The 72089-nt window shown below is 38.8% G+C and overlaps 2 protein-coding genes and 3 pseudogenes across 2 annotated transcripts; 1 reads left to right on the top strand and 4 right to left on the bottom strand.

Annotated features, from left to right (window-relative positions):
- Window positions 1–3426: 3426 nt before the first annotated feature.
- Window positions 3427–6826, bottom strand: LOC18052342 (rust resistance kinase Lr10). Its single transcript, XM_006448305.2, has 2 exons — window positions 5967–6826; window positions 3427–4544 (listed from the first exon to the last, which is right to left on the bottom strand). Exons 1-2 carry the CDS (start codon window positions 6736–6738, stop codon window positions 3436–3438), a joined length of 1881 nt encoding a protein of 626 aa, XP_006448368.1. The 5' UTR covers window positions 6739–6826; the 3' UTR covers window positions 3427–3435.
- Window positions 6827–7495: 669 nt separating this feature from the next.
- LOC112101046 lies at window positions 7496–9881 on the bottom strand (annotated as a pseudogene).
- Window positions 9882–11095: 1214 nt separating this feature from the next.
- On the top strand, window positions 11096–13166 carry LOC112101045. The gene is made up of 3 exons (XM_024190941.1): window positions 11096–11488; window positions 11646–11883; window positions 12031–13166. The coding sequence occupies exons 1-3, from the start codon at window positions 11096–11098 to the stop codon at window positions 13164–13166; spliced, it is 1767 nt and encodes a 588-aa protein (XP_024046709.1).
- A 31268-nt stretch (window positions 13167–44434) lies between these two features.
- On the bottom strand, window positions 44435–46846 carry LOC112100793 (annotated as a pseudogene).
- A 4489-nt stretch (window positions 46847–51335) lies between these two features.
- Window positions 51336–57711, bottom strand: LOC18052339 (annotated as a pseudogene).
- Between the last annotated feature and the right edge of the window lie 14378 nt (window positions 57712–72089).

Raw genomic sequence — 72089 nt, 5'->3', positions numbered from 1 at the left:
TGTATGGCTTAAAAGCATTTTATTTAAGTCAATGGCAACCCCACAAGAGAGTAGTCCTCCACAGGGGCGGAGACAGCATATTGACTAACTGGGGGCTTACCCAACGGCGATAAAAAAATTTAAAAAATAATAAATATATAAATTTAAAAGATTTATCATACTTCAATATATGTTTATAATTGTCCTTTACGAGTTTTCATACATTGATAACGTTGCATTACAACTTCATTATCAATATTATTAAATAAGTCTTTTTTTATGTAAACAACTAAACTATCATTCATCCATTGCTCTCCCATTCGGTTTCGTAACCGATTCTTCAAAATGTTCATGGCTGAAAATGCTCTCTCTACACTCGCAGTGGCAACAGGTAAAGTCAATGCCAATATTATTAACAAGTAAACTAATGGATATACATTACGTCTCTTAATCTCAACCATCCGCTTTACAAGATCACCAATATCCTTTAATTCTGAAAACTCACCACTAGTGCGCATATCCAAAATATATGTATAAAGTTGAATCTTAAGTGCCATGATATCAATTGTAGAGAACTCATTTGGATACAATTGGGCTAGCCGTAATAGCTTCTGCTTGTTGAAGAATAATAAAATATTATTAATGGGTTTGTGGGTTATTTAAAAATTTGATTAATATTAATATTTGTGGGCTTAATTTTAGTTTGCAAAGCCCATCTCTTTTTATTTGTTTTAAAAACTTAAAGTATATAATTATGTTTATCTGTTAGGGGTTTGAATATAAATTAGTGGGGGCTTAGGAAAAAATTATTAGAAATTTTTGATAAATTAAATTAGTTAGTAAAGGATTTTTTTTTTCAGTGGGGACTTAAGTCCCCACTGGTCCCAAGCTGGATCCGCCACTGGTCCTCCATGACATTTGCAGAAAACAATAATAATGAATAAGCTAAATGAAGCCATTGACCTGATTTTTTGTGATTACTTTTCAATGTGGGGGTAAAATAATGAAGAAAATTTCCACCTTAGAGTTTTTTTTTTGAACTGATTAAATATCATGTTACTTTATTATATAGAGATATTTATAATTGCTATGACAGTAGGTCATTATATACCTGAGACTTATATTATTATATTTTTTATTCCATGAAGTACATGTCCAGCCAAATACCCTTCACGGGGGAGGGATGTCTCTACTCCACTCGCATTTCGCAAGAGAGAAAGACGTTATAAGTAATCTCCACACAATTATGCTTAATTGAGAAAGTTTTTGAGTTCGTGAAGACTCGAACTATTGCCCTTATAATCATGCTTAACTTTAAGGGTAATGGTTCACCACTGGACTACAAGCTCAAGTGGCCACCTCAGAGTTTTAAGTTAAGCCTAGCACATCTCTAGTTAAATTCTTTTGCCACCCATATGGACAGATTCAAATCTCAAACTTTTTGTATCAACTCAAAAGATTTCAACAACTAAATTATCTATCACTCGCGAAAAGTGTAGTGTGTGCCTTAGGCTCCAATTCTAGATAAACCAATGAGAAGAAGAAGAACATTTGTCATTAATTGCATGTTATTCATTTATTTATTTTACATTCATCATTGGCAAAATTAAACCTAAATATCACCGAAAGATCATTCCTTCACTGATTCAGACATTAACAACTCTGTTGAAGAATCTGATTCAATCTCTCTTCCGGATATATGTCGAGAAGAAGATGAGAAAGGTTTTGGAGGCATTTGCAAATCGTCAATACTCCCTTCTAAAATTTCCAAAACTTTTTGTCACAGAGGAGCGATCAGCGCCTTAGTCATAGCTCAGGCAATATTTTAACCTATATATTGTTCTTCCTGTGGCGCTGATGGGAGCAAAATCATTTTCCTTGGGGTGAAATTTTGCAAGGGCCGAAATCTGAGACCTTGGGAAAGGAATTAGGATCTAGCAGGATGTGAGACTTAAATGTTGAAATGAAGACTGCACACATCACATCCGTTCTGTAAATACTCGATCCCGCGAGCCTTTTCTAAAGCAACCTAGCTTATGGAGTTTCTGCCAACTACCCTCCTTGGGAACTATAAGTCTATCAATAAAGGAATGCTCTTTCAGCCATAGTTATGCTTTATTTTTTTTTCAATGATGTGTTTAAAAATAGACTAAAGTTTTCGTATGCTTCATGCACCCTGTGCTTGCATGGGAAGGTATCATAGGTGCAGAGGTTTCCTCTCTATAAAATGTTTTTATATTAATTTTGTGCCACTGTAATGAACTCTGTTGTGTTTCATTCGGTATGTAATCTGCCATAAATGGAATAAGATTTAGCAGTCCAGTTACTAATAATCATCTACTTGACAAGTTGAAATTTCTAAAGGCCTACTTCATAATCAGAGACGACGGTGCACATTTTGGAAGACTTTTGAAGTCTCACTTCGTTGCTTATCTGAAACTAAATGATTAATCAAAAGATTCATCAGCAATTAGGTAGCAATGATTTTAGTAGGGAAGGATAGCGGGGTATAATAAATAATAGCAAAAAAGATACCTACACTCTAATGTTTGAAAAAATAGTTATAAAAACTCCCAAGTCTTCAATAAAAAACAACAAGATTATTATTATTATTATTTTTTGCTATAATACCCTTTAACTCTATAAATCTAAAAAATTTACTCTAAAATTTTATAATCTATAGAAATATGACATTAAAATAAATGTAATAATATATACATTTGAAAAATATCTAAAAATATATTTTTATATTTTACAATCTATTTTACTTATTTTATTATATTGAAGTAATTTTTAAAATAAATAGAAATAAAATATTAAAATAAATAAATTAAAATCAAAATTATTTTGAATATTATGTAAAAATAATTTTAATATTATTAAAAGGGATATATTTTGTTAATCGTAAAATTCAACCCAAAGACTTTATTTAAAATCTTTATAACAAATACAAATCTATTATTAAAATAAATATAATAATTTATTTTTTTATATTATTTTAAATGTAAAAAATAATTTAATATTATTAGTTTACCAGATAGATTATATTATTTATATTAAATTTTAATTAAATAAAAAACTTCAAAGCCAATTTCCTAATTAATAAATTCAAATGGTATTATGATTAAAAATGGGCCTTGATGTCTCATTTTAAAAACTTGAGAGTTTTTGTAATTGTTTTCTCACACCTTAAGGGTATAATTATCTTTTTTCCTCAATAATATTATAAATTGAAAAAATTCATCCATAGTTGTATTAATGTTGTATCACTCGAACACATCAAAAATTTTAAGCGATAAATAAAACAACCACAGTCAAACAAAAACTCAATTTAGTGGTTTTCACTTTTCAAGTGTTCCAATAACAAGAAGGACTAACTAATTTAGCTTGTAATCGGAGAAAATTTGAAATAAATTAACAATATCCCTTTTTTATTGTAATCTTCTGCTATCTAGATCAATTGATTGCACCTGCCTCAACATCAGCAGAGACAAAGGGCATTGGAGGGATCTCCAAGCTTTGTAAATCAGCTTCAAGCATTTGTAATACAATTGGCATGGAAGGTCTTTCCGTGGGATTCCATTGAATGCACCAAAGTGCCACAATTGCAAGCTTTCTGGCAATTCCCTCATCCCCATCTTCCTCAAATTCCAAACAGAGCTCTTGTCCTTGCCTCATTCTATTGTAAATCCACTCCGGAAAATATATTTGGCTCTGAATTTCAACCGCAGGATCATTATTTTTTTTGCATCCGACCATCTCTAACAGCATCATTCCGTAACTGTAAACATCAGACTTGTAAGAGATCTCACCAAAATTCCTGGAGAAAAGTTCAGGTGCAATGTAGCCAGAAGTGCCTCTGGCAGCTGTCAGAGATACAATGCTTATGTCCTTTGAGCACAACTTAGCCAGTCCAAAATCTGAAATCTTCGGTTGAAAATTATGGTCTAATAATATATTGTGAGGCTTGATATCGAAGTGCAGGATCCTCTGGTTGCATCCTTGGTGCAAGTACTCCACTCCACGGGCAACGCCAAATGCAATCTTCCTCAGCTTCTCCCAACTCAATTGACGATGACTTGGGCTATTTGTCTTTGAGAAGATGAATTTCTCAAGTGATCCATTGGGCATAAACTCGTAAATAAGAGCACGCCTGTTTCCTTCAGAGCAAAATCCCAGAAGCCGAACAATGTGGAAGTGATGAATCCTGCCAATTGTGGCCACTTCATTGATGAACTCTTGTCCATTTCCTTTTAAATGTTCCAACATCTTGACAGCAACTGGAATTCCGTTGAAGAGCTTTCCTCTGAACACGCTTCCGTAACCTCCTTGACCGAGCCTGTGCTTAAATCTGCTTGTTATTTTCTTGAGTTCTTTGTAAGTATATCTGGTGGGATTGACGGTCCTGTAGTTTTCGAGGAACTTCTCCACCTTCAGTTGAGTCTCTTTTTCTTTTTCAGATTCTCTTGATCTGTAAATGAGAAATATCACTAATGCAAAGAGGGTGATGCCTCCAATGCTTGTGCCTGTGGATATTAGACTTATAGATAAAGGGCCAGGACCATCTGTTACAATAAAATGAGATGCTAAAAGTTAGTTAAAAAATCAACTCAAACAATAAAATGAGATGCTAAAAGTTTGGACCCGTGCAAGCTTAACTTGGTAGCATAAAGACTCAATATTATTTGATTGGGTTTTAACAAGTCCCTCTCATGTGACCATCTCATATAGGTATTTGTCCATAACTTAAATGATAATTATATATCTTATTCACATGGGTGGATAGATAATTAGGCTGTCATTTAACTAAATAATGAAAAAATACTAATAAGCAGAAGATGAAATTATTTGAACTGCAAAGTAAGCACTCTTTAACCTTACACACTTCAATTTTAAAATTTTAACTTTTACTTGAGTACACAATGAAAACACCAAAATGATCACAATTAGAAATCCCTGTCATTATGCATTTTTTTTGCCTTTCTGCATTCAAAAAATGATTTTTTTTTCCCTCATCTCTTATTCCATGTGAATATTGAGGGTCACTTGATTAAATAAATTTTTTTTCTCAACAAATTTGCCATCATGAACGTATATTGGCTCTTACATAAAAAGTTGACAAAGACAATCATAGAGAAAAAGTAGTAGTATAATAATTCTTCTTAATTTGTATTCATTGAGGACGCAAGAAAATATAATAGATTAAACTTTTATCAGGCATTGTAAGTTTAATCAATCTCTCACCATTAACAAAAATTAATTGTAATGTAAAGATTCAAGATTAAATTGACGAGATACAGAAAAAATAGTACTATCTATTTGGTCCTGAGTAGTAGGTCCTGAGTGGTATCAGTTTTTGTTCAAACAGTCAAATCAGCCTGGCTAGCAACATTTTATCGACCACTCTACAACTGGCAATAATACTGGAATGCAGCCTTTATAGCAATGATATTCGCCATACAGATTAGGGGTGGGTAAAATTATATTTGCCGCCAAAAAAAAGAATCGTCAGTTTTTTTTTAGTAAAAAAAAAAATCCATCGATTTACATGAGAGAAAATAAAAAATAAAAAAAACTAGAAAAACGCAAAAGAAATTACAGGGCAAATTAAAAAAAAAAACTAACTAAATCGAACCAAATTGATTGGACTTTCAGTTCAGTTTAAATTATTATTTTTTTAAAAAACTGACCATCGGAATTCAACTATATCTAACCTTTGCTCAGTGCCCACCCCTATTAATATAGATGGCTTCTTTAATTTTTACTTTCTAGCAATTGTACTTACACTTTTACAATCGAAAAAAATAATGCAAAGCCTAATTATTATTATTATTATTTTCATTTATACTGCTCTGATCACTTTTCCGGCGTATAAAACAATGATAATAAATTCAACTTATTATTTTTATTGTTAGCTAAATAGAGACGATGCTTTCACTTTCAAGCACTGTAGAGAGAGGTGACTGCGGAAAAGTATGGCTACTTACGTTTTTGGTGTTTAACGGCAACGCAGATTGTCGAATTGATTGTAGTATTGAACCCACAATAAACGCAGATTGTCGAATTGCTTGTAGTGTTGAACCCACAATAATTCCCTGAATTTTCGCAGTGGTAGCATCCATCAAGAGCTTCCCATCCTAAGACTACTGGTCTTGCCCTGGCCGTCGTAGCAACATCCTGCAGAGGTAATCCACCAGGAATCTCAACTGTTCGAGATTTTCTGCAAGATGGAGGCATTTCCTCCATTAAATATCCGCTATATATGATATACACAAGATTGTTTTTGCTGCCGAGACAATTGATCGGTCCAATTGCTTCAAAAGGAGTCCGTTCTGAAGCAGCCTTCTCAGTGCAGTTATATAAAGCGAAACTGTCATTAAAGGGAAGAAAAAAGAATTTGGAGCTTGTGAGGTTGAATGAGATAAGACTTTGAAACGGGCATGCAGTCTCATTCACATCTGTAATGGTAATACTGCTGTCCAGATAAGAAATTTCATGGACATAATAATCACCAGAGGAAGGAAGATGCCAGATTGTCTTGTCACTTAAGCATGACAATTCAAACCCTTCAAGGCCACAAGATGTTGGTTGAGTTTTAAGTCTGAAGGGATATCTGATACTTGGGCTCCTATTACTGCAATTTGTTGGTTGACAGAATTCATAGTTATCTGTTTTGTTGTCCTCTGCAGAAGCTTTGGCTAATGTACATGTGTAAGGTAAGAAGAGGAAGAGGATTATTAAACTCATCACGAGGGACATGGAGGGAGAGGGAGAGCGGAGTTTGAGTTAGAGCTGAGTTTGAGTTATGCTTTTGGAGTAATAAGGGAGAGGAGAGTTTGATTGTTAATTTGTCATGGAAAAAGGTAGGAAAATGGGTTTCTTTTAATTTCTTCTGTTCTTTCCTTCTTTCTTTTCTCCTTTTTCTAAGTCAATGGTAGCCCCAAAGAGACTAGTCAACTTCAGTATCTGCCTATATCAGATGCATGGAGGAACATGATGGGACTTGCTGTTTGTGATATAGATTTTAGTGAGAGTTATGAAAGTAATTTGTAGGTAGGAAATGAGAAAATTATGTTTTTAAGATCAGTAAGTAACGTTCTTTAGAAAACCGGTAATTCCTAGCAGCTACCCTCCGCTTACCATGATATATCAGTGTGAGACTAAGGGTATGTTTAGGATTGATGGGAACTATGTGTCTTTTAATTTACCACTGTTGTGGGATTGAATTATTAGCTATTAAGCAAAAGTGGATGTGTGGTGATATTTAGGTGTCTCCCATATACTTTGGTAATTGTACTTTAAACTAAGTTGAGCAGGAGCACAGAGTTCAAAGCATACTCTAGCTCAATTAGATATGCAGCAAGCAGCGTTGCAAAAGGTTGATGAATGTACATGATCACGTGACAAACCTACATCATATTCTGGTCGATATGAGCAAAATTGGAATCTTCACATCAAACAACGAATCGTACTGAAATTTTTCAACATAATGTTTTAGAAGCTCTGGTAGCATAAGGACAATTTATTTCTTTTTTACACATATCATTGCCAAAACTAAGCATAACTATCATTGAAAGAACATTCCTCAATCCATTCAGACACTAAGAACTCTGTTGAAGAATCTGATTCAATCTCTCTTCCGGAGATATGTCGAGAAGAAGAGAAGCAAGGTTTAGGAGGCATTTGCAAATCGTCCATACTCCCTTCTAACATTTCCAAAACTTTTGTCATGGAGGGGCGATCAGCTGCCTTCACCTGAATACACCATAAACCAATCATACACAGTTTCCTTGCAATCAAAGACTCAATTTCAATCACATTCCGAAGCTCTAAATCACCTCCCTTATTTAATTGGTCATATACCCAAGATGGGAAATATGCTTTGCTTGAACGAATTGCGTTCATATTAGAATTTCGTCTTCCTCCAGCTATTTCCAGCAACACCATCCCAAAACCGTAAACATCTGACTTGCAAGAAACAGTTCCAAAATTTCTTGAAATCAGCTCAGGTGCTATGTATCCTATGGTTCCTCTTGTGGCACTGATGGACACAAAATCATTTTCCTTTGGATGAAACTTTGCAAGGCCGAAATCTGAGACCTTTGGGATGAAATTATGATCTAGTAGGATGTTGTGAGGCTTAATGTCAAAATGCAGAATGCACATATCACATCCGTTATGTAAATACTCGACCCCACGAGCTGTTCCTAAGGCAATTTCCTGGAGTTTCTCCCAACCAAAAGTTTGGCCTTTATTTTCCTTTGGAAAGATATGCCTGTCGAGTGATCCATTAGGCATAAACTCGTAGACAAGTGCACGTTTGGATCCCTCAGAACAGAACCCCAATAACTGGACCACATTAACGTGGTGAATTCTACCTATTGTTGAAACTTCGTTGATGAATTCCTCCGCACTGAACTTGGAGTTCTCCAGCATCTTAACAGCAATCAAGTGACCGGTATGAAGTTGTTCTTTATAAACTGAACCAAAGCCACCTTGGCCTAATTTATGAGTGAAGTGGTTTGTCACGGCAATTATCTCAGGGTAAGAGTACCTTTTAGGCATCCACGATTGCTGGTTGTGCAGAAATTTCTCAATATTATCAACTGTTTGCAATGTCGTTCTGTATTTGTGGATAAGGAACACAAGAAGGACTATTGGAGCAAGAATAAATCTACCAATTATCAGAACATCAACTGGAAACCCTGGTAAAGAGAACGTTTATTGAAAGTAAATAGTAGTAAGCAAAGCAATAAAAAGAGGATCCTGGAGAGGAGATTTTACCTAACAAAAAACTTATCCAAACCCCCAGTCTTGATTCTATGTTACGGTAGGAACGCCGCGAGATTTCATGGAAAACTGCAGTTGGAGATAGAAAAAATTAAGCTTTATATCTAATCAGAGAGATGATTTAGAAAAAAGTTAGAAAGTAAAAGATTAGAGAGTACATAAAGCCATCACATTTATTAACATCGAAAACCCATAAGCAAAATGATATGTAAGGATCTACTTACGTATGTCATCTTGGTAGCAAATAAATTTTCTGATTATTCCTTCATAGTAATCATTGCATTCAGGAAAGACTGCAAAAGCGAAAAAGAAACAGAAATTAAAGGTCATATCGGTATGCTCTTAGAGATAGTTCACAAATTCTTTATTACGTAGAATATTGGAAAACAAAAACAAAGCCCTTGCATTTGAATGCATAAATAAATATAAGCATAAGCTTACAGTGAGTCATTGGGAGGCTCCAGCTCCAATCTGACCATGTAAGATCGAACCCTGACTCCAGCAATTTTCGGAGGTCTTCATAAGAAGGTTTGTCCACGCTCCCATTAAGTACTACAGGAACCTTTGTAATGAAGGCGCATGAGTCTGGAAGATGTGTGGTTTCGATGAAATCATGTGCAACATAAACATAGACATTCGACTAATTGTTACTCAAACATGGAACTTTCGCATACGCCTGATCAACAATATTACTCGAGCAATTCACGTAATAGGCGTATGAATTAAGATTGTAATGAAAATAATATCTGAAAATTAAACCAGGTGGGGAAAAAGAAGTGGATGGGAAGCTGCAGCTTCCATAGGCTAAGTTAGCATCGACAACACTGATTGTACTCTTATCATAGGAAATTCTCTTCACATAGTACTTTCCAGAATTAGATTCTAAGATGGTTTTGTTGCTCTCGTAATAAAGTTCTAACCCCGGATGACCGCATCCAGCTGGATCGCCCTTGAGGTGAAGAGGGTAGCTTATGTTTTTGCCATCTCCACAAGAAGAAGAACACTTTTCTACTTCAAGTTTTCTTGCTTCAATTTCACTGGTGCTGAATACAAACGTCAACAGACAAAACAGAAAAGTTGAGAAAATTGAAGCTTCTTCACTACTCATTGCTCCTCCAATTCCAGGATACAAATAACGAATTTGAATCAACTAAGCAGAACGGTGTGTTGATGCGAGATTCTGGTTATGCCCTTACAACGACCAGAATGTCTGCTCGATCAACCTCGCCTCGATCAGGATCTCTCCTCGTACGCTTTCTTCTCCAAGTATCCCTGCGTCCACAGAAACAAGTCAGAGCACGCCGGTTGTTTTCCCAGCGTAAACCCTCCGACGCTCAAGTCAGGTATGAAGGTTCTGGGAACGCTTGCCACAAATCTTATGGCTTTGTGGTAGTTTTTCTCTCTTTTTAGAATTTCCTTTCTCTCTGTTATAATCTCAAAATTGCTAACCCTTTTACCTTCGTTGGCTACCTTTTTATAGGCCACCTCTGAACTCGGGCCTCCCCTCCATTCGCGCCCATTATCCTCCCACCTCTCGGAAGTGGATTCCCCATTTTCGTAGTCGTGGGTGGTTGCGTGGGTTGCGTGCCTAGATTCTCGGACTGGAAAGCATGCCTCGCCAACTGTCGTTGACCGGGTCTCCTCGAATCAACCCCTTAGCAGGAATACAGCAGGAATGACTTTATTTTTCTTACAGGAGATTGGCCTCGAGGATGACGTGCTCGTGGATGAGCAGAGTATTCCTGCTCCTGCTCCTGCTCCTCCGGATACCAGGCTCTTACGGGACACATCGGTTCGCAGAACTCTGCCATCACATATCTGCTCATCATGCCTGGTCTCTTCGACGTATTTCTCCCAAACACCGGTCCCCCAATTTCTGGTGTTGGGTAATGTAGTGGACCAGCAGTAGAAACTCGACAATACTTGCTCGCGTGGGATTAGAAAAGGCTGCCAAGAGTCGTGTCGCATTTAATTGCGGATGAGGTGATGTGGCAGAGATCCACCCCTCCATTTGAATTTCAAACCAATGGTTACGAGACCCTTGGGATTCGGTGCTGTTAAATGCTGGCTATCCAAGAGTTTTTCTTCCAATAAGATAACCCAAAACCTCTTGAAGGGGAATTAGCCATTTCCATCGTCTCTGTCCCTGTCCCTCCGGCGAAGAAGTTTCGGCATAAAAGCCCCCATCCTTGCCTTTCTCCGACTGAAACAGTACTTCAAGTATTACTTCTTTCTCCTCGGTCTCGGATAGTTTGTAGATAACTTCTTTTTCTTTGCTTTACTTGGGGTAGTAGTTGGTGGTGGTGTTTTGGTCATTACATAGGGAATGTCGAAGGGTAAGGAGAAAGTTGTTGAGATTGATGACGACGAACTAGATTTCTTGCCTAGTTTGCTTACAGATCCTGCTTTTGACCCCGGGATCCCCTTAGAACCCATTAGGTCTAGTGTGGGGACTAGTGCTAGGAGGATGTCCCCTCAAACAACCTCTACGAGCGGAAGTAATGGTGAGGAGGGATCTTCTAGCTCTGAAGACACCTTGAGTGAGAATGGTGAAGGTGACTCTGGCGAGGTATCCCCATCTGGAACCTCACGACCAGAAGAGCGGGGTACAGTAGAGGGTAGAGCCTTGTCGCGTGATTATGCCATTGATTATATGACGTGCACGACCACGTTTGACGAGCTCGCTGACCTCCGGCTTAGGTATAACATTCCTGGTGAAGTACTTCTTAGGGTCCCAGGAAAGAAAGATACCCTTAGCCGGCCTCCTAGGGGATATGTTACCCTATTTTTTGGAGAGTTTTAGGCACGGGCTGAGGTGTCCCTTGCAACCCTACTTTGCCCGGATTCTTAACGGGTTAAATCTATCTCTTGGTCAGCTGAACCCCAACGGGTGGAGAGTGCTTTCTGGTCTGTTCATACTGTGGAACAGATGTTGCCAAAGTGAGCCCACGGTCGACGAGGTGAAGCATCTGTACCAGCTGAAAAGCAGCCCCAAAGACGCCGGCTGGTATTATTTCCAATCAAGTACCAAGACCAGGAAACCTATAACTGATCTCCCTACTGGGGGTGGTGGGAATTGGAAGAGGAAGTTCTTTTTTGCAGGGGGTCCCTGGGGTCAAGTTGCGTAGGTTGATGGGAAGGACTTCCGCGTCCCAACCCGTTTCGTGGTCCCAAGTTGCCTGCTCGTATTAGATGTCTTGTCTCCCTTGCTGTTTGCACTTTACTGGTTTGTCTCTAATCAGATGTTTGTTTGTGTTGCAGGTTCTTGGGGTGTCCACTTCCCGCTCAAACCTGACCAGCTCAAACGGGTAGAGGCTGTCCTAGCCAATTCCTGCTCGAGTAGAGAACTGATAACTACATACAACTTGCTCGAGTCTCGCTTGATACTTCCTGGCCATAGGATGGAGGACGCTGTGATTGGGGCTCTTACCAGGAAACGTTCTCGACCTCCAACCACTAAGGGGGACCAGAGTAAGGACGCCCCTACTGCAAAGCGGGCCAACATCGTGCAGCAGGTCTCTCCCTTGAAGACTTTACCTCCTGCTCCCGCCAAAGTCGGGGAAACTAGTAGAGCAGCCACAGATCCTGCTTCTTCTTCTTCTCTTGTCGGTCCTCGGTCTCGCTTACCTGACAGTCGAGCAGAACACTTGGTCTCCTATCTCAATGAGTTATCTAAACTCGTGAGCAAGAAGGACCTGCAGGACTTCGATGGCTGCACCTTGGGTGAGCTGGTGGGGGCCATGCAGTATAGCGCTTTTCACCTCAGCTGCATGACCACCTATTACAAGGCCAAGGTTGGGCGCTACGACCGGAAGATGAAGGAGGACATTCAATCGGCGACGACCAGAGCTGACGTTGCCGAGAAGAAAGCAGGGGAGTTGAATTTGGAGAACCTCAAGTTGATAGAGCAAGAATCACTTGCTCAAGCAAAAGCCACTACCCTCGAGGAGAAGCTGACCAAAGTCAAGGAGGATCTGCAACGGCAGAGGGCTATGTATGAGGCTCAGCTCGAATCTCTCCGCGATTCTCACCAAGCTCAGGTCGAGAAACTGGAAAGGGAGGCCGACAACCAGGGACTTCGGCATTCCTATCGTTGCATCATGGCCGTCCTCGGAAAGCAGCATCCTGATCTGAAGATGGATGACCTTGCAGTTGGTGTTGCTCAGCATATGAATGAGGAGGCGGCCAAGGAAGATGCCGAAGGGATAGAGCCGATCCTGATTGAGGAGGCAAATTCTTCTCCCCGTGCAGTCCCTGCTGACGTTGGAGAAGCGAGCACCCCTGCTGTCGTTGGCGAGGTAAGCATCCCCCCAGATGCAACTGGTGATACTCCCCCTACACCTGAGGAGGTCCAGCCAACCGATGCTGCTCGGCTTACTGATCCGCCATCTTCTTGATATATTTCTTGTATTGTAATGAACAATGTTTGTGAAGATTATCTACTCTGTTAATTATGAACAAATAAATGACAATGTTTTTGATTATTTTCTTGTGTTATTATCATGAGTTATTTTTCTGTTTGAGAATCCACTCGTCTTCGTCTGGTTGAGTAGGTTCTGGCTTGGCATATGGTTTTGCCCTATGCCTTAGAAAATTTTTCAATGCTTGGGATTCTGCTCGCCTTCTCGTGGTCGAGCAGATCCTGGCGCGTCTGGCTTCTGGTCTCCCCATAAATAGGCTGTGAGACTTGATGAGCCTTTGCCCGCCTTAGAAATTTTTCGATGCTTAGGGATTCTGCTCGCCTTCTCGTGGTCGAACAGATCCTGGCACGCTTGGCTTCTGTCTCGCCATAAACAGGCTTTGAGACTTGGTGAGCCTTTGCATGCCTTAGAAATTTTTCGATGCTTGGGGATTCTGCTCGCCTTCTCGTGGTCGAGCAGATCCTAGCACGCTTGGCTTCTGTCTCGCCATAAACAGGCTGTGAGACTTGATGAGCCTTTGCCCGCCTTAGAAATTTTTCGATGCTTAGGGATTCTGCTCGCCTTCTCGTGGTCGAACAGATCCTGGCACGCTTGGCTTCTGTCTCGCCATAAACAGGCTTTGAGACTTGGTGAGCCTTTGCATGCCTTAGAAATTTTCACAGTTTCAAGTGAGTGAAATTCCTCGACGTTCCATTAATTGCAGGATTCAACTTACATGAAATTGTTTGGGCATAAAATAAATAACAGCAAATACGAACAGAAAGAACTTGAAAATGTTAACGACTCTTACTGAAAATATTTCCTAAGATGTGTTGCGTTCCATGGACGCTTCACCTCGTGGCCATCCCTGCGAACTAGCTTGTAAGCCCCTGGTCCAACTAGCTGCTTGACTCTATAGGGCCCCCCCCAATTCGGACCGAGCACTCCTTGAGTCGAGTTTTTGGTGTTCTGATTCACTCTCCTTAACACCCAATCTCCGACCTTGAACTGCCATATGTTCACATTCTGGTTATAATACCGGGCAACCCTCTGCTGGTAAATGACTGATCGCTCGGCTGCTTGCTCCCTCTTTTCCGTTAGCAGATCAAGATTCAAACATATCTGCTCGTCATTCTCCTGCTCATTGAAATGGTCTGTCCGGTGTGTGGTCGTTCCTATCTCAGCTGGCACGACCGCTTCGTGACCGAAAGCCAAAGCGAACGGTGTCTCCCTAGTTGCTGTTTTGTGGGTTGTTCTGTATGCCCATAGCACACCTGACAGTTCATCAACCCTTGCCCCTTTTTTTACTCCAAGCCTGGTTTTAAAAAACCTCTTGAGGATCTTGTTGGCTGCTTCTACTTGTCCATTCGATTGGGGGTGAGCAGGCGAGCAATATTTCAGCTCTATCCCGAGGTTCTGGCAGAAATCCCTAAAGCTGTGATTATCGAACTGCCTGCCATTATCCGTTACCAGGGCATAAGGGATCCCGTAGCGACAGATCAGGTTTCTCCACACAAAGTCTGTTGTTTTCTTCTCTGTGATCCTGCTAAGGGCTTCTACCTCTATCCATTTCGTGAAGTAGTCTATAGTAACTATTGCATGCGTTGCTGCTCCTCGTCCCTTTGGCAGCGAGCCGATCAGATCAATTCCCCATTGAGCAAATGGCCAAGGGGAGGCCATTGAGGTGAGCTTATCTGGTGGTTGGTTGGAGAAACTTGTAAAATTCTGGCAGCTTACACAGCTCCTGGTCTTCTCCTGTGCATCCTGGTGCATTGTCGGCCAGAAATATCCCTGCCTTAGAACCTTGTGGGCCAGGGACTTCCCACCAGAATGGTTCCCGCAAATTCCTTCATGTACTTCTCTCAGTACGTAATCTGCATCATCCTCATCCAAACATCGAAGGAAAGGTAGTGTATATCCTCGCCTATACAGTGCCCCATCAATCATCGTGTATCTCGAGGCCTGGGCTCTAACCTTCCGAGCTCGCAGCTTATCTGGTGGTAATACCCCGTCTTTGATGTATGAAATATCGGGTCCATCCACGAGCATTTTTGTTCTATCCGCAACACCCCCAAATTCTGCTCGATACTTGGGCTGGACTTCACCTCCAGAGGGACCGACTTTGGCATTTTTGGGTCGGCTACTGCTGCCATCCTGGCGAAAATGTCTGCTCAACTATTCTGCTCCCTGGGGATTTGTATCACCTCCACTGCTTCAAATCTCCCCATCATCTGCCTGACTATCTTCAGGTACTGCTCCATCTTCTCCTCTCTTGGTTGAAATCTTTCACTGACATGATTCGCAACTAGCTGGGAATCAGTTCTGATCTTCACTCTGTCTGCTTTCACGGCCTTAGCCAATTCCAAGCCTGCTATCATGGCTTCATACTCTGCTTGGTTATTTGTGGCTGCAAATTCCAACTTTACAGCATAAGAGATCTCCTCCCCTTCCAGGCCTTCCAAGACAATCCCTGCTCCTGAACCCTGTTCCCCTGATGACCCATCCACAGACATCTGCCATACTTGAGCTTCGCCACTGTCTGTAACTACATCTTGTCGATCTAAACATACTTCGGGCTCTGTGAATTCAGCTACGAAATCGGCCATTGCCTGAGCCTTTATCGCTGCTCGGGGTTTGTAGTCTATGTCGAACTCGCTCAGCTCTATAGCCCACTTGACGAGCCGAGCAGAAGCATCTGGCTTGTTCAGAGTTTGATGCAGTGGCTGGTTTGTTATTACTGAGACTGGGAATGCTTGAAAATATGGCCTCAACTTCCGAGCCGCAACCACAAGGGCAAGTGCCCATTTCTCCAATGGTGGGTATCTGGCCTCAGCGTCGAGCAGGGCCTTGCTGGTGTAGTATATCGGATACTGAACTCCTTCTTCCTCTCTCACCAGAACAGAACTAGCAGCCCGATCCGATACAGCCAAATACAAATATAACTTGTCCCCATCCCTCGGTGTGGACAGCAGTGGGGTTTGCTGCAAGTATTGCTTCAAGTTCTGGAAGGCTTCCTCGCATTCTGGTGTCCATTCTGTTTTCTTCCCCTTCCTTATCACTTGAAAGAATAGTTGACACTTATCTGTAGCCTTGGATATGAATCTGCTCAACGCCGCCAACCTCCCCGTGAGGCTCTGCATCTCCTTCAGGTTACGAGGAGACCTCATCTGCACAATTGCCTGGATTTTCTCGGGATTTGCTTCAACCCCCCTATGGCTCACCATGAATCCAAGGAATTTCCCTGACTCGACCCCAAAAGCACACTTCTCCGGGTTGAACTTCATCTTATACTTCCTCAAAAGCCCGAAGGTCTCCTCAAGGTGTCTGACATGTTCCTTCGGGATTTTGGATTTGGTGATCATGTCATCCACGTACACTTCCATGGTTTTTCCAATCAACGGCTTAAAGACTTTGTTCACCAGCCTCTAATAGGTGGCCCCAGCATTTTTGAGACCAAATGGCATTATCCTGTAACAGAACAAACCTGGTTGGTGATGAAAGCTGTGCTCTCCTCATCCTGCTCGTACATGGGGATCTGGTTGTATCCCGAGAACGCGTCCATGAAACTAAGCAGACCGTGTCCAGCCGTTGAATCTACTAGCTGATCGATCTTTGGTAAAGGGAAGCTGTCTTTTGGGCACGCCTTATTAAGGTCTGTGAAATCGACACACATCCACCACTTGCCATTTGCCTTCTTTACCAACACCACATTCGATATCCATTCGGGGTAATTGACTTCCCGAATGAACCCTGCTCTCAAGAGCTTCTCCACCTCGCCATTTATGACCTCATACCTCTCCTGGTTGAAACACCTCCTCTTCTGCCTTACTGCCCGAGCACCTTTCTTTATTGCCAACTTATGACATGCCACCTCAGGGTCAATCCCTGGCATGTCTTCATGTGTCCAAGCAAACACATCTGCATGAGCCTGTAAGCATTTCACCAACTCCTGCTTTTGCTCTCCCTTAAGTCTCGACCCGATTCTGATCGTCTTTCCCGGATTCTCTGGTCCCAGGCTTACTGTTTCCAGATCCTCTACAGGTTCTTGTCGGCCATTCTTATTTTCCACTTGGGTATCGAGGGATGTTATTTGCATTGCTTCCCTTGCTGTTGAGGAGTAGCAGCTTCTTGCGATCCTCTGGTCTCCTCGTACCACTCCAACTACCCCATTTACCCAGTACTTCAAAGCCAGATAATGGTTGGACAGCACCGCTTTACTCATCCTCAGAATTGGCCGGCCTAGGATCATCTGGTAAGGACCTTCTTCATCTACTACCACAAAGTCCAGTATCATTGTCCTTTCTGTCGGGGAGCTCCCAATCGTGATAGGTAGCTCGACCACGCCCAGAGGGACCAGCTTTCCTCCTCCAAACCCCTTCAAGGAGGTATTGGTGTAATCCAACTTCAGGTCTGCTATTCCCATCTCCTCCAGGGTTGACTTAAACAACACATCAACTGAACTCCCTGTGTCAACTAGTATCCTGTCAAACTTCTTGCTAGCAAAAGTGGCCTTGATGACCAAGGCATCCTCGTGGGGGTATAGGATCCCTTCTTCATCTTCATCTGTCCACATGATTGGCACTTGCCTGACTCTTGCACGTTTGGCTGCTGGGGTGTTGAAGAATACCTCTTTGCTGGTCATGGCGTATCTAGCATAATTCTTCCTCGACCTGTTGGAATCTCCGGCCAATGTTGGGCCCCCAACTATAACCCTTACTACAGGCTGCTCACGCCTCAAGTTGCTGTCGCTCTGTTCCCCTTCACTTGTTGAGGCTACCATTGGGAAGGACCCATCTACAAACTCATCCAGATACCGATTTTTCACTAAATCTTCAACCTGGGTCTTAAGATCTTTGCAATCTGCTGTGGTGTGACCATGTGTGTCATGGAACTTACAATAGCGTCCCCTATCCCTCCTGCTGGGTAGCTTTGTTATTGGAGCAGGGAGGTATAGCAACCCCCGATCCTTTATGGCCTCGTACACCTCGTCCAGGGACATCTTCAAGGAAGTGTATCGTCCATAGTTCTGGTTCTGGTCGATCAGGTGCACTGCTCTTTCTCTATTTGCTCCGTTCTGAGTTGGAGGCGGTGGCAGTACTTCTGGTATGCTCCCTCTGCTAGCGTGGGAGTGTTGATGACCACCATATGCTGAATCATGCCTTCTCCAAGGCTCCCTAGCTGGGGAACGAGGAGGCTGCGCCCTGCTGCGCTGATACTATAGTGGCCTCTGATGAGGCTGATAAGTGGTTACTCGTCCTCCTGCACCACTACCTGAGGCCTGGTAATCCTTCCTCCTGATTGGCCCACTTCCTGGTAATGCCCTCTTCTCTCTCTTTCCCAACCATTCCAGTTGGTCTGTTTTAATCCGAGCGGCCTTTTCTTCCTCGATCTCTATGTCTCTTTTGGCCTGTTCGTATGCGGCTGCATACGTCTGAATAGCTGGGCTTCTCAAGTTGTACCACAGCCTTCCTATCTTCACCCCTTCTTTTAGTCCCCTTAATCCCTGAGGATGGTTGAAGGCTCCCAAATCAAGGACAGAACGGTGAAACCTCTTGATGAATTCCCAAAGTGTTTCTTGTTCCCCCTGCTTCATGCTTTTTAACTCCATCATGTCATCTTCTAGATCCATTGCCCCACGAAACTGTTCTGCAAATTCCTGGCACATCTGCTCGAAGGTTTTAATGCTCCCCCGAGGAAGTTTCCTGTACCACTCTCGTGCACGTCCCTCAAGGGATAGAGGGAACACTCTGCACTTTTGGGATTAAAATAATCCTTGTACCCCAGTTATGTCGTTGAAGCGCTCTATGTGCACCAACGAATCAGTTCGTCCCGAATATCTAAGGTCCGGGAGGCGGAAATCTCTCGGAATAACTGCCCTCATGATCTCTGTTGCAAGCGGTGATTCTCCGTCCAGAATTATCTTCCAACCAGGAGCTCTGCTCCTTCCTTGCATGTCGTCAATTATTTGCGCTAGTCTGCGCACCTCCTCCTCCAGCTGCACTGCACGGCCAGGGTCACGTGCTGCGACTTGATCCCGCTCTTGCTCTACCTCATGCAAGTGCTGCCTCAACTCTGTTTCCCCTACACTCGCCACTCTGTCGTCCTCGTCAAAAATCTGTCTTGTCGGGGATTGCTCTTCCTCTCTATGAAATTCTCCCCGCAGAGGTATATTACCTCTCTCACCATCAAATCTCCCAGCGGTTTGACTTCTCCTCGCACTATCGGGACCTGGTGCCACTCCACCACCTCTCACCCTTTCCTCCTGGGTTACCCTTCGTTCACTCCGCAGCTCATGCAGGATGGTTGTTAGGGTCTCCATCTACTTTTCCATTCGTTCCATTCGGTCGAACATGGCTTTTTCCCGTGCTTCACTGGCTATCTCTCTCAGCGTCACGGAATCGTTAAGCCTCATATTATCCCCTTGTGCACTACTTCCTCCTGTCTCCATTGTTTTTCACTTGCTTCACTCCTCTTCTTGCTATCAACAGAAGCTTTTCGCTCAGGTCCCCACAAACGGCGCCAAATGTTGATCCGAGATCCGAAATGTCTGCTCTATCAACCTTACCTCGATCAGGATCTCTCCTCGTACGCTTTCTTCTCCAAGTATCCCTGCGTCCACAGAAACAAGTCAGAGCACGCCGGTTGTTTTCCCGGCGTAAACCCTCCGACGCTCAAGTCAGGTATGAAGGCTCTGGGAACGCTTGCCACAAATCTTATGGCTTTGTGGTAGTTTTTCTCTCTTTTTAGAATTTCCTTTATCTCTGTTATAATCTCAAAATTGCTAACCCTTTTACCTTCGTTGGTTACCTTTTTATAGGCCACCTCTGAACTCGAGCCTCCCCTCCATTCGCGCCCATTATCCTCCCACCTCTCGGAAGTGGATTCCCCATTTTCGTAGTCGTGGGTGGTTGCGTGGCCCGTGTGCCTAGATTCTCGGATTGGAAAGCATGCCTCGCCAACTGTCGTTGATCGGGTCTCCTCGAATAAACCCCTTAGCAGGAATACAGCAGGAATGGCTTTATTCTTCTTACAGGAGATTAGCCTCGAGGATGACGTGCTCATGGATGAGCAGAGTATTCCTGCTCCTGCTCCTGCTCCTCCGGATACCAGGCTCTTACGGGACACATCGGTTCGCAGAACTCTGCCATCAGATATCTGCTCATCATGCCTGGTCTCTTCGACGTATTTCTCCCAAACACGGTGTATAAGTGTTAATGCACTACGTTTTCTACCGTTTCATTTGCACGGTGAGAGGCGAGCTTTAAACTTGTCATAGTTTAGTATACAACTATGTGATTGAATTAATTAGCACTGTTGTGTGTGAAAGCAAACCCAGAAAGCCCAAACGACAGAATACCTTGCGTTTGAAGCTGAAATCACTTAAGCCAAACGACAGAGATACGTGCGTTGTGATCAGCAAATTAAACGCTCCTCGGAACAACATACAAGCTTGCCGTTTACCTTTAAGTAACGCATGCGAACATCACGTGCTTGTATCCAGCTCACAAGGTTCGTTAAAATGCCGTTAAAGCACGAGGAACTCACGTGAGTTGTTGGGTAATTCTGGGTTCATTATGAAGTTGTTATGAAGCAGCTAATTCTGGTGCAAGAGATTCAAAAGTGTAGAGAGCTGTAGAGAGAGATAGGGCTGGAATAAATAAGCAGTCCGGATCTTGTATTAAGGCTCATAGCATTGCTCTGTAAATCATCTTGAGAATCAATAAAAGCTGGTCATATTTGCCCTCCCGTGGAGTTAAGCTAGAGAGATCTAGCTGAACCACGTTAAACCTTTCTTGTTCCTTGCTCTTTCTAATTCTTCTGTTTTCTTAATTCTGTTTGGTTAATCATCATCACTTCCATTAATTCAACTTAGTTAGATTCTGTAGTAATCAATCTTGAAGCATCTTGGTGAATTTGGTTTGCGATCTTGGGCAGGATCTAAGGTCGCTTGGTCTGTTTATAGCATCTTAAGTTCTACAAGCACCAAAATAATTTGTTTAAAAATAATATTAATTATTCATAAAAATGAAATCGACAAGATGGAAGAAAATTTTTAATTACTCAGCGCTGGGCTTTTAGCATTAATGCAATGGAAGATAAAGAGACAAATTTGGATAAACATGTTCAATTTCGTTTCTTACCGCAAATTTTTCATGCGCATGCCAGGAAGCTTCTGAAGAGGTGTAAGCTTTCAAATTTCAATGGGGAAGTCCATACGGCAAAGTGAAGTCACTTAATTTCCTGGTAATTGTAAATGAGTTAGCATCGGTGGGAATGGGATGATCCGTCCCCTTCCTAGCTTGACCTCACGTTTCTAAGTAAATGTTCTTCAATATTAAAAGCGATAGAACTTTTGGAAACAGTTTCCATACATGTTGTCCACTTCCAGTCAATATCTTTTGCTTTCTTAATTTTTCTCACCACCAAACGCAATGGCTTACTTTATTTATTTATTCACTTTAACAGGATTTGGAGAAACGCGGCATTGGAAATTTGGAACGGCCCCCGACGACCAACACCTTTAAAGTGATCGACATGCGGAAGAATGAGGACTTCTCATCTCATGTCATGTTCACGCGTTTCTAAAAATTATGGTTTGCTGTTGTAATTATTATTATTATTATCATTGCTACTACTACTTTGAATAAAAAAATTTATTTATATTTAAAATTAAGTTAAATTCCGTCATGTCCCTAAATATTTTAACATTTTCCACCGCGTCCCCAAATCTTTCAATAATTTCCACGCCACACTCAAATCTGTTAATTTGACCGTTTATTCTAATGGTCAAAGAAAAAATTTAGAAGTTCATGCCCTAAATATTATTTGATGATAATAAATTAAATTTATTTGATATATTAATTGATGGGATTATTATTAATTATCTTTAATTAAGAATTTTATCTCATTTAATTCTTCTCTAATTCAAGATAAGGGACGTTTAGGATATTTAACTAAATTTCATTAAAAATAACGGTCAAATTAACGGAATTAGGTGTAAGGTGGAAATTATTAAAACATTTGGGTGCGCGGTGGAAAATATCAAAATATTTGGGGGCTGGGTGGAAATAACGCGTAAAATTATGATCAAGTGCACACAATCGCGCAATATATAATGCATGATAAGTTTTTATGTTGTAGGCGTGTGTGGCGGCATGTATACGCCATATAGTGCATTAGTATTTTTATTAATTTTTTCAATTAACTAATATACAATATATATTCTGTAGTGTATTGAAATCTAAATTTTTTTTTTTGTCTTTTATCTTATCCCTTACTTTTGACAAATCAATTATGTCAAAAAAGGCCATGAGAATATGAGTTTATCCTTGCGCATTGGGGACTATTTGGGCTTTTAAATTATTTAAATTGCGAATGCCTAATGTGAGTTGGGTTTCATATTGAGAACACCAAAATTCAGAAGAAAAAAAACATAAATCGTGATTATGGAAACAAGTAAATATATCAAATAATGATATTGTAAAATTAACGGTCAACTACATATTTTAATCAGAGGATGTGATGGCATATAATAGATTATTAGAATAACAAAAGAGATGATATTAATAAAAAAATTATCATATACAACGTTCATTAATCTCAAGTAGATTAGAGTACAAATGGTATAATTTATGACAAAACTTTAGATCAATTTATATGTTATTCATCACACACAGGATATAGATGGAAAAGTTAGACCAACGATATAATACTAGTTAGGCCAAAGGGAAAAAAATTCAACGTGTCTTGATATTTCCACTTAAGTTACACACAACAGATTCGAGCTAAGGATATATACTTGAATCTTATGCTTGGTGCAACATTTTGATGTGTCTTCGTAAGCTAATTTTCATGTGATTTTTAAAACTCTCCATTTCCGATTCAAGATTGGTTCTGTGAGTACTGAGTAGACGTCTTTGCTCCTCCAATTCCAAGACACAATTAACGAATTTGAATAAACTAAGCAGAACGGTGTATAAGTGTTAATGCGCTATGTTTTCTGCAGTTTCACTTGCTCGGTGAGAGGCAGGCTTTAAACTTATCATAGTTTAGTATACAACTATGTGATTGAATTAATTAGCGCTAATAATTTGTTTAAAAAAACTATTAATTATTCATAAAATGAAATCGACACGATGGAAGAAAATTTTTAATTACTGCGTGCTGGGCTTCTAGCATTAATGCAATGGAAGATAAAGGGACAAATCTAGATAAACATGTTCAATTTCGTTTCTTACTGTAAATTTTGTATGCGGATGCCGCGCAGCTTCTGAAGTCTCTTTCCACGATTTGTTTAGGTGGAAGCTCTCAGATTTCAATGGGGAAGTCGGCAAAGTGAAGTCGCTTTATTTCCTGGTAATTGTAAATGAGTTAGCATTGGTGGGAATGGGATGATCCATCCATCCCCATCCTAGCTTGACCTCAAATTTCTTAGTAAACGTTCTTCAATATTAAAAGCGACAGAACTTATTGGAAACAGTTTCCATGCATGCAGTCCAATTCCAGTCAATATCTTTCGCTTTCTTAATTTTCCTCACCAAACGCAATGGCTTACTTTATTTATTTATTTATTAATTTTAACAGGATTTAGAGAAACGCGGCATTGGAAATTTGGAACGCCCCCCGACGACCAACACTTTTAAAGCGACCGACACGTAGAAGAACGAGGACTTCTCGGAGCTGGCTAAGTTACAGATTCTGTAACATACAGATCCAACTTAGCCAGCTCCTGATTGGTTAGCTAGCTACCAAACAAGAACAATTGCATGCTTTTTCTCCATATGCAGGACAGGTGTGGTGCATGCATTTGGGGCGTATGTTACAGAATCTGTAAGGTAGACAGGTCCAGACTTCTCATGTCAAGTTCACGCGTTTCTAAAAATTATGGTTGCTGTTGTAATTATTATTGTTACTATTATTATTTTTATGAATTAAGAAAGATATATATATATATATATATATATATATATATATATATATATATATATATATTTAAAATTATGATCAGATGCAAGGCCAGCTTTAGAGTTTGAGGGGACTTAGGCGAAATTTTTTTATGAGGCCTCTATTTATTTTGTAATTTCAATATTCAAAGACATATAAAAAGAATTAAAATTTATTTCATCTTTAATTTTTGAATTTCAATAATAATAAAAAAAGATAAAAAATTTTAAAAATAAAACCTAAAAAATAGTCAAGAAGATATATTTTTTTATTCCATTAAAACCGTTAAAAACAAACAGACAAATAAATAAAAATAATATTTTTTTAAATAGAATATTTAAAATGATAGAGTACAAAATTTTGAAATAATGAATTGATGTTCAAAAACAAAAATGGACTTTATATTTTAAGAAACTAATTATTTTACATGAACCAATGAATATAATAATTTTCTTTGTAGAGAAAAGAACAAGAAATTTTTTTCATTTACTAATTCTTGAGATTATAAGGTTTTTAATAGAAATTAAAAGAAATACTAAAAATCAAAAATTCTAACATTGAATAATTAAAAAGGAAAATAATTTTTTGGAAATAATAATAATGAATCAACTAATGGTTAAATAATATTATTAATTATATTCTTTAAAATTAAAGTTTCTGAAAATAGATTTTTTTATCAAAAATAACTCTTAATTTCTTAAAATACGTATTAAAAAAATTTATTAATTAGAGAATTATTAAGAAAATACTAAAAAAATGAGACCTTAGACGACTGCCTTGTTCGCCTATACCTAAAGCCACCCCTGATCAGATGCATCGCAAAATATATAATGTAAGATAAGTTTTTATGTTGTAGGCGTGTGTGACGGCACATATATGCCATTTAGTGCATTAGTGTTTTTATTAACTTTTTTCAATTAACTAATATGTAAATTCACGTTTTAAAAGATGCAGAATTCCACACATGACAAAATATATGTGTGTATGTGTGTCTATATATACAAAAACTTTTGAAAAATCAGTTATGTCAAAAAAGGCCATGAGAATATGAGTCTATCTTTGCGTATTGGGGATTATTTAAGCTTTTGAATGATTTAAACATTGAATGCCCAATATGAGTTGGGCTTCATATTGAGAACCCCAAAGTAAAAAAAAAAAAACATAAATTGTTAGACCATGATTATGGAAAGAAGTAAATATATCAAATAATGATATTGGAAAATTAATGGTCGAATATATAGTTTGATCATGGGATATGACACCATATAATGATATTAATAATTTTTTTTTATCATATACGACGTTCATTAATCTCAAGTAGATTAGAGTACAAATGGTATAATTTATGACTAAAATTTAAATCAATTTATATGTTATTCATCACACATAGTATACAGATTGAAAAAGTTAGACCACCAATAAAATACTAGTTAGGCGCAAAGAGAAAAAAAAAAAATCAATTTGTCATGATATTTCCACTTAACTTACATACAACAGATTCGAGCTAAGGATACTTGAATCTTATGCTTGGTGCAACATTTTGATGTGTCTTCGTAGGCTAATTTTTCATGTGATTTTCAAAACTCTCCATTTTCGATTCAGGATTGGTTCTATGAGTAGCTCTCTTTGTCGTCAAGAGTCAAAGTGTCACCATGATATTTTATGAAGGCAAATCACTTTCGCAGAGATTTCCTCTCTGTCAAATGTTTTCGTATTAATTTTGTGACATTTTAACGAGTCCTGTTGTGTTTCATGCGGCATGTAGTTCTGCCGTAAATGGCTTTAATGAAATAGTCGCTCATTTCAAATGTCACAGACTCGTAGCTGCATTAGTATAATGTATATATTGATTTAAAATTTGGTCATGTTGTATGCCACTTGTTTTTAATATCTGTCAGGTCGAATTCAAATCCATAAAATAAAATATTGATCAAATGATTAACTTGGCAGCCGATATGGCAATTGCAATCTCTTTGAAAATGTGCTGCTAAAAAACACAATATAATAACATATCTATTGCAAAAGGCGAACAAGAAAAGGAGGGAAAGCAATGCTTTTAAGCCTGCAACCATTTAACTGGCATCATGCAGACAAATACCTTGCTACTGTAAACAATTTATCAAGTACTTCAATTTCGTGCTGCTGTGGATATGCTCGCATCCAAGGCTATTTAGCTGCTATTTATTATTGTGGAGACAAAAGCGTATCGATTGGTGATGCTTTTTTTCCTCTTTAATATTTGGTGCATGTGTTTGTTCTGATTGAAGTAGAGGGTGCTAATTTTCTGAAATTTTGTTGACAGAAGATAAAGAGCATATAAATTAAAATGTCACTAATCAAACGCATTTTAAATTTTTGTGCTCTATGTACTCTGTCATCAACGTGTAGCTTCATTTGGCACTCAAAATTGTAGTGATCTACTGATCTTCTACCAAGTGCTACTCGATAATTTTCGTTGGATTATTATTTTGTTTGTTCACACACACACACACACATACATATATACTTATAGTATAATTATAACTTTGTAAGTTATGTATACACAACTACACCCAGTGTATATATATAAAGGTCGGCTTTAAAGTGTTTGGGGCCTTAGGCAAATTTTTTTTTATGAGGCCTCTATTTGTTTTGCAATTTCAATACTCAAAGAAATTAAAAAAAAAAGCTCAAAATTTATTCCATTTTTAATTCTTGAATTTTAAAAATAAAACCTAAAAAAAAGTTAAGAAGATTTTTTTTGTTCCATTAAAAATATTACAAAATAACCAATCAAATAAATAAGAATAATATTATTGTCAAACATGATATTTACAATGATAGAACATAAAAAGTTGAGATGATGAATTAATGACAAGATAATAGAAATGGACTTTGTATTTCTATAAACTGATTTTTTTTAAAAATTAACCAATGAATATAATAATTTTCTATGTAGAGAAGAGAGGAAAATACTAAAAGCCAAATATTCTAACATTAAATAATTAATTTTTTTGAGGAAATTGAAAAGATAGCTAATTTAATTTTTTTTGGAAAGATTAATAATGAATGAATTAATGATTAAATAATATTATTAGTTATATCTATTTAACATTAATGTTATCAAATATAGATTTTTCATAAAAATAATTCTTAATTGTATGATAATTAAGATGTTAATAAGCTTTTTAATTTTTTAAAATACGTAATTTAAAAAATGCAAATTATTAAAAAAATTTAAAAAATGTGACATTCACAAAATATAAAGTCTTAGACGACTGTCTTATATCCAAAGCCACCCTTAAATTATATATATCCTCTGCGCATGCATATGAGCATATCTATATTGTGAAATGAGACAAATGGCGGCATTAAAAGCCCACTAATGACTTGGCAGATTCAGAATTGGGATTGCTCCTGTGACCTGCTTCATTGTTGACACTTTGGGCTTTTCATAGGAGCAGAATTAAAAAGCCCACTAATGACTTGGGCTAATCTTGGAGGCAACCACAGTCTATAAAGAAGCATAAAGCCATGAACTGTTCCCTTTTTTGGTTCTTAAATTTAACGAATATGAGAGCACATTTTAAAAAAAAATCATAAGAACGTGGTAAGAAAGTAAAATTTTCAAACAAGCATGTGATTAATTAAAACATAAATGAATCCTAACTTTATTTTGGTCTTAAGGAAAAAGAAAAATCATCATGAAAAATGAAAGCTTCCTAAATTTTACTTGAGCGCATGATACGACAACATATATAAATAGAAGAAGAATATGAGAGATAATATTAAGATTTTTATATTTTAAAAAAATAAATTTTGTTCATCTCAATTCTTAAGTAGGTAATAGAAGTACAGTAGTAGGTCCTCAACTAATGTTCAGATCAATTTACACGCAACTCATCATAGTAGTTTAGATGGACAAGTCAGTGATATTTTATACCTCCCACCTCTAACTTTCTTACAACGAATTCAAATTAGTGATCATTAAGAATATTTGAATGTATGTTTAGCGCAATATTTGATGTGTTTTGAGTAATTTAAAAAGAAATTTAATGAATAAAAAGTATAAAACAAGATTTTATTTTCTAGGCTAAGGCTAAGGCTATCAATAAAATTCATTTTATTTTATTTGTTTCTAACTGATACCCATCCTTCGAGATTTGGTTCTACAAGCAGACCTCCTTCACCTTGCCGTCAAAAGTCAAGTGCCATGAAATAAGTGTAGGATATGATGGAAAATCATTTTAACATGATAAAAACATGAATCTCGAACCTTTTGACTAGGGGTGGGCAAAAAAACCGTAGGGTTAAAAAAACCGAACCGAACCGACAGTTTTTTTTAATTCGGTGTGGTTTTTTTTTATAAAAAAAACCAAACGGTACCATTTATAAAAAAACCGAAATACCCGTTTGGTATTCGGTTCATTTAACTGAACCGAAAAACCGAACCGAAAAATCGAATTATTTTTAAATTTTATTAAATTAAATATGTATTAATTTTTAACTGGTTGTGTAAGATAGTTAACATAAACTTACATACACACAATCAGAGTATATATATATATATATATGTTAGTGTTACAATTTCGTAAATCATTATTTCCCAAAATAAACCCTAAAATCAAATATTCAAAATCGAAACCAAATCCAAATCACCCACCCCAATCACTGCAATCACGGCCGACGCTGCTCACCGGCGCGACAGCTTCTTCTCTGCTCACCAGCCACCGCGCGCCAGCCACTTCTCTGCTCGAGCCACTGCGCGACAGTTTATGCTTTGCGCGACAACTTCTTCTCTACTCACCAGCCACCGCGCGCCAGCCACTTCTCCACTCATCAGCCACCGCGCGACAGTTTATGCTTTGCTCGATAGTTTCTGCTTTGCGCGATAGCTTCTTCTCTACTTGCCAGCCACCGCGCGCCAACCACTTCTCCACTCGCCAGCCACCGCGTGACAGCTTATCTACTCGCCAGCCACCACGGGCCAGCCACTTCTCCACTCGACAGATTCTGCTTTGCTCGCTAGCGAGTAGCCACCGTACTCCAATAGGTATGTCAGGCCTTGTTTCTTTGATTTTCTACAGCAGCCAAATAAAAACAAATGTCCAGCACTTTTTTTTATTTTTTTAATTTCATTTTCCTCCGGTTGTTTTAATGTCTATTACCGTGTAGATATAAATTGCATGATTTACAATATATAACTGCTAATTATGTTTATAAAATGGCTACTGATTGTATGTTGGACAGTGGCTATATTTACTTATTTAAATTTTATTTTGACATTATAATTGTTCTAATTTTATAGAATGGTTGACAACGTTGGTGAAGTACAAATTAGTGATGAAGTGCAACAAGTTAATAGTGAAGAAGAGGTCAGTGGTAGTAAAAAAAGAAAAATTGAGTTGAGATCATTTGTGTGGAAGCATTTTTCGAAGCTACCTGGAGGACTTAGAGCTAAGTGTCATTATTGCGGAAAAAGTTATGCAGCCCATAGTAATTCTAGAACAAGTGGTTTGTCGACTCATTTGGATAGATGTAAAGTGCGCAAAAAAATGAAGGCTGCAAATGATGCAAAACAACAGACATTAGTTTGTAAAAAGGGTAAAGGTAAAGATGATGGTACTGCTAAGGTTATACACATAGGATTTAATAGAGAGGCTTGTAGAATGGCACTTGTGAGAATGATAATTAAAGATGAGTTACCTTTTAAATTTGTAGAGGCTGAAGGGTTTTTGGAGTTCATGGAAACTTGTTGTCCGAAATTTGAGGTACCATCTCGAAGAACAATTACAAGGGATATTCTTGAATTGTATCAAAATGAAAAGGGGCTGCTGAAAAGTATTTTGAGTGCAAATAAACAGAGAGTATGCATTACCACAGACACATGGACTTCAATTCAAATGTCAAACTTTATGGTAGTTACAGCTCACTTTATTGATGAAGAGTGGGTTTTGCACAAGAGGATTCTCACTTTCACACCTATTTCTAATCACAAAGGAGATGGCATTGGGAAGTTAATTGAAAATTGTTTGATTGATTGGGGGATTGAGAAGTTGTTCACAATTACAGTGGATAATGCAAGTGCTAATACACTTGCAATAGCTTATGTGAAGAAGAAGTTGGCAAATTGGAGTGGAAATTCGATGGTTTTGAATGGTTTATATATGCATGTGAGGTGTTCAGCGCATATAATCAACTTAATTGTGCAAGATGGGTTGTCACAAGTGAGTCAATCAATAGCTAGTATCCGAAATGCGGTGAAATATGTTAGATCATCTCCGGCAAGATTACAAAAGTTCAAAACATGTGTTGATAGGGAGAAAATCTCACGTGGGGGGCTTATGGTATTAGACGTGCCGACTCGGTGGAATTCAACATATTTGATGTTAGAAAAAGCGGTAGCATTTGAGAAAGCATTTGAGAGGCTAAAGGAAGATGATGGCCATTATACAAACTGGTTTGATGAGGATGAGAGTGAAAAAAGGAGGGTGGGGCCACCAATTGATAAGGATTGGGAAAATGCAAAGAGGTTAGTCAAGTGTCTTTCGATTTTTTATCATGTGACTTTAAAATTCAGCAGCTCTTTAACAGTCACTTCCAATAATTTCTTGAATGAAATGTGGAAAGTTTATATTCATTTGAAGTCACTTGTTGATTCTAATGATTTTTTGTTAAATCAAATGGGTTACAAGATGGAGGAAAATTTTGTCAAGTATTGGGGTCATTTTTTTGAAAAGGTTAACATGTTGTTGATTGTGGCAAATGTGCTTGATCCTCGCTGCAAACTTGACTTTGTTATATGGTGTTTTAGTAGCTTGTATGATATTAGAAAGGTTGATGAATTGAGAGCTAATATTAAAGAGTTGTTGTTGAAGCTTCTTGAAAGCTATGGTGGTGAGAGTAACCCAAATAGAGGTGAGAGATGTATGGTTGTTCATGATGGTGCTAGTAGTAATATTGAGTCATTTGATCCTTTTACACAATTTAAAAAGATGAAAGAAAGTTCAAATGATGATATGAGTGGAAAAAATGATGTTGAAAAGTACTTGTCAGAGACTTGTGAGAGTGCTAGTAATTCCCAGTTTGATATTTTGACTTGGTGGAAATTGAATGGGCCTCGGTATCCTATTTTATCTCAAATTGCCAAAGATGTTTTGGCAATTCCGGTGTCTACTGTGGCTTCTGAATCAGCAATTAGCACAGGAGGGCGCATTCTCGATCCTTTTAGGAGTTCTTTAACTCATAAAACAGTCGAGTCATTAATATGCACTCAAAATTGGCTTCGCTCAACTCTATTAGGAGAGCGTACAATACAACCAAGTCAAGAAGAAGCTGAATTCTATGAATTAGTTGAAACAGGTAATATTGTAATTTATTATGTTATTTTTTTCTATTTAACTTATAACATTTTGTATATTAGAATTAATTATTTTAATATAATTGTTTCAATTTCTTGAAGAATTTTTGAGGCCAATGCAATCTCAAGAACAACAGCAAGTAGCTGAGGAGTAAATGATAGTTGATTGATGTTGCTTACCAATAAGTTTTCTTTTTTTTTAAACTAGCTTCTTATCATATAGATTGTTTATTTAATTATTTATTAATAGTTAGTAAGATATTAGTGATAAAATGTGTTTTGAATACTTTGTATTTATTGTTAATATTTATAATGAAAAGAATCGAAAAAACCGAACCGAACCAAACCGAACCGAAAAGAACCGTTTGAGTTCGGTTCTTTTTTAGTTCGGTTCTTATTCGGTTCTTTTTATAAAATAACCGAATTAAATCGGTTCTACTTAATTTCGAACCGAACCGAACCGAACCGAATCGTGCCCACCCCTACTTTTGACTAAAATTCACTTTTTTAAATTAAAAACCTTATTTTGTAACGTGCCCTCCGCAACTCGTTGGAATCAAAAGCATTTATTACAAATTCGAGTACTTTTTTCGTTTGTGCACTTTTGCACTTTTTTACAGATTTATTATAAACAAATAATTATAATTTAATTTCAGCAGCACTTAATTAATTAAAAACGAATTTTAAATCTTTAACTACTTCAATGAACCAAATTATATTATCCACTAATCACTTTTTATCTATTTATCAAAAGTAATCAATCCTTCTCAATTAATTGTTTCTTTTTTTAATTTTAATTTACTCCTAGGTCTCAAATATATCATAATATGAGGAAGTAGTGTTTATACAACAGAACCCAATTATTATAAACACCCAAAAAAAAAAAAAAAAAGAGGGCAGAGCGAGAGAAAGAAAACAAAAAAGATGGAAAATTTATAGGATACAATGAATTTCAGTAAATTAAACAGAAGGTTGCATTTTCAAAGTTTTGGATACGTGTTTACATCATTACTTAACAACGAGCACGTGTATATAGTAAATTTATTATAGCATTCAACTATCTGATTCTACTAGCTGAAGATGATATAGCAATAATTAATCGTTCAAAAGTAGTATTATCTTATTTTTTAAAAAAATAATAAACAAAGGTGGGGAAATTGAAAAGGTTTAAAAGAGCATATTAATTGAATTTGTTTGAGCGCAAGACTTTTAGCATCCATGCGAGAGGGGACACCGGACACTCTTACAAGTCAGTCAACTCTTAGTAAACGTTTTGATTGCAAGTTTGCGTCGGTGATGATGACCCTAGCTTGACCTGAAATTTCGTAGTAAACCTTCAAATTGAGACAAAAATTTTGTAACAATTTCCACGCATGAAACAATCCAGTCAACATCTTTCGCTCGCTACTTTAATTTCTCACCACAAACTCGAAGACAATAATTCATTTTTTTTTATGAGAACACAGAACATGCTTTGATATATAAAATATATGATAATTTTATTTATTACATTTGTTTTTGTTTCAATGTTATATTAGTAGTTATTATAAAGTACATCTAGTTGTTCAAATAAAGGGTAAATAATATAAAGAGTGCGTGTGTAAATTGTAATCATTTATTAAACTTAGTAGGGTCTGTGTTATAATCAGCAATCTTAATCATTTAAATTTGATTCTAAAGGGGGAATCTGATATGGTATGTTTCATTTTATTGGTTGACAACGTTCATAAATATTTGTATTGCTGTTTCCTTCAGAAGTTTTGGCTTCTGTGTAAGGAAGAGAAGGAATAAGATTATTGAACTCAGAAAAAGTGACATGGATTAACAGAGAAAGAGAGATGTTTTTTAGTGTAATATTAAAGATAGCCATTCATTTTTGTATGGCTTAAAACCATTTTATTTAAGTCAATGGCAACCCCACAAGAGAGTAGTCCTCCATGACATTTGCAGAAAACAATAATAAAGAATAGGCTAAATGAAGCCATTGACATGATTTTTTGTGATTACTTTTCAATGTGGGGGTAAAATAATGAAGAAAATTTCCACCTCAGAGTTTTTTTTTTTTTGAACTCATTAAATATCATGTTACTTTATTACATATAGATATTTACAACTGCTATGACAACAGGTCATTATATACCTGAGACTTATATTATTATATTTTTTATTCTATGAAGTACATGTCCAGCCAAATACCCCTCACGAGGGAGGGATGCCTTTACTCCACTCGCATTTCGCAAGGGAGAAAGACGTTATAAGTAATCTCCACACAATTATGCTTAATTGAGAGAGTTTTTGAGTTCGTGAAGACTCGAACTATTGCCCTTATAGTCATGCTTAACTTTAAGGGTAATGGTTCACCACTTGGCTACAAGCTCAAGTGGCCACCTCAGAGTTTTAAGTTAAGCCTAGCACACCTCTAGTTAAATTCTTTTGCCACCCATATGGACAGATTCAAATCTCAAACTTTTTGTATCAACTCAAAAGATTTCGACAACTAAATTATCTATCACTTGCGAAAAGCGTAGTGTGTGCCTTAGGCTCCAATTCGAGATAAACCAATGAGAAGAAGAAGAACATTTGTCATTAATTGCATGTTATTCATTTATTTATTTTACATTCATCATTGGCAAAATTAAACCTAAATATTACCGAAAGATCATTCCTTCACTGATTCAGACATTAACAACTATGTTGAAGAATCTGATTCAATCTCTCTTCCGGATATATGTCGAGAAGAAGATGAGAAAGGTTTTGGAGGCATTTGCAAATCGTCAATACTCCCTTCTAAAATTTCCAAAACTTTTTGTCACAGAGGAGCGATCAACGCCTTAGTCATAGCTCAGGTAATATTTTAACCTATATATTGTTCTTCCTATGGCGCTGATGGGAGCAAAATCATTTTCCTTGGGGTGAAATGTTGCAAGGGCCGAAATCTGAGACCTTCGGAAAGGAATTAGGATCTAGCAGGATGTTGTGAGACTTAAATGTTGAAATGAAGACTGCACACATCACATCCGTTCTGTAAATACTCGATCCCGCGAGCCTTTTCTAAAGCAACCTAGCTCATGGAGTTTCTGCCAACTACTCTCCTTGGGAACTATAAGTCTATCAATAAAGGAATGCTCTTTCAGCGATAGTTATGCTTTATTTTTTTTCAATGATGTGTTTAAAAATAGACTAAAGTTTTTGTATGCTTTATGCACCCTGTGCTTGCATGGGAAGGTATCATAGGTGCAGAGGTTTCCTCTCTATAAAATGTTTTTATATTAATTTTGTGCCACTATAATGAACTCTGTTGTGTTTCATTTGGTATGTAATCTGCCATAAATGGAATAAGATTTAGCAGTATAGTTCCTAATAATCATCTACTTTACAAGTTGAAATTTCTAAGGGCCTACTTCATAATCAGAGACGACGGTGCACATTTTGGAAAACTTTTGAAGTCTCACTTCGTTGCTTATCTGAAACTAAATGATTAATCAAAAGATTCATCAGCAATTAGGTAGTATTGATTTTAGTAGGGAAGGATAGCGGGGTATAATAAATAATAGCAAAAAAGACACCTACACTCTAATGTTTGAAAAAATAATTATAAAAACTCCCAAGTCTTCAATAAAAGACAACAAGGTTATTTTTTTGTTGTTGCTATAATACCCTTTAACTCTATAAATCTAAAAATTTACTCTAAAATTTTATAATCTATAGAAATATGACATTAAAATAAATGTAATAATATATACATTTGAAAAATATCTAAAAATATATTTTTATATTTTACAATCTATTTGACTTATTTTATTATATTGAAGTAATTTTTAAAATAAATAGAAATATAATATTAAAATTAATTAATTAAAATCAAAATTATTTTGAATATTATGTAAAAATAATTTTAATATTATTAAAAGGGATATATTTTGTTAATTGTAAAATTCAACCCAAAGACTTTATTTAAAATCTTTATAACAAATACAAATCTATTATTAAAATAAATATAATAATTTAAATTTTTATATTATTTTAAATGTCAAAAATAATTTAATATTATTAGTTTACTAGATAGATTATATTATTTATATTAAATTTTAATTAAATAAAAAACTTCAAAGTCAATTTCCTAATTAATAAATTAAAAGGGTATTACGATTAAAAATGGTCTTGATGTCTCATTTTAAAAACTTGAGAGTTTTTGTAATTATTTTCTCACACCTTAAGGGTATAATTATCTTTTTTCCTCAATAATATTATAAATTGAAAAAATTCATCCATAGTTGTATTAATGTTGTATCACTCGAACACATCAAAGATTTTAAGCGATAAATAAAACAGCCACAATCAAACAAAAACTCAATTTAGTGGTTTTCAAGCGTTCCAAAAACAAGGACTAAATAATTTAGCTTATAATCGGGGAAAATTTGAAATAAATTAACAATATCCCTTTTTAATTGTAATCTTCTGCTATCTAGATCAATTGATTGCACCTGCCTCAACATCAGCAGAGACAAAGGGCATTGGAGGGATCTCCAAGCTTTGTAAATCAGCTTCAAGCATTTGTAATACAATTGGTATGGAAGGTCTCTCCGTGCGATTCCATTGAATGCACCAAAGTGCCACAATTGCAAGCTTTCTGGCAATTCCCTCATCCCCATCTTCCTCAAAATCCAAACAGAGCTTTTGTCCTTGCCTCATTCTATTGTAAATCCACTCCGGAAAATATATTTGGCTCTGAATTTCAACCGCAGGATCATTATTTTTTCTGCATCCGACCATCTCTAACAGCATCATTCCGTAACTGTAAACATCAGACTTGTAAGAGATCTCACCAAAATTCCTGGAGAAAAGTTCAGGTGCAATGTAGCCAGAAGTGCCTCTGGCAGCTGTCAGAGATACAATGCTTATGTCCTTTGAGCACAACTTAGCCAGTCCAAAATCTGAAATCTTCGGTTGAAAATTATGGTCTAATAATAAATTGTGAGGCTTGATTTCGAAGTGCAGGATCCTCTGGTTGCATCCTTGGTGCAAGTACTCCACTCCACTCCACGGGCAACGCCAAATGCAATCTTCCTCAGCTTCTCCCAACTCAATTGACGATGACTTGAGCTATTTGTCTTTGAGAAGATGAATTTCTCAAGTGATCCATTGGGCATAAACTCGAAAATAAGAGCACGCCTGTTTCCTTCAGAGCAAAATCCCAGAAGCCGAACAATGTGGAAGTGGTGAATCCTGCCAATTGTGGCCACTTCATTGATGAACTCTTGTCCATTTCCTTTTAAATGTTCCAACATCTTGACAGCAACTGGAATTCTGTTGAAGAGCTTTCCTCTGAACACGCTTCCGTAACCTCCCTGACCGAGCCTGTGCTTAAATCTGCTTGTTATTTTCTTCAGTTCTTTGTAAGTATATCTGGTGGGATTGACTGTCCTGTAGTTTTCGAGGAACTTCTCCACCTTTAGTTGAGTCTCTTTTTCTTTTTCAGATTCTCTTGATCTGTAAATGAGAAATATCACTAATGCAAAGAGGGTGATGCCTCCAATGCTTGTGCTTGTGGATATTATACTTATAGATAAAAGGGCCAGGACTATCTGTTACAATAAAATGAGATGCTGAAAGTTAGTTAAAAAATCTACTCAAACAATAAAATGAGATGCTAAAAGTTTGGACCCGTGCAAGCTTAACTTGGTAGCACAAAGACTCAATATTATTTGATTGGGTTTTAACAAGTCCCTCTCATGTGACCATCTCATATAGGTATTTGTCCATAACTTAAATGATGATTAGATATCATATTCACATGGGTGGAGAGATAATTAGGTTGTCATTTAACTAAATAATGAAAAAATACTAATAAGCAGAAGATGAAATTAGTTGAACTGCAAAATAAGCATTCTTTTACCTTGCACACTTCAATTTAAAATTTTAACTTTTACTCAAGTACACAGTGAAAACACCAAAATGATCACAATTAGAAATCCCTGTCATTATGCTTTTTCTTTTGCCTTTCTGCATTCACAAAATGATTTTTTTTTTCCCTCGTCTCTTATTCCATGTGAATATTGAGGGTCACTTGATTAAACAAAATTTTTTTCTCAACAAATTTGCCATCATGAACGTATATTGGCTCTTACATAAAAAGTTGACAAAGACAATCATAGAGAAAAAGTATTAGTATAATAATTCTGCTTAATTTGTATTCATTGAGGACGCAAGAAAATATAATAGATTAAACTTTTATCAGGCATTGTAAGTTTAATCAATCTCTCACCATTAACAAAATTAATTGTAATGTATTCAAGATTAAATTGACGGGGTACAGAAAAATAGTACTATCTATTTGGTCCTGAGTAGTATCAGTTTTTGTTCAAACAGTCAAATCAGCCTTTATAGCAATGATATTCGCCATACAGATTAGGGGTGGGTAAAATTATATTTGCCGCCAAAAAAAGGAATCGTCAGTTTTTTTTTAATAAAAAAAAATCCATCGATTTACATGAGAGAAAATAAAATTTCAAAAAAACTAGAAAAACGCAAAAGAAATTACAGGGCAAATTAAGAAAAAAAACTAACTAAATCGAACCAAATTGATTGGACTTTCAGTTCAGTTCAAATTATTATTTTTTTGAAAAACTGACCATCGGAATTCAACTATATCTAACCTTTGCTCAGTGCCCACCCCTATTAATATAGATGGCTTCTTTAATTTTTAACTTTCTAGCAATTGTACTTACACTTTTACAATCGAAAAAAATAATGCAAGGCCTAATTATTATTATTATTTTTTTCATTTATACTGCTCTGATCACTTTTCCGGCGTATAAAACAATGATAATAAATTCAACTTATTATTTTTATTGTTAGCTAAATAGAGACGATGCTTTCACTTTCAAGCACTGTAGAGAGAGGTGACTGAGGAAAAGTATGGCTACTTACGTTTTTGGTGTTTAACGGCAACGCAGATTGTCGAATTGCTTGTAGTATTGAACCCACAATAAACGCAGATTCTCGAATTGCTTGTAGTGTTGAACCCACAATAATTCCCTGAATTTTCGCAGTCGTAGCTGTTGTACGCGGAATGCGGAATCAAGCGCACCAAATAATTATTGAAAAATAAAGGACACAAGAATTTACGTGGTTCGGTAATTAAACCTACATCCACGGAGGCAAGAAAGAATAATTGTTTATTAAACAATTAATAGAATACAATATTTGAGTAACGAATCTCACTTCCTAGAAAGCCAAATATACTCAGTACTTTCACACTCTGCAAGAAAGATAAATTCCCCAGACACACTTCTCTCACTTCTCTCAAAAGTTTAGAAACTTATAAGCTTAACAATTATGGGATGATTTCAAATGAATGAAATCCTTAGCTATTTATAGGAAAAATGTTGGCACTATGCAAAGAATAAAATAATTGAAAATATAATAAATAATAATTATTATTTTCAATACATCCCCTTTTTCCATTCTTTCTTTTCGGCTAACAAAAACCGAATTGGATTTTGCTTCTCCAAAGCCTTCATGCTAACAGTTACAAAGTTGGCATTTGCTTCTGACTTTTCAACAATTCTCCACCTCGGCGAAAATTTATCCAAATCTGAGCCGATTGACAATGATCCGCCAAACTTCATCCCTCACATGATCCTCAAAAGGATCCACATTGGCTGCATCTATCCGACTGCCTACGTACTCAAAATTTGGGATCAAGCCAACCGTAGTTCATAATAATCCGTATAAAGATTTACTCAATCTGTACACACGATTTTCCTTTTCCAGCAACTTTGAAACCACAAGGCTGAGTCATATAGATTTCCTCCTCCAAATCTCCATGTAAGAACGCCGTCTTAACATCCAACTGAGCCAACTCTAACTCATACTCTGTAACTAAGGCAAGTAGGATACGAATGGAAGTATATTTTACAACTGGAGAGAAAACTTCATTGTAGTCAATACCTTCCTTTTGAACAAAACCTTTTGCCCCGAGCCTTGCCTTGTATCGAGGAGTTGCTTGATTCGGAGATCCTTGCTTTTTGGTGTAGACCCATTTATTGCCAATAGTCCTTTTCCCCTTTGGTAACTTTACAAGTTCCCAAGTCTGGTTTTGATGGAGAGATTTCATCTCTTCCTCCATGACTAGCTTCCACTGATCACTTTCACTGCTGCGTAATGCTTCACCGAAAGTGTTGGGGATGTCATCATCAATAACTGGAAGTGCATAGGCTACCACCATATCTTTAGTAAGCCATCCGAGTTTCTTTATCTCTCTTCTTGGCCTCCTTGTTGCTATAAAATCATCATTATCTACATCATCAATTGTTTCTTCATTTTGTGGGACATCAGAAGAAACAATCTCTTCTTCAACTCTAGGTGTCAACTCCATAGTTGAACCATTCATTGATGTAGAGCTAATTGGTACATATGGAGTTACATCAAACTCCACCCGCTGCAATACCTCTGTGGTCTTGTTCTCCACCTGCTGAGAACTTGAAGCTTTTATCATTGAAGCTTCATCAAATGTGACATCTCTACTGCACACAAATTTTTTGTCTTCGAGATCCCAAAGCTTGAAGCCCTTTACTCTACCTTTGAATCCCACAAAGATAGCTTTTCTAGCACGAGGATCCAGTTTACCATCTTTGACATGATAATAAGCTGGACACCCGAATACACGAAGGGAATCATAGTCTTGTGCATACTTTCCAGACCATATTTCCATAGGAGTTTTACCTCCAATTGCAGCAGAAGGCAACCGATTTACCAAGTGACTTGCGTAGCTCACAGCTTCAGCCCAAAACTTTTTATCTAAACCAGCATTAGATAACATACACCGTACCTTCTCTAGTAAAGTACGATTCATACGCTCAGCCACACCGTTCTGTTGCGGAGTATGTCTCACCGTGAAATGTCTTTTAATACCCTCATTCTGGCATACTTGCAAGAATGGATCAGAAGTATATTCACCCTCATTATCAGATCGTAATACTTTGATCTTTCTGCCAGTTTGAGTCTCCACCAATTTCTTCCATTTCACGAAAATCTCTAGAACCTCATCCTTTGCTCGCATGGTGTACACCCATACACGTCTAGAGAAATCATCAACAAGTATAACAAAATAATGGCTTCCACCAATTGATGCAGTCTTGGTTGGTCCCCATACATCACTATGAACATATTCAAGGATCTCACGAGTATCGTGATTAGCTGTACCAAACTTGACCATTGTTTTCTTGCCTACTACACAATGCTCACAGAAATTTAATTTACAGGTTTTGGTACCTTTTAAGAGTCCATGCCTCATCAGAGTTTGCAAAAACTTCTCTCCTACATGTCCCAGTCGTACATGCCATAGCTTGGTGGTGTCACTGTGCGCCTAAAAAATATTTGCTTCATCAGTTGTACCTCCCTTCAAATAGTACAGATTGTGACGCCGAACCCCTTGCAGAATCACCATAGCCCCATGTGTAAACTTCATTGTGCCATCTTCAATGGTAACCTTGTAGCCTTTAGCTTCCAAAGCACCCACAGAAATTAGATTTTTCTTTATCTCTGGAACAAATCTAACCTCTTTGAGTTCTCTGACCATTCTATCAAACATTTTGAGCCGAATTATTCCTATCCCCATTGTGCGACAAGGTTTATCATTCCCCATCACAACTGCACCGGATTCCAGATTACGAAAATCTGCAAACCATTCCTTAATAGGACACAAATGATAGGTTGCTCCAGTATCAAGTATCCACTCGCTCGAACTAGCCACACATGCTGCAGGAGTGATACTTAGTGAATAATCAGAATCCTCATCTTTCCGTGCCATGTTTGCTGCTGCTGGTTTCTTCCCATCTCTCTTTTGAGCCTTTGGACAATCTTTTCTCCAATGGCCCTTTTCATGACAAAAGGCACACTCATCTCGAGCTATATTTCTGCTTCTCGATTTGGATCGAGAATTCTTTCCACCACGCTTCTTCTTTTTCTCCATCGCCCAATCTCTGCTCACCAAAGTTTCAGACGATGCTCGTTCAGAATTTTTATCATTATTCCGAATCTCCAAACTAGTCAATGCTGTGCAAACATCTTTGAAGACGATCACACTCTTCCCATATATCAAAGTAGTCACAAAATGGCTATATTCCTCTGGTAGTGAGTGTAACAGAATCATAGCCTTGACTTCATCTTTAATATCTTCATCAAGATTCTTCAAATCAGCAAGTAACTTTTCAAATCTTGAAACATGATCGTGCATTGACACCCCAGACTTCATTCGAAAGCCATATACTTGGCTCATAGCATGAAGACGATTTTCAGGACTTTTCACCAGGTACTTCTCTTCCAATGTACGCCACAAAGTCACTGCACACTCCTCATCTTTCACCAAGTATTTCACCTCCTTGGTCAAACAAGATCTGATCTGACCACATGCTTTCTCATTCATACGATCCCAAATTTCTTCATCATACAAGTGTCTTTTATTTTTCAAAACAACATCGAGATCGATTTGAATAAGGGCATCCATAACTTCGCGCCTCCACATGCTGAAGTTGATTTTCCCATCAAACTTTTCAACATCGATCTTCTGGCCTCCTATAATAGGTGCTGAATAGCGATTTGAAAAATCTCGCCTCCCACCTGAAGTGTCTCCTGAAATAGTCTCGGTAGATCTCTCCCCACTTCTGGAAGTTTCACCTTCTACCATTTTCTCAACGAACTATTTCTACTTGAAAAACAGTATCTATGATGTTAATTTCGCGTGAATAAATGCACCAGGAAAGTTCCCAAGAAACTGGACGGGAACCCGGTCCCAATTAAAAATCAGAATCCTTAGACTCTTATCGCCTTTTTGACAGAACTTTCCTAGACATGTAAAAATACACACTACTTACAATAGACTGTCTCCCAAGTACAAATGGCCGTCTCCACCGTATTCGTGAATAGTACCGTATACGGGAATAGTACCGTATACGGGAATAGTACCGTATACGTGAATAGTACTATACAGGAATAATACCATATATGTAACCGTATACTGAATAGTACTATATACAAATATAATACCGTATACATGAACAGTATTGTATCCCCCAAAGTACGAACCTTCGGTTCTGATACCACTTGTTGTGCGCGGAATGCGGAATCAAGCACACCAAATAATTACTGAAAAATAAAGGACACAAGAATTTACGTGGTTCGGTAATTAAACCTACATCCACGGAGGTAAGAAAGAATAATTGCTTATTAAACAATTAATATAATACAATATTTGAGTAACGAATCTTACTTCCCAGAAACCCAAATATACCCAGTACTCTCATACTCTGCAGGAAAGATAAATTCCCCAGACACACTTCTCTCACTTCTCTCAAAAGCTTAGAAACTTATAAGCTTAACAATTCTGGGATGATTTCAAATGAATGAAATCCTTAGCTATTTATAGGAAAAATGTTGGCACTATGCAAAGAATAAAATAATTAAAAATATAATAAATTATTATTATTATTTTCAATACATCCCCTTTTTCCATTCTTTCTTTTCGGCTAACAAAAACCGAATTGGATTTTGCTTCTACAAAGCCTTCATACTAACAGTTGCAAAGTTGGCATTTGCTTCTGACTTTTCAACAGTAGCATCCATCAAGAGCTTCCCATCTTAAGAGTACTGGAGTTGCCCTCGCCGTCGTAGCAACATCCTGGAAAGGTAATCCAGCAGGAATCTGAACTGTTCGAGATTTTCTGCAGGATGGAGGCATATACTCCATTGAATATTCGCTATATATGGCATACACATAATTGTTTTCATTGCTAAGACAATTGATCGGTGCAATTAGTTCAACAGAAGTCCGTTCTAATTCTACAGCAACCTTCGAAGTGCAGTTACATAAAGCGTAACTTTTGTTAAAGGGAAGAAAACAGAATTTGGAGTGTGTGAGGTTGAAAGAGATAAGAAATTGAAACTGGCATGCCATCTCATTCACATCTGTAATGGTAATACTGCTGTCCAGATAAGAAATTTCTTGGATATAATAATCTTGGGAGGAAGGAAGATGCCAGATTGTCTTGTCACTTAAGCATGACAATTCAAACCCTTCAAGGCCACAAGATGTTGGTTGAGTTTTGAGTCTGAAGGGATATCTGATACTTGGGCTACTATTACTACAATTTGTTGGTTGACAGAATTCATATTTATCTGTCTTCTTGTCTTCGCAGAAGCTTTGGCTAATGTACATGTGTTAGGTAAGAAGAGGAAGAGGATTATTAAACTCATCACGAGGGACATGAAAGGAGAGGGAGAGCGGATTTTGAGTTATGCTTTTGGAGTAATGAGGGAGAGCAGAATTTGATTGTCAATTTGTCATGGAAAAAGGTAGGAAAATGGGTTTCTTTTAATTGCTTCTGTTCTTTCCTTATTTCTTTTCTCCTTTTTCTAAGTCAATGGTAGCCCCAAAGAGACTAGTCAACTTCAAAATCTGTCAATATCAGATGCATGCAGGAACAGGATGAGACTTGTTGTTTGTGATATAGATTTTAGTGAGAGTTGGGAAAGTAATTTTTAGGTAAAGAAATGAGAAAATTATGTTTTTAAGATCAGTAAGTAATGTTGTTCTTTAAAAACGGGTAATTCCTAGCAGCTACCCTCCGCTTACCATGATAAATCAGTGTGAGAATAAGGGTGTGTTTAGTACTGATGGGAACTATGTGCCTTTTAATTCACCACTATTGTGAGATGGAATTAGTAGCTATTAAGTAAAAGTGGATGCGTGGTGATATTTAGATGTCTGCCATTTACTTTAGTAATTGTACTTTAAATTACGTTGAGCAGGAGCAGAGAGTTCAAAGCATACACTAGCTCGATCAGATATGCAGCAAGCAGCGTTTCAATAGTTTGACAAATGTACATTATCACATGACAAACGTACATCATATTCTAGTCGATATGAGCAAAATTGAAATATTCACATCGAACAATGAATCGTACTGAAAATTTTCAACATAATATTATAGAAGCTCTGGTAGCATAAGGACAATTTATTTCTTTTTTACATATATCATTGCCAAAACTAAGCATAACTATCATTGAAAGAACATTCCTCAATCGATTCAGACACTAACAACTCTGTTGAAGAATCTGATTCAATCTCTCTTCCGGAGATATGTCGAGAAGAAGAGAAGAAAGGTTTCGGAGGCATTTGCAAATCGTCGATACTCCCTTCTAACATTTCCAAAACTTTTGTCATGGAAGGGCGATCAGCTGGCTTCACCTGAATACACCTTAAACCAATCACACACACAGTTTCCTTGCAATCATGGACTCGATTTCAGTCACATTCCGAAGCTCTAAATCACCTCCCTTATTTAATTGGTCATATACCCAAGATGGGAAATATGCTTTGCTTGAATGAGTTGCTTTCATATTAGAATTCCTTCTTCCTCCAGCCATTTCCAGCAACACCATCCCAAAACCGTAAACATCTGACTTGCAAGAAATAGTTCCAAAATTCCTTGAAATCAGCTCAGGTGCTATGTATCCTATGGTTCCTCTTGTGGCACTGATGGACACAAAATCATTTTCCTTGGGATGAAACTTTGCAAGGCCGAAATCTGAGACCTTTGGGATGAAATTATGATCTAGCAGGATGTTGTGAGGCTTAATGTCGAAATGAAGAATGCAGACATCACATCCGTTGTGTAAATACTCGATCCCACGGGCAGTTCCTGAAGCAACTTCGTGGAGTTTCTCCCAACTACAAGATTGGCCTCTACTTTCCTTAGGAAAGATATGCCTATCGAGTGATCCATTAGGCATAAACTCGTAGACAAGTGCGCGTTTGGATCCCTCAGAACAGAACCCTAATAACTGGACCACATTAACGTGGTGAATTATACCTATTGTTGAAACTTCATTGATGAATTCCTTTGCACTGAACTTGGAGTTCTCCAGCATTTTAACAGCAATCAAGCGACCGGTATGAAGCTGTCCTTTATAAACGGAACCAAAGCCACCTTGGCCTAATTTATGAAAGAAGTGGTTTGTCACGGCAATTATCTCAGGGTAAGAGTACCTTTTAGGCATCCACGATTGATGGTTGTGCAGAAATTTCTCAATATTATCAACTGTTTGCAATGTCGTTCTGTATTTGTGGATAAGGAACACGAGAAAGACTATTGGAGCAAGAATAAATCTACCAATTATCAGAACATCAACTGGAAACCCTGGTAAAGAGAACGTTTATTGAAAGTAAATAGTAGTAAGCAAAGCAATAAAAGAGGATCCTGGAGAGGAGATTTTACCTAACAGAGAAATTATCCCATAAATTACACTGTAAACTACAATTGGAGAGGGGGGAAAAAAATAAATAAGCTTTATACCTAATCAGAGAGATGATTCAGAAAAAAATTATACAGTAAAAGATTAGAGAATATATGAAGCCATCGCATTTATTAACGTCGAAAACACATGATCAAAAAGATATATAAGGATATGCTTACGTATAAAATATAAGAGGCAATTTATCTTTGCCACTACTCCTGCATTGAGGATGCAATCTGTTGCAAAAGTGGAAAGAAACAGAAATTAAAGGTCATATCGGTATGCTCATAGAGATAGTTCACAAATTCTTTATTACGTACAGTATTGAAAAGCAAAAACAAAGCCCTTGCATTTGAATGCATAAATAAATATAAGCATAAGCTTACAGAGAGGCATTGAGAGGCTCAAGCTCGAATCTGACCACGTAAGATCGAACCCTGACTCCAGCGATTTTCAGAGGTCTTCATAAGAAAGTTTGTCCACGCTCATATTAAGTACTACAGGAACCTTTGAAATGAAGGCGCATGAGTCTGGAAGATGTGATATACTGGTGGCGATTAAATCATATCCAACATAAACATAGACATTCGACTGATTGTTACTCAAACATGGAACTTTTGTATACGCCTGAACAACAATATTACTCTAGCAATTCACGTAATAAGCGTATGAATCGAGAAGGTAATGAAAAGATTTTTTGGAAGGGGAATAAGTTTGGGAAAAAGATTTGTACGGGAGGCTGCAGCTTCCATTGGCTAGGTTAACATCAGCAGCACTGATTGTAAGTTTATCATTGGAAATTCTCTTCACATAGTACTTTCCAGAATTGAATTCTAAGATGGTTTTGTTGCTCTCGCAAGAAAGTTCTAACTCCGGATGGCCGCATCCAGCTGGATCGCCCTTGAGGCGAAAAGGGTAGCTTATGTTTTTGACATCTCCACAAGAAGAAGAACACATTTTTACTTCAAGTTTTCTTGCTTCAATTTCACTGGTGATGAATACAAACATCAACAGACAAAACAGAAAAGTTGAGAAAATTGAAGCTTCGTCACTACTCATTGCTCCTCCAATTCCAAGATACAATTAATGAATTTGAATAAACTGAGCAGAACGGTATAAAAGTGTTAATGCGCTATGTTTTCTACAGTTTCACTTGCACGGTGAGAGGCGGGCTTTAAACTTATCATAGTTTAGTATACAACTATGTGATTGAATTAATTAGCGCTAAATAATTTTTTTAAAAATAATATTAATTATTCATAAAATGAAATCGACACGATGGAAGAAAATTTTTAATTACTGAGTGCTAGGCTTCAAGCATTAATGCAATGGAAGATAAAGGGACAAATCTAGATAAACATGTTCAATTTCGTTTCTTACTATAAATTTTGTATGCGGATGCCACGCAGCTTCTGAAGTCTCTTTCCACGATTTGTTTAGGTGGAAGCTTTCAGATTTCAATGGGGAAGTCAATACGGCAAAGTGAAGTCGCTTAATTTCCTGGTAATTGTAAATGAGTTAGCATCGGTGGGAATGGGATGATCCATCCATTCCCATCCTAGCTTGACCTCAAATTTCTTAGTAAACGTTGGGATGATCCATCCATCCCCATCCTAACTTGACCTCAAATTTCTTAGTAAACGTTCTTCAATATTAATAGCAACAGAACTTATTGGAAACAGTTTCCATGCATGCAGTCCAATTCCAGTCAATATCTTTCGCTTTCTTAATTTTTCTCACCACCAAACGCAATGGCTTACTTTATTTATTTGTTTATTTTAACAAGATTGGAGAAACGCGGCATTGGAAATTTGGAACGGCCCCCGACGACCAACACTTTTAAAGCGACCGACACGCAGAAGAACGAGGACTTCTCATGTCAAGTTCACGCGTTTCTAAAAATTGTGGTTGCTGTTGTAATTATTATTGTTACTATTATTATTATTATTTTTATGAATAAAGAAAGATATATATAATTAAAATTATGATCCGGTGTGCACGATTGCGTTCTATTTAATGCATGATAAGTTTTTATGTTGTAGGCGTGTGTGACGGCACTAATATGCCATTAGTGTTTTTATTAATTTTTTTTCAATTAATTAATATACAGTATATTAGTAAATTCACGTGTTAAAATATGCAGAATTCCACGCATAACAATATATATATATATGTGTGTGTGTGTGTGTGTGTGTGTGTGCGCGCGCGTGCGTGCGCGTGTGTCAATATATACACACACACTTTTGACAAATCAATTACGTCAAAAAATGCCATGAGGATATTAGTCTATCCTTGTGCATTGGGGACTAATTGAACTTTTTAATGATTTAAACTTCAAATGCCCAATATGAGTTGGGCTTCTTATGGAGACCACCAAAGTCCAAATATATATATATATATATAAATAATTAATTAGACTGTGATTATGGAAACGAGTAAATATATAATAAAATAATATTGAAAAATTAACAGTCGAATACATAGTTTGATCATGGGATATAACAGCATATAATAGATTATTAAAATAACAAAAGAGATGAAATTAATAATTTTTTTAATCATATATGACGTTCATTAATCTCAAGTAGATTAAAGTACAAATGTTATAGTTTATGACAAAAATTTAGATCAATTTATATGTTATTAATCACAACGATATAATACTAGTTAGGCGCAGAGGGGAAGAAAATCAATGTGTCCTGATATTTCCACTTAACTTACATACAACAAATTCGAGTTAAGGATATCTTGAATCTTATGCTTGGTGCAACATTTTGATGCGTCTTCGAAAGTTAATTTTTCATGTGGTTTTTAGAACTCTCCATTTCCGATTCAAGATTGGTTCTATGAGTAGCCCTATTTGCCGTCAAGAGTCAAAGTGTCACTATGATATTTTATGAAGGCAATTCACTTCCGCAGAGATTTCCTCTCTATGAAATGTTTTCTTATTAATTTTGTGACATTGGAACGAGTCCTATTGCGTTTCATGTGGTATGTAGTTCTGCCGTAAATGGATTTAATGGAATAATTGCTTATTTCAAATGTCACAGCTACATTAGTATAATGTATGTATTGATGTAAAATTTGGTCATGTTGTATGCCATTGGTTTCTAATATCTGTCATGTCGAATTCAAATCCATAAAATAAAATATTGATCAAATGGTTAACGTGGCAGCTGATATGGGAATAGTAGTCTCATTGAAAATGTGCTAAAAAAACAATATAATAACGTATCTATTGCTTGTAACATCCTTCTCCCTTGCGAAATGCGAGTGGAGTAAAGACATCCTTCCTCTGTGAGGGGTATTTGGCTAGGCTTGTACTTTATAAAATAAAAATATAATAATGTAAGTTTTAGGTATATATATGATTGTAAATATCAGTGCAATGATCTGCTGTCATATTAAAGTTGTAAATATCTCTATGTAATATAATAACCTGATGCTTAATAAGTTAAAAAAAAAGTATCTATTACAAAAGGCGAACAAGAAAAGAAGGGAAAGCAGTGTAGTCTTGACTTATCTCCATCCTAAAAGGGAGAAGCACTTCATAAATTAATGCTTTTAAGCCCGCAACCATTTAATTGGCATCATGCATACAAAGTCCTTGCTATTGTAAACAGTTTATCAACTACTTTAATTCCGTGCCGCTGTGGATATGCACGCTTCCATGGCCATTCAGCAGCTATTTATTATTGTGGAGACAAAAGTGTATCGATTGGTTTTTTTTTCCTCATTAATATTTGGTCCATGTGTTTGGTCTGATTGAAGTAGAGGGCGCTAATTTTTTAAAATTTTGTTGACAGAAGATGGAGAGCACATAAATTAAAATGTCATTAATCAAATGCATTTTAAATCTTTGAGCTCTCTGTATTCCGTTATCAACGTGCAGCATCATTTGGACCTCAAAACTAAAGTAATCTACTGATATTTTTTCAGGTGCTACTTATAAATTTTCGTATAGTTATTATTTTATTTGTTCATATATACATACATACATATATACATACATAGAAAGATATACTCATAATATAATGATAACTTTATAAGTGATATATACACAACTACACCCAGTGTATATATATCCTCCATGCATGCACATCTATATTGTGAAATGAGGCCAATGGCGGCATTCAAAATGAAACCCCGCTTGAGGAGTTGAGAGAGATTCAAAATTGAGATTTGAGACTGCTCCTGTGATCTGCTTCATCGTGGACGCTTTGGGCCTTTCATAGGAGCCGAATTAAAAGCCCAATAATCACTTGGGCTATTCATTGAGGCAACCACAGTCCATAAAGAAGTATAAAGCCATGAACTGTTCCCTTTTTTTGTTCATTTTTTTTCCTTCTAGTCTGATTCACTTCTGAAGTAACTGTTCGAGAAACTTAAAGATGAATATAATATCATGGACTTTAATTCTTAAATTTAACAAATATGCGAGCACATTTTAAAAAAAAATCATAAAATGTTGTAAGAAAGTAAAATTTTGAAACAAGCATGTGATTAAAACATAAATGAATCCTAAATTTATTTTGGTTTTAAAGGAAAAAAAAAGCATCATGAAAAATAAAAGTTTGCCCAATTTTATTTGGGTATTCATATTTATCTAAATTACACATTTACAACTTTTTTTTATGAACTCTTATAAATTATTTTTAAAAAATCAGAATAAGATTCAAATATTTAATTTAAGCTCTTCCCTTTTACATCAATCTATAATTTGACAAAGCCGCTCGGCTGGTTTTTAAAGGGCATGTGGACTCATGTACATCCATAATGGTAATTCTGCTGTGAAGATAAGAAATGTCCTGCACATAATAATCGCTAGAGGAAGGAAGGTGCAACACTGTCTTGGTGTTTAAGCATGATAATTCAAACCCTTCAAGACCGCAAGAGATAGGTTGAGTTTTGAGTCTAAAGGGAAATCTGATATTTGGTCCCTTCGTGCTGCATGTTGTTGGCTGACAAAATTCATAAATATTTGTATCATTGTTTCCTTCTGAAGTTTTGGCTTCTGTGTAAGGAAAGAGAAGGAAGAGAATTAAACTAAGCACAGGTGACATGGAGAAAATGAGAAATAGGGATGCTTTTTCGTGTAATATTAATCTCTCTTCCTTCTTGGTTGAGGATATATTTCTTAATGTGAAAGAGCAAATGACACTCATTTTTGGAATTTGGATGGCTAAAATGCATTTTATTTAAGTCAATGGCAGCCCCACAAGAGAGTAGTCCTCCATGACATTTGTGGACACCAATTATAAGAATAGGCTGAATGAAGGTGTATACTTGGTTTTTTTGTGATCAATTTTCAATGTGTGATAAAAATACAGAATAAAATTTCCAACTCCTATCCAGTGTTTGTAATCAATGCGAGAGACTTTTATTTTCTTTTTAAAGCATAGCGCACGTCTAATTACATCATATTGCCACCTATATGAGTAGGAGATTTCAACTACTAAACTAGCTTGCACTCACAAATATATGCATTAAGTTTCAATGCGAGATAAAGCAACAAGAAGATAGAGAACCTTTGTCATTGCAATCTATTATTTATTTATTTATTTTACATTCATCCTTGGCAAAAATTAAACAAAACTATCATTGAAAGAACATTCCTCCATTGATTCAGACACTAACAACTCTGCTGAAGAATCTGATTCAATCTCTCTTCCAGTTCCGGAGATATGTCAAGAAGAGAAGAAAGGTCTAGGAGGCATTTGCAAATCGTCAATACTCCCTTCTAACATCTCTAAAACTTTTGTCATAGAGAGGCAATCTGCTGCCTTCACCTGAATACACCACAAACCAATCATACACAGTTTCCTTGCTATCATGGATTCAATTTCAGTAACATTCTGAAGCTCTAAATCACCTCCCTTATTTAATTGGTCATATACCCAAGATGGGAAATATGCTTTGCTTGAACGACTTGCATTCATATTGGAATTCCTTCTTCCTCCAGCCATTTCCAACAACACCATCCCAAAACCGTAAACATCTAACTTGCAAGAAACAGTTCCAAAATTCCTTGAAATCAACTCAGGTGCTATGTATCCTATGGTTCCTCTTGTGGCACTGAGGGACACAAAATCATTTTCCTTGGGAAGAAACTTTGCAAGGCCGAAATCTGAGACCTTTGGGATGAAATTATGATCTAGCAGGATGTTGTGAGGCTTAATGTCGAAATGAGGAATGCAGACATCACATCCATTGTGTAAATACTCCATCCCACGGGCAGTTCCTAAAGCAACTTCGTGGAGTTTCTCCCAACTAAAAGATTGGCCTCTACTTTCCTTAGGAAAGATATGCCTATCGAGTGATCCATTAGGCATAAACTCGTAGACAAGTGCGCGTTTGGATCCCTCAGAACAGAACCCCAATAACTGGACCACATTAACGTGGTGAATTCTACCTATTGTTGATACTTCATTGATGAATTCCTCCGCACTGAACTTGGAGTTCTCCAGCATCTTAACAGCAATCAAGCGACCGGTGTGAAGTTGTCCTTTATAAACTGAACCAAAGCCACCTTGGCCTAATTTATGAGTGAAGTGGTTTGTCATGGCAATTATCTCAGGGTAAAAGTACCTTTTAGGCATCCATGATTGCTGGGTATGCAGAAATTTCTCAATATTATCAATTGTTTTCAACGTCGTTCTGTATTTGTGGATAAGGAACAAGAGAAAGACTGTTGAACCAAGGATAAACCGAGTAATTGTAAGATACACGAATGCACCGTCTGGAAACAAGGAAGTTTAATTCTAGGTAAGTAGCTGAATTCGAAATAACAAGAACAGGCATTCCAGCCAGGAAACCATACCTAACAGTAACCATTCGAGGGGCGTCGGGTGTTTGTAGGAAACTGCAGGCCGAGGAAAAAAGATTAGGCTTTATACATACATACTCAGAGAGATGATTCAGAAATTAAAGTTATACATTAAGCACAAGATTGGAGAATAAATAAACAAATCACATAAGGCATCACTTTAACACCAAAAAAAACAAACGCAGGATGTAAGATATGTAAGCATAGTGTCATGGGATGAGAGGTTTCGAACCCGTGCGGCACTCCTGCATCCCATACTACGAGAGTAAGCCTAGAGGAAGTGGCACAATGTCGACTGGTTTCACCCTGCCTTGGGCTCGTCAGGAGAACAGCCTCAGTTCCCAACCAGTGTGCGTCAGGATTTTCCTAGACCCCTTTTCAGCGTTAAGTCCTCGACTAGCGACAAGCTCCCCAAACTCAACCGGGTCGGCCTGCCTAAACTCCAAAGAGTCTAGGGCATTGTATTCCCCACACACATTCCTGAAGCACGTCTCTAACAATCAGCACAACCATTATCGACACTAGCGTATAAGTGCATAACTTGGGTGCCACGATTGCGGTCCGTGACATTCTCCCACCGCCATAACCATGCACGTCCTCGTGCATGAAGAGTACGCCTCGCAAGTGTGCACTTCTGTGCGAAAACGTGAAGATCGGCTTGCCAATCTCAACCCATGAACTCCCTGCCTACTCGTCCTCGATCCGTGGAGAGGACCCGCGTGCAGACACTATCCACTTAGTGCGAATGCTTGGGGGTGTGAGAACCTGCCTGTTCATCCCACTTGTCGACCCTTGTGTCTGAAAGAGTGGGGACCTGCGAGGTGCGGCATTGGAGCGCTTGGCGAGCTCACAACGAGGGCTTCGCGAGATGACAAGCGCGGCTCTGATACCATTTGTCACGGGACGAGAGGTTTCGAACCCGTGCGGCACTCTCGCATCCCATACTACGAGAGTAAGCCTAGAGGAAGTGGCACAATGTCGACTGGTTTCGCCCTGCCTTGGGCTCGTCAGGAGAACGACCTCAGTTCCCAACCAGTGTGTGTCAAGATTTTCCTAGACCCCTTTTCAGCGTTAAGTTTTTGACTAGCGACAAGCTCCCCAAACTCAACCAGGTCGGCCTGCCTGAATTCCAAAGAGTCTAGGGCATTGTATTCCCCACACACACATTCCTGAAGCACGTCTCCAACAATCAGCACAACCATCATCGACACTAGCGTACAAGCGCATAATTTGGGTGCCACGATTGCGGTCCGTGACAATAGGCTTGTTACGTGTCAAAAGTTGTTGGTAGCAAATAAATTTTCTGAATACTCCTTGTGCGATGCGGCATCCTGCAAAGACTGCAAAAGTGCAAAAGAAAAAGATATTAAGGGTCAAACAGGTATACATACTCTTTTAGAGATTGTCCACAAATTCTCTTTTAGAGATTGTCCACAAATTCTTAAATACGTAAAAGATTAAGATTGAAAACATTAAATAAAAGAGTCTCCATTTATTTTTAAGCACATATAAGCATAAGCTTACGGTTTGTAATTGAGCTAGAATCGAAATAATCAATATTTCCCGTTCTATCTGTACTAATGCATTCTCTACCGGCCGCTGCATAACAATTCCTGCATCCAACTGACCATCTAAGATCGAATCCTGTCTCCAAAAATTCTCGGAGGGTTTCATAAGAAGGATTTTCCACATTCCCATTATGTACAGGAACCATTGAAACGAACGAGCATGACTCTGAAAAATCTGATACATAGGAGCCATGGTAATTAACATAAACATTTGATCGATTTCCTCCACTCAAACATGAAACTCTTATAAAAGCCTGATCAATGAGATCCCTCGAGCAATTCACGAAATAGGCGTACAGGTATTTATAATAATCAAGTGCATAAACCCGATCGGTATAAAAAAAAATAGCGACTATTTTTAAGGCGAAAGATTTCTCTGGGAAAAGATGTGAATGGAAGGCCGCAACTTCCATTGCCCAAGTTAACATCGGCAACATTGATTGTGCTTTTGTCATAGGAAATTCTCTTTACATAGTACATCGCAGAATTGAATAATTCTAGGATGGTTTGGTTGCTCTGGCAGGACAGTTCGAACTCAGGATAACCGCATCCCGATGGATCTCCCTTTAGGCGAAAATGGTAGCTTATATTTTGATATCGCCACAAGAAGAGGAACAGGTTTGTTGAAGTACTTCTCTTGCTTCAGTTTCAGTGGTGAATACATAGATCAATAGACAAAACAGAAGAGTTGAGAGAATTGATGATTCTTCTCCCCTCTTTGTTAGTGCAATCCCAGGATACGATTAATTTCAATAAATTAAACAGAAGGTTGCATTTTCAAGGTTTTGGGTGCGCATTTACATCATTACTTAACAACGAGCACGTGTATTATAACAATAATTAATCGTTCAAAAATAGTATTATCTTTTTTTTTTAAATAATAAACAAATGTGAGGAAATTGAAAAGGTTTAAAAGAGCATATTAATTGAATTTGTTTGAGCGCAAGACCTTTAGCATCCATGCGAGAGGGGACACCGGACACTCTTACAAGTCAGTCAACTCTTAGTAAATGTTTTGATTGCAAGTTTGCGTCGATGATGATGACCCTAGCTTGACCTGAAATTTCTTAGTAACCTTCAAATTGAGACAATTTTTTTAACAATTTCCACGCATGCAACAATCCAGTCAACATCTTTCGCTCGCTACTTTAATTTCTCACCACAAACTCGAAGACAATAATTCATTTTTTTATGAGAACACAGAACATGCTTTGATATATAAAATATATGATAATTTTATTTATTACATTTTTTTTTTTGTTTCAATGTTATATTAGTGGTTATTATAAAGCACATTTGGTTGTTCAAATACAGGGTATAATAATATAAAGAGTGCGTGTGTAAATTGTAATCATTTATTAAACTTAGTAAGGTTTGTGTTATCATCAGCAATCTTAATCATTTAAATTTGATTATAAAGGGGGAATCTGATATGGTATGTGTCATTTTGTTGGTTGGCAACGTTCATAAATATTTGTATCGCTGTTTTGGCTTTTGTGTAAGGAAGAGAAGGAAGAAGATTATTGAACTCAGAAAAAGTGACATGGATTAACAGAGAAAGAGAGATGTTTTTTAGTGTAATATTAAATATCGGGAAGTTAATTTTGCTGCTGATTTCATGGCCAAGTTGGCAGGATCTTTACCTCTCGCTTTTCATGATTTTGATAACCCACCAGAGGGTATTGGATATTGGTTATGTAATGATATGTATGGAAATACTATTCACCACTCTGTTTTGTCCTAATCTTTATTAGGCCCCATTGTATAAAAAAATATATATATAGCCATTCATTTTTGTATGGCTTAAAAGCATTTTATTTAAGTCAATGGCAACCCCACGAGAGAGTAGTCCTCCATGACATTTGCAAACAATAATAAAGAATAAGCTAAATGAAGCCATTGACCTGATTTTTTGTGATTACTTTTCAATGTGGGGGTAAAATAATGAAGAAAATTTCCACCTCAGAGGTTTTTTTTAATTGATTAAACATCATGTTATTGTATTACTCAGAGATATTTACGACAGGTTACTGTATTACACAGAGATATTTACAACTGCTATGACAGCAGGTCATTATATACATGAGACTTATATTATTACATTTTTTATTCTATGAAGTACATGCCCAGCCAAATACCCCTCACGGGGGAGGGATGTCTCTACTCTACTCGCATTTTGCAAGGGAGAAAGACGTTATAAGTAATCTCCACACAATTATGCTTAATTGAGAGAGTTTTTGAGTCCTTGGAGACTCGAACCATTGCCTTATAGTCACGCTTAACTTTAAGGGCAATGGTTCACCACTAGGCTACAAGCCCAAGTGGTCAACTCAGAGTTTTAAGTTAAGCTTAGGACACCTCTAGTTAAATTCTTTTGCCACCCATATGGACAGATTCAAATCTCAAACTTTTTGTATCAACTCAAAAGATTTCAACAACTAAATTATCTATCACTTGCAAAAAGTGTGTGCCTTAGTGTCACGGGATGAGTATTTTGTGCAGCTAACCTGTGTGGCCCTTAGACAACTTTGCCGAATGTTGCTGAGTAAGCCTTGAACTTTTCGAACTAGAGAAGAGAGCAATGGAGCCGAATAAGAAAACTTGTATTGCACAAAAGAGAGATTACAATGCTTGAGTGCTCAATGCTTGTTGTTGTGTTTGTTGAATGTAAATGCCTAATGCCATCCCATATTTATAGGGGAGGCTTGCCAAGCTCTAGAGATTCTAAAGAATTCTACCACTTCCTAGCTATTTACATGTGCTGGAATTGTATAGAGAATTCTAGAGTATTTACAAGCTCAATGTGCTAGAATTGCCTAGAACTTTCCGGAATTGGGTCAAGCTAGCACTCTTGGCCTTATGTTGGACTCTTGGTGAGCAAACTGGACTAGCGAATTGGGCAGTCCGCAACATCCTCCCCCACCTAAGCTCCTGGCATCCTCGTCGTGCTCTCATGCTTGAAGTGTTGGATGTGCTCAGCGAATTACCACAAATCATCTTCACGTTCCTAAGTGGCTTCGCTCTCGGGGAGATTTTTCCACTTCACCAAGTACTCGCTATGTGCTGGCACGCCCTCCTCGAAACCACGCGGTCCGCAATGATGTAGTTCACATCTTTGTCGAACGCGGTGACAACGGCGGTTGGAGTGCGCCTCGATTCTCCGCGACTTGGGTCTTCTATGTCTTCGTGATATGGCCTGAAAAGGCTCACATGGAAGATCAGATGGATCTTGAGTCTTGGCGAAAGTTGGAGTTGAAACAAGATGTTGCCCACACGTCGAACAATTCGGAAGGGTCCTTCGTAATGCCCCACTAACCCCTTGTGGACTTTCCGCAACGTCTTGAATTGTTGGGGTAGGAGCTTGATCACGACTTGATCACCTTCCTTGTACTCAACATGCCGTCTCCTTGTATCTGCCCATTTCTTCGTTTTCCTCGCGGCTTTGTCAAGGTAGGCTCGCGTAATGTCCGCTTCCTCATGCCATTCGCGGGCGAGCTTGTGTACCGCGGGGCTTTTCCCTCCATAAGTCGAGACTATGGCGTTGGGGGTCATGGGCTGAAATCCCATGATGATCTCAAACAGACTCTTGCCCGTAGCCTCACTTCGCTGCAAATTATAAGAAAATTAGGCGATGTCGAGTAGCTTCGCCCAATCCCGCTGATGGGCGCTCATATAATGCCTCAAGTACATCTCGAGGAGGCCATTAATGCGCTCGGTCTACCCATCCATTTGTGGGTGGTAGCTTGTCGAGAACTTGAGATCGGTCCCCAACATCTTGAAGAGCTCCGTCCAAAAATACCCAGTGAACCGAGGGTCTCGGTCGCTCACAATGCTCCTTGAAACTCCCCAAAGCTTCACAATGTGCTTGACGAATAAGCGGGCTGCCTCGTCCGCTTTGCAATCGATTGGTGCGGCAATGAATGTGGTGTACTTGCTATATCGATCGACAACGACCATGATGCTTCCGCAACCTTCGGACTTGGGCAGCGATGTGATGAAGTCCATGGAGACACTTTCCCATGGCCTTGTTGCGAGTGGTAGCGACTCCAGTAACCCCGCTGGAAGTTGATGCTCTACTTTGTCTTGTTGTCACACAAGACAAGTTCGCACGTATGCCTCGATGTCATCCCTTATGTACGGCCAAAAATACTAGGCTTGGACTAGTGCGGTGGTGCGCTCGATTCCTGGGTGACCAGCCCACTTTGAGTCGTGGTACTCCTTTATTACTTCCTTCCGCAAGTTTCCCCACCTTGGCACGAACAACCGATCTCCCTTGGTGAGAAGGATGCCTTCCTCTTGCCAAAAGCGTCTTGTCTTTCCCTCGAGCATCTTCTCTATCAAATCTTTTGTTAGCGGATCTTGTTGGAGGCCTTCCTTGATGTGTGAGACAAGGTTGGACTTTGGTTGTATCATACTAAGTGTTGCCAATTCCGCCTTACGGCTTAGAGTGTCCGCAACGACATTGGCTTTCCCCGGTTTGTACTCGAGCCGATAGTCGAATTCCGCAAGGAAATCTTACCACTGTGCTTGCTTTGAGCTCAACTTCTTTTGGGTTTGAAAGTAGCTTGTCGCCACATTGTCTGTTATGATCGTGAAGTGCGAGTCAAGCAAGTAATGTCGCCACACCTGCAAGCAATGTATGAATACGGTCATCTCCTTCTCTTGCACCGTGTAGCGGCGTTCTATGTCGTTTAGCTTTCGACTTTCGAACGCTATGTGGTGGCCTTCCTGCTAAGGACTCCATCTATGGTGAAATCCGAGGCATCTGTTTGAACTTCGACGGGCTTGGTGTGGTCCGGAAGAGCGAGGACAGGTTCCTCCGAAATTACCTTCTTCAACTCCTCGAATGCGCGTTGGCACTCTTCGGACCAATGTCATGTTCTGTTTTTCTTGAGTATATACGTTAAGGGTGCCGCCTTGGCCGAATAGCCTTTGATGAAGTGGTGGTAGTAATTCACCAATCCAAGGAATGAGCGAAGCTCAGACACTTTCGAGAGAGGCTCCCATTCGAGAATGGCCTTCACTGTGGCATTCTCCATCATAATCTTCCCGCCCGCAATCTTGTGGCCAAGGAACTCCACCTCTTGTTGGGCAAATGAGCACTTCTCCAATTTGAGAAAGAGCTCATTATCTTGAAGTACTTGGAGGACTTGTCGCAAATGTTGGGCATGCTCCTCGAGCGTGGTACTATACACCACTATGTCGCCCAAGTACACAACCACGAAGTGGTCGAGGAATGGTTGGAGCACCTTGTTCATAAGCGTGTAAAATATGGCGGGTGCATTAGTAAGGCCAAAAGGCATCACAAGAAATTTGAAAGACCCGTACCTTGTTGTGCACGCTATCTTCGGTTCGTCTCCCTTGGCGATGCGTACTTGGTAGTACCCAGAGCGCAAGTCAAGTTTGGTGAAGTACTGTGCTTTACCAAGCTGGTCGAACAAGTCCGCGATCAAGGGAATCAGATACTTGTTCTTGATGGTGATCTTGTTGAGCGCTTTATAGTCGATACACATCCGTAGCGATCCATCCTTTTTCTTTTGGAAGATGACCGGTGCACCGAATGGGGCCTTTGAGGGGCGAATGTAGCCTGAGTCTAGCAAGTCTTTTAGTTGTCTCCTCAACTCTTCAAGTTTGGGTGGCGCCATGTGGTAGGGCGCCAAGGCTGGTGGCTTCGCGCCTTATTCTAGCTCGATTGCATGATCTACCTCTCGTCGAGGTAGGAGCTTTTTCGGAAGTTCTGAAGGCATCACGTCCTTGTACTCATTAAGGACGGCTTGAACTCGCGGAGGGACTTGGCTTAGCGAGGTTCCATTATTTCCTTCTTCGTTTAGTTCCCAAATTGAGACCAAGAAACTTGAGTCCTTCTTGAAAGCCCTTTTGAATTGCATGGCGGAGAGTGTCTTCTCCTCGGACTTGCCTCATTCCGTGGGAACCATGCATGCCTTACTCCCGTCGATGATGCTTAGGGAGTTCGTAGTGGGCAGCGGGAAGGCATGGACTTGGTCGAAGAATTCTATGCCGAGGACCATCTTGAAGTCGTCCATGGGCACAATGGAGAAGTCAAGCTTTCCGCTCCACGTACTGAGTGTGATGTGCACGCCTTGTGCAATTCCCGTAATTGGCTTGACGGGTAAGTTTACTGCCTTCATTGTGCCTCCTTCCTTGGTGGCCTTGAGGCTTAAGCGCTTGGCCTCGTCTACGGACACAAAATTGTGCGTCACTCCCGTGTCTAGCAGCGCGCGAATGGACTGGCCATTTATCTTTGTGCTGACATACATGAGCCCTTTCTTGATGAGTGCGAGCTGTTGGCGATTAAGAGCGCCGAAGCGTTGGAGAGAACCCATGCTGAGTTGGTGTTCCTCCGTGGACATTGTGGGTTGCTCTTGAGTTGGGTAGCAAGAGCATTGAGCAACTTCTTCTCCGGACAATCGCGTACCCAATGAGGACCATTGCATATGAACCATGGGCTTCACGGCTTTGGCGCCTCCTTCTTTCCCTCCGATTTTCCTTGCCCGCTCTTGTTGCTAGGCGGCTTTTTCTGCCCTCAATCTTTGCGGTTGTTACGTTTGTCCTTACGACTCTCTCCCCCACCTTTTCCTTGGTTGGCCTTTTTGTCCTTGGATTGGGTAGAGTATTCGGTGAGCGATTCCACAACGGCGATAGTGTCATCAAGTGTTTGAACACCACGCCTATCAAGCTCGATCTTGGCCCAATCCTTGAGGCCATCTTGGAAGTAGAAGAGCGAATCCTTATCGGACATGTCGCTTATCTCCAACATGAGGGTAGTGAACTCGTTGATGTAGTCCTGAATGCTACCGGATTGCTTGAGGCGACATAAGCGCGCTCGCGCTTCCTTCTTCGCATTGCTTGGGGCGAACTGCTTTTAGAGTTCTTGCTTGAAGTCGGCCCAAGTGTCAATGGTGCAAATTCCCTTGCTCATCTTGCCATGCTTGCGACGCCACCATAGTTGTGCAACGCCTCTAAGATAGATGGGTGCAGTGCCCACTTTTGATGTCTCATCTCGTACACCTATGACATCGAAGTATTGATCAAGCCCAAATATGAAGTTGTCCACGATGGTGGCATTACGTGTGCCATCGTATGTGTCCGGTTTTGGCGCATCAATGCGGCGCGCATCACTCGAGTTTGCGGAAGCTGGACTTGCGGAGAGTGTGCGCTTGTGCCATGCCCAATCCGATCGGACTTCATCTACTTCCGCACGGATAGCGCGTAGTTTATCCTGAACAAAACTACGAAGTTTGAGCAACTCATCATGAAAAGAACGAAACTCACCTCGGAAAGTGTTCGCTTGCTCTTGGATGAGAGCTTTGGTCGCCACCGTGAACTCTGCGTATTCTCCCTCGAGGCCGTCCACTCTTTCCTCCAATCCCTCGAGGCTATCTTGAGCGGTGGACTATGTGATTTCGAGAGTGGTTACACAAGGCTCCAATGCATCCACGGATGGGGCCTTGGACTTGCCGCGAGTCTTGCCTTGGGCGCGTTCTCCCTCTCGGCCGCGGCTTGGTTCCGGTGGAACATTCACACCAACAACACCCTCTTGTGCTACGTTCGAAGGGTTGGTCATTACTCGTGAGCTAATTTGTGTACGTGCAAACCTTAGCTCTGATACCACTTGTCACGGGATGAGTATTTTGCACAGCTAACCCGTGCGGCACTTAGACAACTTTGCCAAATATTGCTAAGTAAGCCTTGAGCTTCTCGAACTAGAGAAGAGAGCAATGGAGCCGAATAAGAAAACTTGTATTGCACAAAAGAGAGATTACAATGCTTGAGTGCTCAATGCTTGTTGTTGTGTTTGTTGAATGCAAATGGCTAATGCCATCCCATATTTATAGGGGAGGCTTGCCAAGCTCTAGAGATTCTAGAGAATTCTTTCACTTCCTAGCTATTTACATGTGCTGGAATTGTATAGAGAATTCTAGAGTATTTACAAGCTCAATGTGCTAGAATTGCCTAGAACTTTCCGGAATTGGGTCAAGCTAGCACTCTTGGCCTTGTGTTGGGCTCTTGGTGAGCAAATTAGGCTAGCGAATTGGGCGGTCTGCAACATTAGGCTCCAATTCGAGATAAAGCAATGAGAAGAAGAAGAACATTTGTCATTAATTGCACGTTATTCATTTATTTATTTTATCACCGAAAGATCATTCCTTCACTAATTCATACATTAACAACTCTGTTGAAGAATTTGATTCAATCTCTCTTCCAGATATATGTCGAGAAGAATATGAGAAAGGTTTTGGAGGCATTTGCAAATCGTCAATACTCCCTTCTAAAATTTCTGAAACTTTTGTCACAGAGGAGCGACAGCGCCTTAGTCATAGCTCAGGTAATATTTTAACATATATATTGTTCCTCATGTGGCGCTGATGGGAGCAAAATCATTTTCCTTCGGATGAAAGTTTGCAAGGGCCAAAATCTGAGCCCTTGGGGAAGGAATTAGGATCTAGCAGGATGTTGTGAGACTTAAATATTGAAATAAAGACTGCACACATCACATCTGTTCTGTAAATACTCGATCCCGCGAGCCTTTTCTAAAGCAACCTAGCTCATGGAGTTTCTGCCAACTACCCTCCTTGGGAACTATAAGCCTATCAATAAAGGAATGCTCTTTCAGTGATAGTTGTGCTTAATTTTTTTTTCAATGATGTCTTTAAAAATAGACTAAAGTTTTCGTATGCTTTATGCACCCTGTGCTTGCATGGGAAGGTATCATAGGTGCAGAGGTTTCCTCGCTGTCAAATGTTTTTATATTAATTTTGTGCCACTGTAATGAGCTCTATTGTGTTTCATTCAGTATGTAATCTGCCATAAATGGAATAAGATTTAGAAGTCCAGTTATTAATAATCATCTATTTGACAAGTTGAAATTTCTAAGAGCCTACTTCAGAATCAGCGACGACGGTGCACATTTTGGAAGACTTTTGAAGTCTCGCTTTGCTGCTTATCTGAAACTAAATGATTAATCAAAAGATTCATCAGCAATTAGGTAGCATTGATTGTAGTAGAGAAGGATAGCGGAGTATAATAAATAATAGCAAAAAAGACACCTACACTCCAATATTTGAAAAAATAATTATAAAAACTCTCAACTCTTCAATAAAAGACAGCAAGGTCACTTTTTTTTTTTGCTATAATACTCTTTAACTCTATAAATCTAAAAAATTTACTCTAAAATTTTATAATCTATAGAATTATGACATTAAAATAAATGTAATAATATATACATTTGAAAAATATCTAAAAAATATTTTATATTTTACAATCTATTTGACTTATTTTATTATATTGAAGTAATTTTTAAAATAAATAGAAATATAATATTAAAATTAATTAATTAAAATCAAAATTATTTTGAATATTATGTAAAAAGAATTTTAATATTATTAAGATGGATATATTTTGTTAATTGTAAAATTCAACCCAAAGATTTTATTTAAAATCTTTATAACAGATACAAATCTATTATTAAAATAAATATAATAATTTAAATTTTTTATATTAATTTAAATGTAAAAAATAATTTAATATTATTAGTCTACTAGATATATTATAATATTTATATTAAATGTTTATTAAATAAAAAACTTCAAAGTCAATTTCCTAATTAATAAATTCAAAGGGTATTATGATTAAAAATGGGTCTTGATGTCTCATTTTAAAAACTTGAGAGTTTTTGTAATTATTTTCTCAAACCTTAAGGGTATAATTATCCTTTTTCCTCAATAATATTATAAATTGAAAAAATTCATCCATAGTTGTATTAATGTTGTATCATTCGAAAACATCAAAGATTTTAAGCGATAAATAAAACAACCACAGTCAAACAAAAACTCAATTTAGTGGTTTTCAAGCGTTCCAATAACAAGAAGGACTAAATAATTTAGCTTATAATCGGGGAAAATTTGAAACAAATTAACAATATCCCTTTTTAATTGTAATCTTCTGCTATCTAGATCAATTGATTGTACCTGCCTCAACATCAGCAGAAACAAAGGGCATTGGAGGGATCTCCAAGCATTGTAAATCAGCTTCAAGCATTTGTAATACAATTGGCATGGAAGGTCTCTCCGTGGGATTCCATTGAATGCACCAAAGTGCCACAATTGCAAGCTTTCTGGCAATTCCCTCATCCCCATCTTCCTGAAAATCGAAACAGAGCTTTTGTCCTTGCCTCATTCTATTGTAAATCCACTCTGGGAAATATATTTGGCTCTGAATTTCAACCGCAGGATCGTTATTTTTTCTGCATCCGACCATCTCTAACAGCATCATTCCATAACTGTAAACATCAGACTTGTAAGAGATCTCACCAAAATTCCTGGAGAAAAGTTCAGGTGCAATGTAGCCAGAAGTGCCTCTGGCAGCTGTCAGAGATACAAAGCTTATGTCCTTTGAGCACAACTTAGCCAGTCCAAAATCTGAAATCTTCGGTTGAAAATTATGGTCTAATAATATATTGTGAGGCTTGATATCGAAGTGCAGGATCCTTTGGTTGCATCCTTGGTGCAAGTACTCCACTCCACGGGCAACGCCAAATGCAATCTTCCTCAGCTTCTCCCAACTCAATTGACGATGACTTGAGCTATTTGTCTTTGAGAAGATGAATTTCTCAAGTTATCCATTGGGCATAAACTCGTAAATAAGAGCACGCCTGTTTCCTTCAGAGCAAAATCCCAGAAGCCGAACAATGTGGAAGTGGTGAATCCTGCCAATTGTGGCCACTTCATTGATGAACTCTTGTTCATTTCCTTTCAAATGTTCCAACATCTTGACAGCAACTGGAATTCCGTTGAAGAGTTTTCCTCTGAACACGCTTCTGTAACCTCCCTGGCCGAGCCTGTGCTTAAATCTGCTTGTTATTTTCTTGAGTTCTTTGTAAGTATATCTGGTGGGATTGACGGTCCTGTAGTTTTCGAGGAACTTCTCCACCTTCAGCTGAGTTTCTTTTTCTTTTTCAGATTCTCTTGATTTGTAAATGAGAAATATCACTAATGCAAAGAGGGTGATGCCTGCAATGCTTGTGCCTGTGGACATTAGATTTATAGATAAAGGGCCAGGACCATCTGTTAGATATAACTAAGAAAAGTTAGTTAAAAAATTAACTCAAACAATAAAATGAGATGCTATAAAAGTCTGGACCCGTGCAAGCTTAACTTGGTAGCATAAAGACTCAATATCATTTGATTGAGTTTTAACAAGTCCCTCTCATGTGACCATCTCATATATAGGTATTTTTTCATAACTTAAATTATAATTAGGTATCTTACTCACATGGGTGGATAGATACTTAATTTTTCATTTAACTAAATAATGAAAAAATAATAATAAGCAAAAGGATGAAATTATTTGAACTGCAAAGTAGCACTCTTTTACCTTACACACTTCAAGTTTAAAATTTTAACTTTTACTTAAGTACACAATGAAAACATCAAAATTATCACAATTAGAAATCTCTATCTTTATGTATTTTTTTCCCCTTTCTGCATTCACAAAATTATTTTTTTCCCCTCATCGCTTATTCCATGTGAATATTGAGGGTTACTTGATTGAACAAATTTTTTTCTCAATAAATTTTCCATCATGAACTTAATCATAGAGAAAAAGTATTAGTATAATAATTATTCTTACTTTGTATTCATTGAGTACGCAAGAAAATATAATAGACAAAACTTTTATCAAGCTTTGTGAGTTTAACCAATCTCTCACCATTTACGAAAATTAATTGTAATATAAAGATTCAAGATTAAATCAGCCTGGCTAGCAACATTTTATTAACCAATCTACAACTGGCACTAATACTGAAAGCAGCCTTTAATAGCAATGATATTTGCCATACAGATTAGGGGTGGGTAAAATTATATTTGCTGCTAAAAAAACGAATCGTCAGTTTTTTTTTTTAAAAAAACATCATAGATTTAAATGAGAGAAAATAAAAGAAGTAGGAAAAGGCAAAAGAAATTACAGCTCAAATGAAAAAAAAAAGCCTAACTAAATCGAACCACATTGATTGGATTTTCAGTTCAGTTCAAATTGTTAATTTTTTGAAAAACTCACCATCTGAATTCAACTAAATCTAACCTTTGCCCAGCGCCCACCCCTATTAATATAGATGGCTTCTTTGATTTTTAACTTCTAGCAATTGTAATTACACTTTTACAATTGAAAAAATAATGCAAAGCCTAATTATTATTATTTTTCCTTTTCATTTATAGTGCTCTGATAAATTTTCCGGCATATATAACAATGATAATAAATTCAATTTATTATTTTTATTGTTAGCTAAATAGAGACGATGCTTTCACTTTCAAGCACTGTAGAGAGAGGTGACTGAGAAAAGATATGATTGCTTACGTTTTTGGTGTTTAACGGCAACGCAGATTGTCGAATTGCTTGGTGTTTGGGAGAAATACGTCGAAGAGACCAGGCATGATGAGCAGATATCTGATGGCAGAGTTCTGCGAACCGGTGTGTCCCGTAAGACCCTGGTATCCAGAGGAGCAGGAATACTCTGCTCATCCACGAGCACGTCATCCTCGAGGCCAATCTCCTGTAAGAAGCATAAAGCCATTCCTGCTGTATTCTTGCTAAGGGTTTATTCGAGGAGACCCGGTCAACGACAGTTGGCGAGGCATGCTTTCCAGTCCGAGAATCTAGGCACGCGGGCCACGCAACCACCCACGACTACGGAAATGGGGAATCCACTTTCGAGAGGTGGGAGGATAATGAGCGCGAATGGAGGGGAGGCCCGAGTTCAGAGGTGGCCTATAAAAAGGTAACCAACGAAGGTAAAAGGGTTAGCAATTTTGAGATTATTACAGAGATAAAGGAAATTCTAAAAAAGAGAAAAACTACCAAAAAGCCATAAGATTTGCAGCAAGCGTTCCCAGAGCCTTCATACCTGACTTGAGCGTCGGAGGGTTTACGTCGGGAAAACAACCGGCGTGCTCTGACTTGTTTCTATGGACGCAGGGATACTTAGAGAAGAAAGCGTACGAGGAGAGATCCTGATCGAGGTGAGGTTGATCGAGCAGACATCCTGGTCGTTGTAAGGGCATAACCAGAATCTCACATCAACATTTGGCGCCGTCTGTGGGGACCTGAGCAAAAAGCTTCTGTTGATAGTAAGAAGAGGAGTGAAGCAAGTGAAAAATAATGGAGACAGGAGGAAGTAGTGCACAAGGGGGTAATATGAGGCTTAACGATTCCGTGACGCTGAGAGAGATATCCAGTGAAGTACAGGAGAAAGGCATGTTCGACCGAATGGAACGAATGTAAAAGCATATGGAGACCCTAACAACCATCCTGCATGAGCTGCGGAGTGAACGAAGGGTAACCCAGAAGGAAAGGGTGAGAGGTGGTAGAGTGGCACCAGGTCCCGATAGTGCGAGGAGAAGTCAAACCGCTGAGAAATTTGGTGGTGAGAGAGGTAATATAGCTCTGTGGGGAGAATTTCATAGAGAGGAAGAGCAATCCCCGGCAAGACAGATTTTTAACGAGGACAACGGGGTGGCCAATGCAGGGGAAACAGAGTTGAGGCAGCACTTGCATGAGGTAGAGCAAAAGCGGGATCAAGTCGCAGCACGTGACCCTGGTCGTGCAGTGCAGCTGGAGGAGGAGGTGCGCAGATTAGCACAGATAATTGACGACATGCAAGGAATGAGCAGAGCTCCTGGTTGGAGGATAATGTTGGACGGAGAATCACCGCTCGCAGCAGAGATCATGAGGGCAGTTATTCCGAGAGATTTGAGCCTCCCGGACCTTAGATATTCGGGACGAACTGATCCGTTGGTGCCCATAGAGCGCTTCAACGACATAATTGGGATACAAGGATTATCTCAATCCCAAAGGTGCAGGGCGTTCCCACTATCCCTTGAGGGACGTGCACGAGAGTGGTACAGGAAACTTCCTCGGGGGAGCATTAAAACCTTCGAGCAGATGTGCTAGGAATTTGCAGAGCAGTTTCGTGGGGCAATGGCATCAGAAGATGACATGATGGAGTTGAAAAGCATGAAGCAGGGGGAACAAGAAACACTTCAGGAATTCATCAAGAGGTTTCACCGCGCTGTCCTTGATTTGGGAGCCTTCAACCATCCTCAGGCACTAAGGGGACTAAAAGAAAAGGTGAAGATATGAAGGCTGTGGTACAACTTGAGAAGCCCAGCTATTCAGACGTATGCAGCCGCATACGAGCAGGCCAAAAGAGACATAGAGATCGAGGAAGAAAAGGCCGCTCGGATTAAAACAGACCAGCTGGAAGGGTTGGGAAAGAAAGAGAAGAGGGCATTACCAGGAAGTGGGCCAATCAGGAGGAAGGATCGCCAGGCCTCAGGTAGTGGTGCAGGAGGACGGGTAACCACTTATCAGCCTTATCAGAGGCCACCACAGTATCAACGTAGCAGGGCGCAGCCTCCTCGTTCCCCAGCTAGGGAGCCTTGGAGAAGGCATGATTCAGCATATGGTAGTCATCAACACACCCACGGTAGCAGAGGGAGCAGACCAGAAGTACTGCCACCGCCTCCAACTCAGAACGGAGCAAATAGAGAAAGAGCAGTGCACCTGATCAACCAGAACCAGGACTATGGGCGATACACTTCCTTGAAGATGTCCCTGGACGAGGTGTACGAGGCCATAAAGGATCAGGGGTTGCTATACCTCCCTGCTCCAATAACAAAGCTACCCAGCAGGAGGGATAGGGGGCGCTATTGTAAGTTCCATGACACACATGGCCACACCACAACATATTGCAGAGATCTTAAGACCCATGTTGAAGATTTGGTGAGAAATCGGTATCTGGATGAGTTTGTAGATGGGACCTTCCCAATGGTAGCCTCAACAAGTGAAGGGGAACAGAGCGACAAGAACTTGAGGCGCGAGCAGCCTGCAGTAAGGGTTATAGCTGGGGACCCAACATTGGCCGGAGATTCCAACAGGTCGAGGAAGAATTATGCTAGATACGCCATGACCAGTAAAGAGGTATTCTTCAACACCCCAGCAGCCAAACGTGCAAGAGTCAGGTAAGTGCCAATCATGTGGACAGATGAAGATGAAAAATGGATCTTATACCCCCACGAGGATGCCTTGGTCATCAAGGCCACTGTTGCTAGCAAGAAGTTTGACAGGATACTGGTTGACACATGGAGTTCAGTTGATGTGTTGTTTAAGTCAACCCTAAAGGAGATGGGAATAGCAGACCTGAAGTTGGATTACACCAATACCTCCTTGAAGGGGTTTGGAGGAGGAAAGCTGGTCCTTCTTGGCGTGGTCGGGCTGCCTATCACGATTGGGAGCTCCCCGACAGAAAGGACAATGATACTGGACTTTGTGGTAGTAGATGAAGAAGGTCCTTACTAGATGATTCTAGGCCGGCCATTTCTGAGGATGAGCAAAGCGGTGCTGTCCAACCATTATCTGCCTCTGAAGTACCGGGTGAATGGGGTAGTTGGAGTGGTACGAGGAGACCAGAGGATCGCAAGAAGCTGCTACTCCTCGGCATCAAGGGAAGCAATGCAGATAACATCCCTCGATACCCGAGTGGAAAACAAGAATGGCCGACAAGAACCTGTAGAGGATCTGGAAACAGTAAGCCTGAGACTAGAGAATCCGGAAAAGACTATCAGAATCGGGTCGAGACTTAAGGGAGAGCAAAAGCAGAAGTTGGTAGAATGCTTACAGGCTCATGCAGATGTGTTTGCTTGGACACATGAAGACATGCCAGGGATTGACCCTAAGGTGGCATGTCATAAGCTGGCAATAAAGAAAGGTGCTCGGGCAGTAAGGCAGAAGAGGAGGTGTTTCAATCAGGAGAGGTATGAGGCCATAAATAGCGAGGTGGAAAAGCTCTTGAGAGTAGGGTTCATTCGGGAAGTCAATTACCCTGAATGGATATCGAATGTGGTGTTGGTAAAGAAGGCAAATGGCAAGTGGAGGATGTGTGTCGATTTCACAGACCTTAATAAGGCGTGCCCAAAAGACAGTTTCCCTTTACTAAAGATCGATCAGCTAGTAGATTTAACGGCTGGACACGGTCTGCTTAGTTTCATGGACGCATTCTCAGGATACAACCAGATCCCCATGTATGAGCAGGATGAGGAGAGCACAACTTTCATCACCAACCAAGGTTTGTTCTGTTACAGGGTAATGCCATTTGGTCTCAAAAATGCTGGGGCCACCTATCAGAGGCTGGTGAATAAAGTGTTTAAGCCGTTGATTGGAAAAACCATAGAAGTGTACGTGGATGACATGATCACCAAATCCAAAATCCCGAAGGAACATGTCAGACACTTTGAGGAGACCTTCGAGCTTTTGAGGAAGTATAAGATGAAGCTCAACCCGGAGAAGTGTGCTTTTTGGGGTCGAGTCAGGGAAATTCCTTGGATTCATGGTGAGCCATAGGGGGATTGAAGCAAATCCCGAGAAAATCCAGGCGATTGTGCAGATGAGGTCTCCTCGTAACCTGAAGGAGATGCAGAGCCTCACGGGGAGGTTGGCGGCGTTGAGCAGATTCATATCCAAGGCTACAGATAAGTGTCAACCATTCTTTCAAGTGATAAGGAAGGGGAAGAAAATAGAATGAACACCAGAATGCGAGGAAGCCTTCCAGAACTTGAAGCAATACTTACAGCAAACTCCACTGCTGTCCACACCGAGGGATGGGGACAAGTTATATTTATATTTGGCTGTATCGGATCGGGCCGCCAGTTCTGTTCTGGTGAGAGAGGAAGAAGGAGTTCAGTATCCGATATACTACACCAGCAAGGCCATGCTCGACGCTGAGACCAGATACCCACCATTAGAGAAATGGGCACTTGCCCTTGTGGTTGCGGCTCGGAAGTTGAGGCCATATTTTCAAGCATTCCCAGTCTTGGTAATAACAAACCAGCCATTGCGTCAAACTCTGCACAAGCCAGATGCTTCTGGTCGGCTCGTCAAGTGGGCTATAGAGCTGAGCGAGTTCGACATAGACTACAAACCCCGAGCAGCGATAAAGGCTCAGGCAATGGCCGATTTCGTAGATGAATTCACAGAGCTCGAAGTATGTTTAGATCGACGAGATGTAGTTACAGACAGTGGCGAAGCTCAAGTATGGCAGATGTCTGTGGATGGATCATCAGGGGAGCAGGGATTGTCTTGGAAGGCCTGGAGGGGGAGGAGATCTCTTATGCTGTAAAGTTGGAATTTGCAGCCACAAATAATCAGGTAGAGTATGAAGCCTTGATAGCAGGCTTGGAATTGGCTAAGGCCGTGAAAGCAGACAGAGTGAAGATCAGAACTGATTCCCAGCTGGTTGCGAATCATGTCCGTGAAAGATTTCAACCAAGAGAGGAGAAGATGGAGCAGTACCTGAAGATAGTCAGGCAGATGATGGGGAAATTTGAAGCAGTAGAGGTGATACAAATCCCTAGGGAGCAGAATAGTCGAGCAGACATTTTGGCCAGGATGGCAGCAGTAGCCGACCCAAAAATGCCAAAGTCGGTCCCTCTGGACGTGAAGTCCAGCCCAAGTATCGAGCAGAATTTGGGGGTGTTGCGGATAGAACAAAAATGCTCGTGGATAGACCCGATAATTTCATATATCAGAGACGGGGTATTACCACCAGATAAGCTGCGAGCTCGGAAGGTTAAAGCCCAGGTCTCGAGACACACGATGATTGATGGGGTACTGTATAGGCGAGGATATACACTACCTTTCCTTTGATGTTTGGATGAGGACGATGCAGATTACGTACTGAGAGAAGTACATGAAAGAATTTGCGGGAACCATTCTGGTGGGAGGTCCCTAGCCCACAAGGTTCTAAGGCAGGGATATTTCTGGCCGACAATGCACCAGGATGAACAGGAGAAGACCAGGAGCTGTGTAAGCTGTTAGAATTTTGCAAGTTTCTCCAACCAACCAACCACCAGAGAAGCTCACCTCTATGGCCTCCC

Source organism: Citrus clementina, unplaced genomic scaffold (genome assembly GCF_000493195.1).
Source record: "Citrus clementina cultivar Clemenules unplaced genomic scaffold, Citrus_clementina_v1.0 scaffold_2, whole genome shotgun sequence".
Classification (NCBI taxonomy): domain Eukaryota; kingdom Viridiplantae; phylum Streptophyta; class Magnoliopsida; order Sapindales; family Rutaceae; genus Citrus; species Citrus x clementina.
This window is presented reverse-complemented; position numbering and strand designations above follow the sequence as displayed.

Coding starts and splice junctions, on each gene's coding strand:
- LOC18052342 (XM_006448305.2), bottom strand. CDS start 6,738: ATGTCCCTCGTGATGAGTTTAATAATCCTCTTCCTCTTCTTACCTTAC. Junction 4,545..5,966: donor TGCCGTTAAACACCAAAAAC/GTAAGTAGCCAT, acceptor TTATTGTAACAG/ATGGTCCTGGCCCTTTATCT.
- LOC112101045 (XM_024190941.1), top strand. CDS start 11,096: ATGTCGAAGGGTAAGGAGAAAGTTGTTGAGATTGATGACGACGAACTA. Junction 11,489..11,645: donor GGTATAACATTCCTGGTGAA/GTACTTCTTAGG, acceptor TCTCTTGGTCAG/CTGAACCCCAACGGGTGGAG. Junction 11,884..12,030: donor TTTTGCAGGGGGTCCCTGGG/GTCAAGTTGCGT, acceptor TTTGTGTTGCAG/GTTCTTGGGGTGTCCACTTC.